The sequence below is a fragment of the Malaclemys terrapin genome, chromosome 13 (genome assembly GCF_027887155.1).
Source record: "Malaclemys terrapin pileata isolate rMalTer1 chromosome 13, rMalTer1.hap1, whole genome shotgun sequence".
In the NCBI taxonomy this organism is placed as follows: domain Eukaryota; kingdom Metazoa; phylum Chordata; order Testudines; family Emydidae; genus Malaclemys; species Malaclemys terrapin.
The window spans coordinates 45,369,716-45,438,650 of record NC_071517.1 but is presented as its reverse complement, the minus strand read 5'-3'; the positions used below and the strand labels follow the sequence as shown (position 1 = coordinate 45,438,650).

Below are 68,935 nucleotides of genomic sequence, written 5' to 3'. Positions count from 1 at the left end.
AGCGGAGGCCGCGCGGGAGGGGATCCCCGGCAGCAAGATCAGAAGCAGGGCCTGTCCCGACTCCCAGTGTGTGTGACACGGCCCCTCCATCTCCTTCGGCCTGGGTACCGCGACTCCCAGCACAGCCCCTAGCGCCGCCCTGTGGAGCCCTGACTGCCCGGGGAGAGCCCCCTGCTGCCCCCGCCCCGCTCCCTGCAGTACAGCCCCTAGCGCCGCCCTGAGGCCATGGGGAGCCCTGACTGCCTGGGGAGAGCCCCCTGCTGCCCCCACCCTGTCCCCTGCAGTACAGCCCCTAGCGCCGCCCTGGGGCCATGGGGAGCCCTGACTGCCCGGGGAGAGCCCCCTGCTGCCCCCCCCACTCCCTGCAGTACAGCCCCTAGCGCCGCCCTGAGGCCATGGGGAGCCCTGACTGCCCGGGGAGAGCCCCCTGCTGCCCCCCGCCCCACCCCCTGCAGTACAGCCCCTAGCGCCGCCCTGGGGCCATGGGGAGCCCTGACTGCCCGGGGAGAGCCCCCTGCTGCCCCCGCCCCGCTCCCTGCAGCACAGCCCCTAGCACCGCCCTGGGGCCATGGGGAGCCCTGACTGCCCGGGCAGAGCCCCCTGCTGCCCCCCCCGCCCCCTGCAGCACAGCCCCTAGCGCCGCCCTGGGGCCATGGGGAGCCCTGACTGCCCGGGGAGAGCCCCCTGCTGCCCCCCGCCCCACTCCCTGCAGTACAGCCCCTAGCGCCGCCCTGGGGCCATGGGGAGCCCTGACCGCCCGGGGAGAGCCCCCTGCTGCCCCCCCCCGCCCCCTGCAGTACAGCCCCTAGCGCCGCCCTGGGGCCATGGGGAGCCCTGACCGCCCGGGGAGAGCCCCCTGCTCAGGCCAGATTCACCCACAGACAAACCAGGCAGGGACCTAGGCCCTGAATTGGTGGGGGGTGGCCCCAAAATTACAGGCCAGCGTCCCCCTCCTCACCCTGCCCAGGGGCTCTGCCTCCCCCCAGCTGCCCCCTCCGACCTGGCACCGCACCCCAAACCTGGCCTGGCGCGGAGAGGGGGTGACTTGGGGGGGGTGGAAAGCAAACCTGCCCAACCCCCACCCCGCAGCGGGGTCCTTTCCCATGGGGCTGGGCCTGGCTCCCCCCCAGGGACTGCACCTGAGTGACGAGGGGAGATGGGGGGGAAGGGGGAAGAGATAGAACAGAAGGGAGGGCAGAGCCCCCCCAACTGCCCCCTCATCCCTGTTCCAATGGCCCCTTCCCCTCCCTATAGCCCCTTCCCGCCTAACAGCCCCTCCCCCTCCATTCCAATAGCTCCTCCCTCTCCCAGTGGCCCCGCCCTTCCAATAGCTCCTCCCTCCCCCTGCCCGCTTTCTTATTAGCCACACCCCTGCTCCCTGCCCCGCCCTCCCGCTCCTTAGCCCCTCCCACTCTGTGGCCCCGCCTCCTTATTCTCCTCCCCGGCCCCTATCACTGCCAGGCTCCGCCCTTTCCATCAATGGCCTGGGCGGGACAGCCAATCAGAAGGAGCAGTCCTTTCTGAGCATCACTAGTTGCCGGGCAGACTCAGTCGGGGCGGCCCTGGAGAGGACTCGCGGAGATAAAAAAGGGCGGGAAACGGGTGGGGAAGTGTCGCGAGGCGCCAACGGCCGCTGAGAGCGCGAGCGGGGAAAGGCAGGATTACCATATTTCAGCAAGCAAAAAAGAGGACGGGAGAAGCCCCGCCCTAGCCCCGCCCCCGTCCTGGCCCCACCCCTGTCCTGCCCTAGCCCCGCCCCATCCTGCCCTAGCCCCGCCCCCAGCCCTGCCCCTCCCACTTCCTGCCCCCCTCCGAACCCCCAACCCTCCCCCCACACCTTGTCCCCTGATTGCCCCCTCCTGGGACCCCTGCCCCTAACTGCCCCCTAGGACTCCACCCCCTACCTAAGCCTCCCTGCCTCTTGTCCCCTGACTGCCCCCTCCTAAGACCCCCCCCAACTGCCCCCCAGGACCCTACCCCCTACCTGTACCCTGACTGCCCCAACCCTTATCCACACCCCCACCCCCAGACAGACCCCTGGGACTCCCACACCCCATCCAACCACTCCCCGCCCCGACAGACCCCCCCAGAACTCCCCTCTGCTCCCTGTCCCCTGACTGCTCCGATCCCTCTCCCCACTCCTGCCCCCTGACAGCCCCCCCAGAACTCCCGACCCATCTAAACCCCTCTGCTCCCTGTCCCCTGACTGCTCCGATCCCTCTCCGCACTCCTGCCCCCTGACAGCCCCCCCAGAACTCCCGACCCATCTAAACCCCTCTGCTCCCTGTCCCCTGACTGCTCCGATCCCTCTCCCCACTCCTGCCCCTGACAGCCCCCCCCAGAACTCCCGACCCATCTAAACCCCTCTGCTCCCTGTCCCCTGACTGCTCCGATCCCTCTCCGCACCCCGCCCCCTGACAGCCCCCCCGAACTCCCGACCCATCTAAACCCCTCTGCTCCCTGTCCCCTGACTGCTCCGATCCCTCTCCGCACTCCTGCCCCCTGACAGCCCCCCCAGAACTCCCGACCCATCTAAACCCCTCTGCTCCCTGTCCCCTGACTGCTCCGATCCCTCTCCCCACTCCTGCCCCCTGACAGCCCCCCCCAGAACTCCCAACCCATCTAAACCCCTCTGCTCCCTGTCCCCTGACTGCTCCGATCCCTCTCCCCACTCCTGCCCCCTGACAGCCCCCCAGAACTCCCAACCCATCTAAACCCCTCTGCTCCCTGTCCCCTGACTGCTCCGATCCCTCTCCCCACTCCTGCCCCCTGACAGCCCCCCCAGAACTCCCGACCCATCTAAACCCCTCTGCTCCCTGTCCCCTGACTGCTCCGATCCCTCTCCCCACTCCTGCCCCTGACAGCCCCCCCCAGAACTCCCGACCCATCTAAACCCCTCTGCTCCCTGTCCCCTGACTGCTCCGATCCCTCTCCGCACCCCGCCCCCTGACAGCCCCCCCGAACTCCTGACCCATCTAAACCCCTCTGCTCCCTGTCCCCTGACTGCTCCGATCCCTCTCCCCACTCCTGCCCCCTGACAGCTCACCCCCAGAACTCCCAGCCCCCCACCCCCCCGCTCCTTATCCCCTAACTGCCCCCTCCTGGGACCCCTGCCCCTAACTGCCCCCTAGGACTCCACCCCCTACCTAAGCCTCCCTGCCTCTTGTCCCCTGACTGCCCCCTCCTAAGACCCCCCCCAACTGCCCCCCAGGACCCTACCCCCTACCTGTACCCTGACTGCCCCAACCCTTATCCACACCCCCACCCCCAGACAGACCCCTGGGACTCCCACACCCCATCCAACCACTCCCCGCCCCGACAGACCCCCCCAGAACTCCCCTCTGCTCCCTGTCCCCTGACTGCTCCGATCCCTCTCCCCACTCCTGCCCCCTGACAGCCCCCCCAGAACTCCCGACCCATCTAAACCCCTCTGCTCCCTGTCCCCTGACTGCTCCGATCCCTCTCCCCACTCCTGCCCCCTGACAGCCCCCCAGAACTCCCAACCCATCTAAACCCCTCTGCTCCCTGTCCCCTGACTGCTCCGATCCCTCTCCCCACTCCTGCCCCTGACAGCCCCCCCCAGAACTCCCGACCCATCTAAACCCCTCTGCTCCCTGTCCCGACTGCTCCGATCCCTCTCCCCACTCCTGCCCCCTGACAGCCCCCCCCAGAACTCCTGACCCATCTAAACCCCTCTGCTCCCTGTCCCCTGACTGCTCCGATCCCTCTCCCCACTCCTGCCCCCTGACAGCCCCCCCAGAACTCCCGACCCATCTAAACCCCTCTGCTCCCTGTCCCCTGACTGCTCCGATCCCTCTCCCCACTCCTGCCCCCTGACAGCCCCCCCCAGAACTCCCAACCCATCTAAACCCCTCTGCTCCCTGTCCCCTGACTGCTCCGATCCCTCTCCCCACTCCTGCCCCCTGACAGCCCCCCAGAACTCCCAACCCATCTAAACCCCTCTGCTCCCTGTCCCCTGACTGCTCCGATCCCTCTCCCCACTCCTGCCCCCTGACAGCCCCCCCAGAACTCCCGACCCATCTAAACCCCTCTGCTCCCTGTCCCCTGACTGCTCCGATCCCTCTCCCCACTCCTGCCCCCTGACAGCTCCCCCCCGAACTCCCGACCCATCTAAACCCCTCTGCTCCCTGTCCCCTGACTGCTCCGATCCCTCTCCCCACTCCTGCCCCCTGACAGCCCCCCCGAACTCCCGACCCATCTAAACCCCTCTGCTCCCTGTCCCCTGACTGCTCCGATCCCTCTCCCCACCCCTGCCCCCTGACAGCCCCCCCAGAACTCCCGACCCATCTAAACCCCTCTGCTCCCTGTCCCCTGACTGCTCCGATCCCTCTCCCCACTCCTGCCCCCTGACAGCCCCCCCCCAGAACTCCCAACCCATCTAAACCCCTCTGCTCCCTGTCCCCTGACTGCTCCGATCCCTCTCCCCACTCCTGCCCCCTGACAGCCCCCCAGAACTCCCAACCCATCTAAACCCCTCTGCTCCCTGTCCCCTGACTGCTCCGATCCCTCTCCCCACTCCTGCCCCCTGACAGCCCCCCCAGAACTTCCGACCCATCTAAACCCCTCTGCTCCCTGTCCCCTGACTGCTCCGATCCCTCTCCCCACTCCTGCCCCCTGACAGCCCCCCCAGAACTCCCGACCCATCTAAACCCCTCTGCTCCCTGTCCCCTGACTGCTCCGACCCCTCTCCCCACTCCTGCCCCCTGACAGCCCCCCCCAAACTCCCAAACACCCTGTCTCTTGACTGCCCCCTCCAGAACCTCCCTGCCCCTTCTCCGCCCCCCTGGCCCCCTTGTTGTTGGCCTTCGCCTAACGTCTCTGTGAGCATGCTCAGGAACGTCCGGAGCCGCTCGTCCCGGCACGCCGGGCGGCAGGGGAGCGGGGGGAGCTCCAGACTGCCGGAGGCTGCCCTGTTAGCCGCGCGCTCTGCGGGGGGCGGGGGGGGGGAGTACGGACATTTACAGATTCCCCCCGACGCTATTTTTAGTTCAAAAAGCCGGACATGTCCAGGGGAATCCGGACGCATGGTAACCATTGGAAAGGCCAACTGTCCCCTGAGGGGGAGGGGGCGGGACCAACTGTCCCCTGAGGGGGGAGGGGGCGGGACCAACTGTCACCTGAGGAGCAGGAGCCAAATGTCACCTGAAGGGGGCGGGGCCAACTGTCACTTGGAGTCCGGGCTCTGAGCACCCCCTGCTCTAAACACTAGACCCCACTCGCTTCCCAGAGCCAGGGAGAGAACCCAGGAGTCCTGGCTCCCAGCCCCTCACCCCCCCCCCCGCTCAAACACTCTCAGCCCCGCTCTTCCCCCAGCTGTGGAACAGAGAACCCAGGAGTCCAGGTCCCTGTGCCATTGCTCAGTTTGGGTCTGGGCAGAGCCTGGTATAACAAGGGCGCTGATCTGGGCTGCACCTGGCACCACAGGGGCCCCGATATTTTGCAGGGGATCTGTGTAGTGCCCGGGGGCCCCTCCATTTGCTACGGCTGCAGTTTCTGTGGCTTGGGGGCTCTGTCTGCACTTGAGCTCCTGGCGAGAAACAGGAAATTCAGCACCGTTCACGGCCACAGCTTTTGCAAAGGCAGCAGCAGATGGGGCTGGGGGTGATTTACAATCACCGACAGACGTGTCGGAGTTGGGGCCGTGTGCGACGCACAAACAACTGACCACGGTTTCCGTCCCGCGAGCCGGAGGCGATCTCCAGGCACTCAGCTTGCAGAGCCAAAAAAAACTTCTAGCCCTCACGAGAGCAAAGAAATTTCTCCAAACCAGGGCGGGTGGGACCCATGCCTGAGTCTGCAGAGAGCCTGAGCTGGTTGCTCTGAGAGGGGGGAGCTTCCCCGACTGTGATCCAGGCAGTTATGGGGGTGGGCTGGCTCTGGGGGGCTATAACCTGCTAGAGTTAGGGAGAGAACCCAGGAGTCCGAGCTACCACCCTCCTCTGCTCTAACCACTAGATCCCACTCCCTTCCCCATGTATGTGCAGGACAAAGCACATGGCTTCCTTCTGAAAATGTAACTCTCACCGGCTCGAGCTGCAATACTAAGACCTGGGAAAGTCTTAGTGCCCTCGTGTGGGCACCCTCATTCTGCCCCCATCCACCCCAATGAGCCAGTCCCCCTGCTCTGGGGCCAGATTGTAGCCTGTGCATCCTAGAGGGGAAAGGCCCCATGTCGCAGCCCCTGACCGTAGGGTCATGGTCTTTCACGTCCACGTGCCTGACCAAAGGTCTTTGTCAGAGGAGGGGGAAGGCTGCTCATGGTGCCACCTGACCTGTCCTACCTGAACGTTGAAAACCGACCCCTCTAGGAAGCATGAAACACCCAACACAAGAATGGGATACGCAGGAAATGCAGACCTAAGATAATGCCTCCCCCACTGTTAGAGGAAAGGACAGAAAGGCAAAGAAATATATGTGGGTGTGACGGGTTGAATCACAGAACCCCCCCTGGGAGCTGCCAACTGATGTGCCAAGACTACTTCTGCCCCTGCTTTCCCTGCCAGCTCAGGACCCCAGCACCCTGTCTTGCTGAGCCAGACACGCCCGTCTGCTCCGACACAGACCCAGGATTTCTTGCCCCAAAGCTGCAGACTTAACTGAAAGCAGCTTACGGAAGTGTTCTTGTCTTCAACACTCAGATGCCCAACTCCCAATGGGGTCTAAACCCAAATAAATCCATTTTACCCTGTATAATGGATTATACAGGGTAAACTCATAAATTGTCCGCGCTCTATAACGCTGATAGAGAGATATGCACAGCTGTTTGCCCACCCAGGTATTAACACATACTCTGGGTTAATTAATAAGTAAAAAGTGATTTTATTAAATACAGAAAGTAGGACTTAAGTGGTTTCAAGTAGTAACAGACAGAACAAAGTAAGTCACCAAGCAAAATAAAATAAAACGCGCAAATCTATGTCTAATCAAACTGAATACAGATAATCTCACCCTCAGAGATGCTTCAGTAAGTGTTTTCCTCAGACTGGACTCCTTCCAGGCCTGGGCACAATCCTTTCCCCTGGTCCAGCTCTTGTTCCAGCTCAGGTGGTAGCTAGGGGATTCCTCATGATGGCTCCTCTCTTTGTTCTGTTCCACCCATTTATATATCTTTTGCATAAGGCGGGAATCCTTTGTCCCTCTCTGGGTTCCCACCCCTCCTTCTCAATGGAAAGACACCAGCTTAAAGATGGATTCCAGTTCAGGTGACATGATCACATGTCACCGTAAGACTTCAAGCCTTCATTCCTCCCAGCCTGACTCACGGGAAGGCTGCCTGCAGACAGAGCCATCCACAGTCAATTGTCCTGGTTAATCGGAGCCATCAAGATTCCAAACCACCATTAATGGCCCACACTTTGCATAATGACAATAGGCCTTCAGAGTTATATTTCATATTTCTAGTTTCAGATACGAGTGTGATACATTTATACAAATAGGATGATCTCACTCAGTAGATTATAAGCTTTTAAATGATACCTTACAAGAGACCTTTTGCATGAAGCATATTCAAGTTACATTATATTCACTCATTAGCATATATCTATAAAATCATATAGAGTGCAACGTCACAGTGGGATAAGGTGAGAGATTCCTATGCTTCCTGTTTCCTTAGATTCGACCTTCCCTATCCAGCATCTGTCATCCGGTAGGTTTGATCTTCCCATGAAGGGTCCCTCCCACCTTGACTAACGAGGAGTCAGTCGTGATAAGGTGAAAAACAAATGAAGTGTATTGAGGGATTGGTGCACAATGAATGGGGCAAAGAAAAGGAGGGAGTAAACAGTCAAATTATGCAATACGGTGATTCCCCCCAAATCAACCCCATAAACAGGACAGCAGCTGAAGGTGGAGGATGGTAAGTGGGATGTGGCTGTCTGGCCTTCTCTTCTCCTTGCTGGTGATGGCAAAGTAGAAGCAGAGCTGTGGAAGGAAAACCCGAGCCCCCTTCTACCACTAGGATGGGGAGGTGAGTGCAAGTCAGACCCTCACTGTCACTCAGATGGACAGCACCTGAGCAGGAAACCCCAGAGAAGGAGCAGAAAACCCCTTCTGGGAAACCCTGTAGAAAAGGTGGTAAAAACCAGTTCCATCCAGAAGTTGTTTACCCCTTCTGAGGAGAAATAAAAGGCGGGAACACTGTGATCAGCTGGATCACATGGGCACAAACTCCATTTTGAAAATCAACATGGGATCCTGAAATTATACAAAACATATAAAACGGACATAACCCAACAATCACCCTCCCAGCCAGCGCTGCCCCAGGGGATGGGACAGAACCCAGCACGGCTCTGCTCAGCGGCTCAGCCCAGGGTCTGCGCTGGGGGTCTGATGCTGGAGCACTAAAAACAGGTCCTCGGGGGAGACTTTCTCTCAGGAACCCCTTAACCACCTGCCCCCAAATTTGCACCACAAAGTCTCTCCTGCACCTTGCTGGGGCAGAGCTAGTTTCACGGCAATCTGCCTGGGCATGTGGCTTTCACGACAGAGTGACAGCCGGCCGAGGGATCACAGCTCACAGCCGCAGGAACCGCTCGGTGACAGGGCTTGGACAGATGGTCCCGGGGCTCCGAGAGGTTGCAGCCTCTCCCGCTCTCCCGTGTTACTCCGCGTGTCACGCCCTGAGCCCCCTGGTGAAGTGATCCCAAGTTCCCACCACAAATTCTGCCTCAGGCCCCGATGTCTCGCAGCAGTTTTCGAGGCAATCTGATTTTGCATGTGGTTCTTAGAGCACAAATCAGCTTTAAACAGTAACTGGAACCTGTCCTGCACTTCGTCCGGGGCTGCCCCTCGATCCCACTGCCATCTGGTGACCGAACATCCTCATTGCACCTAACATCTCTCGATTTCCACCCCAGCCCTGGTGACCTCCAGACGGTCTGTCCTCATCCCCCTGCCCTTCCTCTTCCAGACCCCTTTGTTACCCAGGTCTCCTGAAAACAACTTGTGTCAATAAGACAAAGAGCTTTGTCTGCTACGGGAAAGAGTCACTGGAGAAGCAGCACTACTCCCCATTCTCTCTCTATGTAGCTCCCTCTGGGATGGGGCAGGAGGCTATTTGTAGAGGGATCTCTTGCCTGGTGTACAAATGCAGTCATATCTGGGGTGGAGCGATTTCATGGCCGCACTGCACAGCAGTTTAGGACAGGAAGTGAAGGGGGATTCCCTCACCACTGGTAACTGCAGGATCTGGCCAGGACAGCAGGGCCAACGCCTGACCCCGGGGAATGGAGCTGGGCTTGGCTAGTGAGTCCCTGAGGCTCAGACTGAATCGTCCCCTCTCCCCCGCCCCGTCTCTCTCCTCCTGTCTCAGAGCGGCCGGTCGCCGTGGTGTTTGCCCGAGCGCTTCCCCCAGCCGGGACCCTGGCGCCGGTACTGCTGGTTTGCCGGGTCACCGGTTTCTACCCCCGGCCCGTCCGCGTGGCCTGGCTGCAGGACGGGGAGGAGGTGGGGCCGGGCTGGTGGCTGAACTCCAGCGGGATCCTGCCCAACGCCTACCAGCTGTGCAGCTCCCTGGCCGTGGGGCCGGGCGCCAGGCACAGCTACGCCTGCCGGGTGCAGCACAGCAGCCTGGGGGGCTGGAGCCTGCTGATCCCCTGGGGTAGGTGCACGTCCCCGGGGGGGGGGGTCATCTCTGGGGGCTTTTCCTGCATGTCCCGAGTGGGACGGGGGTGAGTCCAGCTAGGCAGTGGGATTGGGGCAGAGGGAGGTCGAGGGTGTCAGTGGGTGTGTGGGGACGGACTGGGAGAAGAAGGGTGGTGGAACTGAGGGGACAGGACTGCGACGGGGGAGCAGGGGGAAACTGCGGGGGAGGCTGAAGGAAGAGATCTGGGGTAGGGCAAGGCTGAGGGGAGCAGCGGGGACTGCAGCCGATGTTGAGGGAACAGGGTCAGGGTGGGCAGCACCGAGCACAAGGGGGTCTTGGGCATGACCGGGCTCCTCGGTCCTGCGGTAACACAGCGATAATAACAGTCCTGGCTGGGGAGGGGAAGTGGATTTGAGCAGGGGTGCTGGGAGCCAGGGCTCTGACCTGCCCGGTTTCCTCTTTTCTATGGTCCTGACTTGTGATCAGACGGAGGGTGGGGGTGGGACATAGTGACAGGTGGGGTTACAGGGGTGGGAGCAGACCCTGGTCCCAAGACGGGGTTTTAATCAAGTGGTTCGAGAACAGGCAGGAGCAGACAGCCGGGGTGGTGTCCACGGAGCTGCTCCACAACGGAGACTGGACCTTCCAGATCCTGCTGATGCTGGCGATGACCCCCCAGCGCAGGGACGTCTACACCTGCCAGGTGGAGCACATCAGCCTGTGGGGCCCCCTCACTGTGCACTGGGGTAAGAGCCTCTGAGTGTGGGGCAAGGCCTGAGCCCGCAGGGGCACCCCTAGCTCTGTGGAGTCCCCTCAGGGGATGGGCCTGGGTCAGATCCCCATCCCCACCCTGGGGGCAGACAGCGGGGACGTGACAAAGGGAAGGAGAAGCTGGGCTGAGCCCGAACCACCCGTGCTCTTGTTTTCACAGAAGCACAGACTGACTCTGCCAGGGGCACGATGCTGGCTGGCGTCGGGGGCTCCGTGCTGGGGTTGGTCTTCATGGGCCTGGGATTGCTCGTCTGCCTGAGGAATAAGAAAGGTGAATGGCTCAGGGATGGGGCCGGCAGCCCCAGGAAATGAATCCCCAGTGGGGCCATAACCCAGTGGCACTGGAGGGTTTCACTAGAATTTTGATTCACCACAATTTACGTTAGCTTCCCCTTCAGGCTCAAATTCAGATTTCTAGTGACCGAGGAACTTCCTGCCCGTCTCTCAGCCCAGGTCCAGGAAGTGCGGAGCCAATCCCAGTCCCTGGCTTCCCATACATCTGAGTCAGACCGTTCAAACTCTGAGCTACAGCTGTGGCCTCCTGGCCTCCCCTCCACTTCTCCTCTCCTGGAACATCAGGTTGTTACAGACACAGCTGAAGTGTTCGCAAATCAGTCAGTTCCTCTCTAGTCATGGAACAAATACACTTCCCCTTTGAAAAATATGGAGACCAAACTCACTTGAGAAACGCACCAGAAACTGATGAACTCTTGACCCTGAATTTTGAGACTTACTTATGCTACCCTCTAACCTGCTTCCCTTTTTGCTAAACGTGAGAAACAACGTGCAATAACTTGCAGGTCAAACCCTGCGTGGATGATGCTGATACCAGAGAAATTCCCCAGACTCCATTGTATATCCCTGGCTTCCATTTTAAATTAGCAAGAGTCAGGCCCTCATTCGAGTCTGCAGATCCCATAGCACTAAAAATCGAATTGGCTGGAAAACCAAAGTAGGGGTAAGGTCAGCAGGTCATAACTCGGAGGTAAACACGGCTGCAGGCTAAAATTAGAACGGACCGTTTGGAATGTGGGCCGTGGTCATGCGCAAGAAAGTCCTGACAGGTCGGTATAAGAGTCAGTGTGTCAGCAGACAGCCAAGGGGTAGGTGGAGAGCGAGTGGATGGTGAGGAGAAGGAGAGAAAAGCAGAGAGAAGCTTCCCTGAGCGGTCCATGCGTCCGACAGCCGAATGGAGAGCTGACGGAGCAGCAGGAGAGTGTCCTGGTCCCGTCCAGCAGCAGAAGGAGAAGACGCACAAACCCAAGGAGAACACAGCAGGGGCGAGAGCGAACGCAGGAGAAACGAGCAGCAAGGGAGTCAATTGGCCGTAGCTCCCTCCAAGTCAATGGGGCCAGATCCCTGCTGGGATCAGTCGGCCGTAGCGCTTCTGACTTCCATGGAACGGATTTCCAGAAACTCAGTACCTGGCCCCACTGAGCTCAGTGGAGGTGCGGCCGCTTGACACCGGCTGGGATCTGGCCCAGAGGTTTTCCCTTTGCTTATTTAAAAACAGTTCTATCCAGTCAAACATTTCTGGAGCACAAGAGCTTGTGATAAAATCTTATTTTAATATGTTTTAAATAAAGCATTTTTAATGAAAACTCTCTCCTGGGAAATGTTCTTTCCGTGCAGAAATGGCTTTCAACAGAAAAAATATCTTTGTGAACTATTCTCGTTGACAAAAATGATATGATTTTAAAAAGGAAAATACTTTGAGGGGAAATGTTTCTCTTTAGCACAAAATATTTTCAGAAAAAAATCATTATGGAAAATGATGTGTTTTTCTGTGGACAAAAAGTGTGTGTGTGTATTTGCATATATGTGTGTGTGTTTACATCTATATATAATAGCTGACACGATATGCTCCACCCCAGTGCTAGCTGAATTTATGGAACATATATTCTTTTCCTTACATAAATATCAGTGTTATTGAAAAACATATCTGCACTCGTAAATATATCTATGTCTTGTGAATATATGACACACCTTGCTAAGAGGAACGTTCTAGCAGGAAGAAAGGGGTCAGTTTCTTCAGGCATCTGACTTTTTTCCCAGTGCAAATGTGTTTGTTTTGAAAACACTGTAGGTCCAGACTCGGTGTAGGAGGAGAGATTGAAACAGAGAAGAGGAGTTGATGGAAGGCTAGAAATTAAGGCTGTTCACCCCGTCTCAAACTACATGAGAAAGGGATGTTGGGTGGAATTTAAAGCACTCCCAGTTCAGAAGTTCAGAAAACAAATTTTCTATCTATATTTTAATGCTTGTTTTTCTCCTGAAAAAGGGGAGAAATTGGAATTTTGGGTGGAAAGTAAAATTCTAGCAGGTTAGAACCCCCCCCCCCCCCGAGCCAGCCCACTCCCATCACTGCCTGGATCTCACTGGGGAGAGCTCCCTGCTCTCAGAGCGATCGGCTCAGGCTCTCTGCAGACTCAGGCATGGGTCCCACCAGCCCCTGGTTAGAGAGATTTCTTTGCACCTGTGAGAGCTAGAAGCATTTTTGGCTCTGCAAGCTGAGCGCCTGGAGATTGACTCCGGCTCACAGGACGGAAACCGTGGTCAGTTATTTATGTGTCGCACGTGCCCCCGACTCCGACACTTCTGTAGCTGATTGTAACTCACCCCCAGTCCCCCCTCCCCCCAGCCCAACCTGCTGCCACCTTTGCAAAAGCTGCGGCCGTGCAAGATGCTGAATTTCCTGTTTCTCACCACGACGTGCAGGGGTGAAAGTGAAGACAGAGCCCCGAGCAACTCGGCATGTTTCAGCCCACCACAGACTCTGCAGAAAGTACCAGTAGCAAATGGACCTCCCCACCCCCACTACTATAACCTACTATAGAACCCAGGAGTCCTGACTCCCAGCCCTCCCCCCAGCTCTACCTCTCCTCACTCTCTCCCCACATTTGCAGTGTGATGATCGTGCCCATGGGAGCCAGCTGAGGTCACACAATCAGGGTGAACTGCAAACAAAATGGGGCAGACAAACCCCAAACGCTGGTGGATCTTCCAATACTTAGATTTACCAACCAGCCCAAAACAGCTTCTATAGAACCTCCCTGGTTACTCAGACGTCCAAACAACGCAGTTCCCTTAAAGTGCCCAGCCTGAGGCCTCCATCCAGACACACGTCAGATATGATGATGATTACTGAAAATCTTATCATCTAAAAGAAAAGGTTCTTCCAATCCCAAAGGATCAGCCACATACCCAGGTCCAATGATAACCTAGATCTTACCCAAAATAGATGCTTATAGCCAATTCTTATTAACTAAGCTAAAATTTATTAAAAGGAAAAAGGGAGAGACAGCTGGTTAAAAGATCAATGTACGTACAGACTTGAATTCAATTCTTGAGGTTCAGATACATAGCACAGATGAGTTTGTAGTTGTGAAAAGTCCTTTTAGAAATAGTCCACAGGTGTCCAATGTCCATGTTCAGGGTGACTCCAGTCAATGACTGGGGATCTCCATTCTTATGGCTCAGGGTTTCCCCTTCTTGAAACCCAAAGCAAATCTGCGATAAAACAGGATGGTGCCCAGGGTTTTTAGACATTTTCCAGAGCCTCTTGGCCTGAGAGAATAAGCTTAATCTTTCAGAGTAACAGCCGTGTTAGTCTGTATCCGCAAAAAGAAGAACAGGAGTACTTGTGGCACCTTAGAGACTAACAAATTTATTAGAGCATAAGCTTTCGTGGACTACTGCATCCGAAGAAGTGGGCTGTAGTCCACGAAAGCTTATGCTCTAATAAATTTGTTAGTCTCTAAGGTGCCACAAGTACTCCTGTTCTTCTTTTTAAGCTTAATCTTCTGTCTCCCAACCATCCTGGCAATTAGCACAGGGTAATTTATCCATTAAACAGTTCAGATCCAGTTTATCACAACCTTCAAAGAGTCATTGAGACAATAATACTATTTCGCTCAAGTGTCTTCCTAAATGTTAATATTCCTCTTTTGATCTTTGAATTAAAGCTATAGCAATAGATTAGACTTGTTTGCTGACATCACAAGATCTGAGCAAACATCTCCCTTTCTCTCTCTAACAATGCCGGCTGCATTTCAAAGCCCTATTCATTTACAGATCTTCCTAACCAGTCTCTAAAGTTCAGCCATGGGTTAGGTCAGTCTGTGAGTTAATTAACTCTTTCTGGCCCTGTCACCTTTCAATGAGATATTATATTACACTCATAACGTCACACCCCCAATGCAAAATTGGTGCAGGAAGGGATGACATAAACATTGCTGAGTGCATCCCAAGAGCTCCCCATCCTTGGTTCTGTCTCATTACAGCTAGTTAGAAGCTGTATCAGTGTATATCAGAAATGGTTTCTCCAAGTCATGTTCAATAACATGATTGAATCTCTTTATAAACTCAAGGTAAAACCTGGTTAGAACAATAGTGGATTGGATCTGCTCTGGCAGCATGGTTCCTGTATGTCTCATGTGACCTTGCCAAGAGCTAAAGAAAACAGCTACTTTATCCATACAAGCTCGGGCAAATGTTTGGAACCCAATTACCCTTAAGTCAATGTAGATGTTAATGTTGTCCGCAGTGTAGGAATCTTGGCATTTAGCCATGAAAGCAATGTGGTAGTTGCCTCAGTTTCCCTTCTTATACAGCACATCAGATCTGGAACGTCTTTTCTTCTGTGAAAAGTTCCAATGCTGTTTACAGGCATTAACAGTGCGACATTAGCATTACAAGCCCTTCTAACATAAAGTGTGTTCTTATGTATTGCTTGTAACATGTCTAAGGGATTTTCCACAAGATTAGGCCCATGGTACATTTTTACAGTTTTTGGTAATAGCGACACATTAGTTACAAAAACCACCATTAGCAATAACAACAAATGTATAGCAAGTGTCCATTTATAATTATTGTTGTCATGTCACACCTTTGGCCCAATACCATTGGGGTTTTGTTGTTTTTGGGTTACCCTGTGACTTCCCTTTGCAAAATTCAGTTTTCTCTTTCCTCCTTGTCCTGAAGGATCAAACCCTGATTTCTCTTGCTTAACAGAATTCACTGGCTGATGGGCTGTGCTCTCTGTGCTAACAGCTATTAGCAAGTCTTTCTTCTCCCTGCCAGCCAGGTAATTTGCATCAACACAGACACTAGCTTTTTGATTCTCAGCTGCTACCAATTTTAAGGCTGGACTGTCTTAAAGAGATACCATCCATTTTTACTAGCATGTTAGATGCAAGGTTCTGTTGTCCTTTCATTACCAACCTCGGCTTCCACATGGAATCAGATGTTAGGTCCACTGAGAAACTACAAGTCATATCCAAAGTGTCTAGAGAGGACAGCGTACCTGCCATCCCCTGCATTCTCGAGAGACTAACTACACAGCTGTTCTGCTCTGCTGTTCAGCTACCCAGTCTTCCCTCTGAACCCAAGACCCAGACTGTTCACTCACAGAATCTACACGGAGATATTCCTGTTCCAACACCATTGTCTTCCCAACAAGCTGGCCAAACACAGCCACTTGGTCATAGGGCTGTTTGAATCCCTTAACAGCTTTTACTCCATCTGAGACCTTCTCAGAGCAACCCACACTGGATCTTTCAGAAGGAAAGTCAGTGGATCCATTCACAACAGAAAATTTCTGGCTGTTAGGAACTGAAACTTTCTTGATTGAATCACTTTCACACCCTTCAGCTACAGCAAACTGCTTGCACAGATTACCAGGAGGATTCCTTTCCCTAGGAACTTTTCTAGGTAACAATTCAGCCCTCACAGGAATTCTGCCCTTACCCTAAAAAGAACAGGAGTCCTTGTGGCACCTTAGAGACTAACAAATTTATTAGAGCATAAGCTTTCGTGGACTACAGCCCACTTCTTCGGATGCATACAGAGTGGAATAAATATTGAGGAGATATATATACACATACAGAGAGCATGAACAGGTGGGAGTTGTCTTACCAACTCTGAGAGGCCAATTAAGTAAGAGGGAAAAAGAACTTTTGAAGTGATAATCAAGCTAGCCCAGTACAGACAGTTTGATAAGAAGTGTGAGAATACTTACAAGGGGAGATAGATTCAATGTTTGTAATGGCTCAGCCATTCCCAGTCCTTATTCAAACCGGAGTTGATTGCAGGCTGCATTTTCTCCTCAGCCTGCGTGTCCTTGTCATCCGCCTCGAAGGTTCTTACAAGATATTGAACTATCAGCCTAGTCCGTCTAACCCAGTATCCCGTCTCTGACAGTGGCCAGTGCCAGATGCTTCAGAGAGAATGAACAGAACAGGGCAATCATCAAGTGATCCAGCCCCTGTCGTCCAGTCCCTGCTTCTGGCAGTCAGAGGTTTAGAGACACCCAGAGCATGGGGTTCCATCCCTGACCATCTTGGCCATTGATGGATCTATCCTCCAGGAACTTATCTAATTCCTTTTTGAGCTCAGTTATACTTATGGCCTTCACAACATCCCCTGGCAGTGAGTTTCACAGGTTGACTGTGTGTTGTGTGAAGAAGTACTTCTTGCTTGTTTTAAACCTGCTGCCTGTTAATTTCATCGGGTGACCCCTGGTTCTTGTGTTATGTGAAGTGGTCGTTAATACTTCCATAGTCATTTTCTCCACACCATTCTTTATAGAGCTCTATCATATTCCCCCCCGCTACTCGTCTCTTTTCTAAGCTGATCAGTCCCAGTGTTTTTAATCTCTCCTCATATGGAAACTGTTCCATGCCCCTAATCAATTTTGTTGCCTTTTTCCGTACCTTTTCCAGTTCTAATGTATCTTTTTTTTTATCAGAACGGCACGTACTATTCAAGGTGTGGGCGTACCCTGGATTTATTTAGTGGCATTATCATATTTTCCATCTTATTATCTGTTCCTTTCCTAATGGTTCCTACCATCCTGTTCGATTTTTTTGACTGCTGCTGCACATTGAGCGGATGTTTTCAAAGAAATATCCATGATCTCTTTGAGATGTAACAGCTAAGTTAGACCCCATCATTTTATATGTGTAGTTGGGATTATGTTTCCCAATGGGCATGACTTTGCATTGATCACCTTTGAGTTTCATCTGCCATTTCGCTGCCTAGTCTAGTGAGATCTCCTTGCAACTCTGCACTGTCTGCCTTGGACGTAACTGTCCTGAGTGATTTTACGTCTAACGTCTCTGTGAGCAACTGCCGTGCACATAGCAGTGTTGATGTTGGGTATGTGCTGGAGGTGGAAGTGAAAGCCCTGTGCAGTGTGTTACCGACAGTGTTGTGAGCACTAGCAAGGTGGACAGGAATGCACAATTCCTTCCTCTTAGCTTCTTATCTCCGTGCTGCTAAGCTTTCGGATGGCTGGGGCGTGTCTCGATACCACTCGACGTAGTTTTCCTTTGCTGCTATAATGTTTATTGCCCTGGTTCACGAAGGTCTCACAGTCCTTCAGAGCCCCGCTGTCCTCCGAGCGTCCCCTGGCGAGACTGCGACACTCAGCGGCTCCTTCGAGAACAGACAGGGCAGCATGGCCAAAGCAACTTAGACCAGAGGGCCCGGAGTAGTGCTGGATTCTGCCCATCCCTTCTACAGCAGGCGGCTCAGTATGTCCCACCGGGATCTGCTCCAGAAAAGGGAGGCCACTCTGACCCTGTCGGAGCTGGAGCAGCGCGACTCTGGTCTCTATCAGTGTCACATCAGCATCCACCGGGGAGAGAGCGGGACGGGAGCGGCCACCGAGCTGCGGGTGACGGGGAGAAACCAGAGTGACACAGGTGAGGTGGGGAATGGGGGCACGGGGCCTTCCCCCTCTCCGGCCCCAGGGCAGGGGACTGGCTGGCTCAGGAGGTGGGAATGGGTCACGGGGTATGTCCCCCTCTATGGCTCGTTGGTTCAGGAATCTCCTAACCCCTCATTTCTATTGTCTGGGACTCCAGGGGGGCGTGAGTGCTGTTGGGAGTTGGGGCCCCTCTTTTACTGAGCCGTCATCTCCCTGTCGCTCGTCATTCTCTTCTCCCTAGGAATCATCCTCAGCCTGTGGCCTTGGAATGGTACCGGGTCCGCGCGGGTTCCACCTTCACTTCCTGTCCCAAATGGTTACATGGCATTGCTGTGTGGGCTGATAACGAGCCTCTGCCCCACCCAGAAACCAGCTGCATCTCAGCACCGGGCAAGGGGTCCCTGTATAAACAGCCCCTGTGCCCCACTGCAGAGGGGCTGTGTCTCAGTGATGGGTGAGGGGTCACTGTATAAAGAGCCCCCACGTTCTATCCCAGAGGTGGCTGGGTTTCAACCCTGGTGGAATCAGTCTCTCTCTGGTATTTATAGGGCTCCATCCCCGTAGCATTTCCCTCAGTTTGTTCAGTGACGCTCTCGTTCTGTTTCCCAGGTGTCCCCGTGGATCCCGTGGTGGGTGCTGGCTCCAAGCTGCCCCCGGCACCGGAGCTGGTATCTCTGATTTAGTTGCTCAGGGGGCCTATCACTGGCAGGATTTTCCCAGCTCTTGGGTCAGAAGCCATCAGACGTCGCTGGACTCTGAACCGCCTGCCGGGGGTCCTGCCGGATCGGGGTTTCTCCGGTCTCCTCTGCTTCTGCCTATTGGTCGATTGGCCCAGGGAACTGAGCGAAGGGGCCATGCAGCAGCAAAGGGAGCGTGGAAGCTTTGTCACCCCCTAGTGGTCGCTGCCGTTATAGTTCTCCTTGGTACAGGAAATGGCCTGTGGCTCTGGGCGTCGGGCTCCTGGGTGTGGGTGGGTCTGGGGAGGGGAATGTGCACCCTGCAGGGCTGCTGGTGTGATCCCAGCTGGGGTCCATCAGCCATAGCTCCACTGGAATAAACTCAGAAACACCTGTTCACACCAGCTGTGCATCTGTCCTGTATGTCTTGGGTCTGACTATAACATTAAAGAAAAGTATTTCTCAAGATTCATTCCTTGTGGGACAATATTTTTCCATTTACAAATGAAAATTAAATGCTGTAACGGAGTCAGCCGTAATAGAAAACAAAATTCTAAAGAAAACATTTCTGAATAAAGCAGATAAAAACTGTCTGGAGCATGTTTGGTTTTTTACAAGGAATAGGCCGATGGCAGGAGATCTGTGTTGCAAAAAATGAATATACCTCAGTATGTGAAAATAAAATATATTAAGCAAAAATTCCTTCATGTAAACTAATGTAATTCCTCATGAAAAAATATCACAGAGTGGGTAAGAAGCATGACCCAAGATGAGACAATGAACTGAGGACTGAACCCAGGAGTCCTAGCTCCCATCCCCCGATCCCCCCTTGCTCTAACCACTAGACCCCACTCCCCTCCCAGCAGGGGCCAGAGGAATGCACAAACACACCCCCCCCCATCCGGCCCTTATCCGCGGCCTCTTGCTGCAGCCATCTCAGACGCGCAGGCCACAAAACTTTCCACCGGCCCCCCCAGAGGTGACATTTCCGGAGGATGCTGAGCTGAGCTGAGCTGGGCTGCGGAACTGGTCAGAGAGCAGGGACCATGGAGCAGCTGCCAGCCCTGAACACCGTCCTCTGCGCCGTCCTCCTCATCCCCACCTGGGCAGCAGGTATGTCGGCAAATCCTGGCTAATTTAATCTGCCCACCTGACCCATCCCTAGATCCACCTCTGTCTGTCCATCCACCTGCCCCATGCCTAGATCCACCTCTGTCTGTCCGTCTGTCCATCTGCCCCATGCCTAGATCCATCTCTGTCTGTCCTTCTGTCCATCTGCCCCACCCCTAGATCCATCTCTGTCTGTCCTTCTGTCCATCAGTCCCATGCATAGATCCATCTCTGTCTGTCCTGTCTGCCTACCGCACCCCTAGATCCATCTCTGTCTGTCCTTCTGTCTATCTGCCCCACCGCTAGATCCATCTCTATCTGTCCTTCTGTCCATCAGCCCCATGCATAGCTCCAACTCTGTCTGTCCTGTTCACCTACCCCACCCTAGATACATCTCTGTCTGTCCATATGTCCTTCTACCCCACTCCACTATATTCAGCCCTATCTGTCCATATACCCTATCCCTAGCTCTATCTCTGTCTACCCACTCATCGCTTCCCCTACATCCATGTCTTCTATTTTTTTATCTATGTATTCATGCATCCCACCCCCAAAATAATATCCATCCATCCATCCATCCATCTAGAGCTAGGGGTGGAGGATGTGTGCATGAATGCATAGATAGATGTGGATGTGTCATATCAGGTCAGTGAAAAGTATTGTTTCCATAAAACAAATATTTCATTCCAATATTGACTCCTCTTAATAATATCAAATCAAATAAGTCTGGAAATGCAAAATCAAATCATTTCTTTTTGACCCTATCAAAACGCTTTCTCTCCCCAACTTTTAAACCAATTGTCATCCTTTCTATGAGACGGCTTTTCCCAAGAGAAAAACCTTCTGTCAAGAAAAATTGTGACCCCCTCTAGTTTGAAGCACAAATTGTATAAAGTGGAGGCATGTGTTTGTGGTGTATTTAAAACGGTTAAAATGACAAGCTGCCACTTTAATTTGTAAGTCAGTTTCCTGGTCCCTGTAAGGGGGAAGCCGTTTCATACCCCTAATGGTTTTTGTTGCCCTTCTCTGTAACTTTTGGAAATCTAATGCATCCTTTTTTGATTTGAGGCGACCAAAACTGCACGCAGTATTCAAGGTGTGGGCGTACCCTGGATTTATATAGAGGTAATAGGATATTTTCTGTCTTACTATCTTTCCCTTTCCTAATGGACGCTAACATTCTGGTGACTTTTTTCACCGCCGCTGCACATTGAGTGGATGTTTGCAGAGAACTATCCACAACGACTCCAAGGTCTCTCTTGAGTGGTAGCAGCTAATTTAGACCCCACCATTTTGTGTGTCTAGTTGGGATTCTGTTTTCCAATGTTCATGACTTTGCATTTACCAACAGTGAGTTTCATCGGCCATTTTGTTGCCCAGTCACCCAGGTTAGTGAGATCGCTTTGTAATTCCTCGCAGTCTGCTTTGGACGTAACTGTCCTGAGTGATTTTACGTCTAACGTCTCTGTGAGCATCTGCCGTGCACATAGCAGTGCTGATGTTGGGTATCTGTTGGAAGGGGAAGTGAAAGTCCTGTGCAGTGTGTTATCGACAGTGTTGTGAGCAGTAGCAAGGTGGACAGAAACGCACAATTCTTTCCCCTTAGCTTCTTATCTCCGTGCTGCTAAGGTTTCGGGCGCCTGGGGCATGTCTCGATACCACTCGTCGTAGTTTTCCTTTGCTGCTATAATGTTTATTGCCCTGGTTCACGAAGGTCTCACAGTCCTCCAGAGCCCCGCTGTCCTCCGAGCGTCCCCCGGCGAGACCATGACACTCAGCTGCTCCTTCAAGAAGAGACAGGGCAGCGTGGTCAAAGCGACCTGGACCAGATCGCCCGGAGTTGTGCTGGATTCTGCCCATCCCTTCTACAGTGGCCGGCTAAATATGTCCCACCGGGATCTGCTCCAGAAAAGGGAGGCCACGCTGACCCTGTCGGAGCTGGAGCAGCGGGACTCTGGTCTCTATCAGTGTCAGATCAAGTTCTACCAGGGAGAAAGCAGGATGGGAGCAGGCACCAAGCTGCAGGTGACGGGGAGAAACCAGAGTGACACAGGTGAGGTGGGGAATGGGGGCACGGGGCCTTCCCCCTCTCCGGCCTCAGGTCAGGGAACTGTCTGGCTTAAGGGGCTGAAAATCCCCTAACACTCCTCTCCATCGCCCAGATAAAGTACCAGCCCCCTCAGGGAGCTGCTCCCGGGAGCTCCTGTACCAGGTCGCCATCGCCCTGGGGCTCCTTCTCATCATTGGTCTGGTGGCCACCCTCCTCCTGAAGAGACGCCGAGGTACCAAACTAGAGCCTTCCCCCCGCTAACCTCCTGGGCCATGGGCCATGGGCCAGGGCCTCTGCTACTGAACTCACCCGAGCGGCCGTCTGTCCGCTGTGGTCCATGCTGGGCTGTCTGTCCATATATCCATCCCCCCCACATCCTTCCTTCTCCCTCCTTCTTCCCCCATCCCTAGATCTCTGCAGCTTCCCTCTTCACCCCAGACTCTCTCTCACACTCCTCCATTTTAACATTCCTTTCTTCTCCCTTCTTCCGCAGCGCCGCCCCACTCGCAGCCCCACCGACGGCAGCCGAAGGTGAGACAATGCAGGCTGGGCTCGGTTCCAGCCAGTACTTGGGTCTGGTCTCCGGGTGCCAATAAGGACTGGTACAATACAGTGAGGGGAGAGAACCCAGGAGTCCTGGCTCCCAGCCCCCCTGCTCTAACCCACCAGCCCCCACTCCCCTCCCAGAGCTGGGATAGAACCCAGGAGTCCTGACTCCCAACCCCTCCAATCTGGGGTAACACGGTGGGATTTGCTCCCTGGGAGCTGCCTAAAATGGCCAGAATTCAGAGACCGGATCTGGGGTGACGGCGTCCTCACTATGTGTCTGTCCAACACAGGGCCAGGGCAGCCGGGAGGCCGTGGAGAGCGAGAGCCTGCACTACGCAGAGATTAAAATCCAGACCCCAGGACGCAGGGAACACACATCCAACCACGCCCAGCGACGCTGAGTCCCTCCGCACCCAGCACTACCTGAGTCCCTCACACTCAGAGCCACGCAGCCACGAGGGAATTCCCCACAGGAGGAGACCCTCACAGGGTTTGAGGGACAGCAGAAGAAAAATATCGGCGTGAAGGTCTATGTGAATCTGAACAAAACCCATCTAGCCCTCTCTACGGCAGGGAATAATCTACTAGGGCATGGTCTTACCCTCAGGAAATGCCTTCTCCGGGGCCTCCTGAAGTATAACTATATCATGTCCCAGTGCGTTATTTCCCTGTCCTCTCTGGAGTGATTGCAACGCCTCCCTATGGAGCATGACCAGGTGGGGGTAATTAATGCAGCGTCTGGTCCCTCTTCCTAACTGAGCACGAGGAGAAACACTAGCCCACCTCAGCATCGTGTGGGCGGTGGAATCGGTCTGAGTGACCAATGTGACAGCTCCAGCAGGCTGGAGTTGCTCAAAGAAAGTTTTTTTTTTTTGTTCTAAAAATTAAATAATTTCTTTGTGAGAAAAATTGTCTGTTTTCAGACTTTTTTATAAAAATGTGTTTGGGTAAAACCTTTTGCTTTTTTCCATCATTTCCCTCTTCTCTTCAGTTCCCTTGTCATGTTCCAAAATCTTACAATCATTTTTTAAAATTTCCTTTTCATAAAATCAATATTTTTCCCCATAAAAATTTTTTTTTCCTGAAAATTTGATTTTTTGTTTTAGAACATCATTTTTTCCCAATGAAAATGTGTCATTTTATCCCTGAAAACTGGGACATTCCACCCCCATTAAAAAAAATTTTTTTTCATGAAAATTTTTTCTCCTCTGAAAATTGGAATTTTGTCCCCCATAAAAACGTTATTTTTTTAAAATGATGAATGCAGGAAGAAAGGGAAGAGAGAGAAAAAGAAGGAACTAAATAAAAATTACCTATGGACTCCAAATTGTCAAAGAAGGCTTGAAATTGTATAAAAGATCCTTGGGTCCCAATCCTTGTTATCTCAGATCTGCTTAAACCAGAAGGGGTTCCTAGACTTAAGGTGGCATCATGGGGAGATTTGGAGACCAGGCAGCTGTGGGTAAAGACTATAGGGCACAGGCAGAGATGTGGGGTGCAGTGGAAGGAGCCCAAGGGATGCCCCAACCCTTCTCCACTCTTCCATGGATCAGCCATGTATCAGAGCCGGAGAATCCAGTGCCTTTGGCGTGTGTTAGTGGCTGTGTTGCCCAGTTCCTTCTCTACGTGGCCCACCTTTGAGTCCCCTGCCAGCCCTGGGCACGGTGCTTGGAGGGGGGCACAATGAGGGTGCCCACGCTAGGGTATTGAGACTTTCCCAGGTCTTAGGGTCGCGGCTCGAGCTGGTGAGAGTTACATTTTCAGAAGGAAGCCAAGAAAATCTAAACTGAATTGGCCCTTTTTGCTGCCAATAACACCTTGCTGGAGGGTGACACCCATGTGCTTCGTGCTGCACGTACACAGGGAGGGGAGTGGGATCTAGTGGTTAGAGCAGAGGAGAGTGGTACCTCGGACTCCTGGGTTCTCTCCCTAACTCTAGCAGGTTATAGCCCCCCAGAGCCAGCCCACCCCCATCACTGCCTGGATCACAGTTGGGGAAGCTCCCCCCTCTCAGAGTGACCAGCTTAGGCTCTCTGCAGACTCAGGCGTGGGTCCCACCCGCCCTGGTTTGGAGAAATTTCTTTGCTCTCGTGAGGGCTAGAAGTATTTTTGGCTCTGCAAGCTGAGTGCCTGGAGATCGCCTCCGGCTCGTGGGACGGAAACCGTGGTCAGTTGTTTGTGCGTCGCACACGGCCCCGACTCCGACACGTCTGTCGGTGATTGTAAATCACCCCCCGCCCCATTTGCTGCTGCCTTTGCAAAAGCTGTGGCCGTGAACGGTGCTGAATTTCCTGTTTCTCGCCAGGAGCTCAAGTGCAGACAGAGCCCCGAGCCACAGAAACTGCAGCTGTAGCAAATGGAGGGGCCCCCGGGGCGCTACACAGCTCCCCTGCAAAATATCGGGGCCCCTGTGGTGCCAGGTGCAGCCCAGATCAGCGCCCTTGTTATGCCAGGCTCTGCCCAGACCCGAACTGAGCAATGGCACAGGGACCTGGACTCCTGGGTTCTCTGTCCCACAGCTAGGGGAAGAGCGGGGTTGAGAACGTTTGAGCGGGGGGGAATTGAGGGGCTGGTAGCCCGGACTCCTGGGTTCTCTCCCTGGCTCTGGGAGGGTGTGGGGTCTAGGGGTTAGAGCAGGGGGAGGCTGGGAGCCAGGACTCCTGGGTTCTCTCCCCGGCTTTGGGAAGGTGTGGGGTCTAGGGGTTAGAGCAGGGGGAGGCTCAGAGCCAGGACTCCTGGGTTCCCTCTCCGGCTCTGGGAGGGTGTGGGGTCTAGGGGTTAGAGCAGGGGGAGGCTGGGAGCCAGGACTCCTGGGTTCTCTCCCTGGCTCTGGGAGGGTGTGGGGTCTAGTGGTTAGAGCGGGGGGGGGGGGCTGGGAGCCAGAACTCCAGGTGACAGTTGGCTCCTAACCCTCAGGTGACAGTTGGCCCTTCCCCGCTCGCGCTCTCAGCAGCCGTTGGCGCCTCGCGGCGCTTCCCCGCCCGTTTCCCGCCCTTTTTTTTATCTCCGCGAGTCCCTCCCTCGTGCCAGCAGACTCTGCCCGGCAACTAGTGACGCTTAAACACGAAGTCGCCTTCTGATTGGCTGTCCCGCCCGAGCCAGGGAGGGAAAGGGAGGAGCCTGGGAGTGGCAGGGGCCGAGGAGGAGAATAAGGAGGCGGGACAACGGAGTGGGCGGGGCTAAGGAGCGGGAGGGAGGGGCAGGGAGCAGGAGTGTGGCTAATAGGAAAGTGGGCAGGGAGGGGGAGGGGCTATTGGGGAGATGGGAGGGGCTAATGAGGGATGGGGAGGGGCCATTAGCGGGGAGGGGCAGGGAGGAGCTATGCAATAGGGGAGGGACTAATGGGAGAGGGACGGGCAGGCAGGGGTGGGGAGGGGCCTTAGGGATGGAGGGGAAGGGAGGGGGAGGGAATATGGGGATGGAAGGGGGCTAATGGGAGAGGCAAGGGCAGGGAGGGGGTGGGGCAATTGGGAGAGGAAGGGGCTATAGGGAGGGGGATTGGCCATTGGGATGGAGGGGGAGGGGCTATAGGGAGGGGGATTGGCCATTGGGATGGAGGGGGAGGGGCCATTGGGACACAGGGATGAGGGGGCAGTTGGGGGGGGGGCTCTACCCTCCCTTCTGTTCTGTCTCTTCCCCCTTCTCCCCATCTCCCCCCGTCACTCCGGTGCAGCTCCTGCGGGGGGAGCCAGGCCCAGCCCCACAGGTCGGAGGGGGCAGCTGTGGGCAGGCGGAGCCCCTGGGTGGGGTGAAGAGGAGGACACTGGCCTGTAATTTTGGGGCCATGAATTCAAGGTCTAGGTGCGAGCCTGGTTTGTCTGTGGGTGAATCGCCCTGAGCGGGGGGCGCTGTCCCCTGGCAGTCAGGGTTGGTCCCATTGTCCCAGGGCAGCGCTACGGGCTGTGCTGGGAGCAGCAGTACACAGGCTGGAGGAGATCAGGGCCGGCTCCAGGTTTTCTGCTGCTCCAAGTGGCAAAAAAAACCCCAAACCATCAGCGGCAGCTCAATCGAGCCGCTCCATTCTTCGTCGGCAGTTTGGCTGCGGGTCCTTCGCTCCCTCTCTTCCTCTTCCGCGGCACTTCGGCGGCAGCTCAAAGAGGAAGAGAGGGACTGAGGGACCTGCCGCCAAAGACCCAGGTGGGCCGCCCCAGTAGCGGATGGAGTGCCGCCCCTTTGTATTGGCCGCCCCAAGCACCTGCTTCCAGGGCCGTCCTTAGGATTTATGGTGCCCTAGGCGGGATTATTAAACTGGTGCCCCTGTGCCCGACTTGCTCTTAACAACACAAACATAAGCTGACAGTATTGGAAAACTTGCCACATGCATGTTATTAAACCCAGTTTCACTTAATGAAGCACACTGTAACGCTGATGGACTAGCACTAAAGAAGTAGCGCTATAGAAAAAATTCTGATTTGACAGAATGATGCAAATAATATAATTTTTTTAATTTGTCAACATTTTATTGGAAATTTAGATGAAGAGGTATTGAAACAAGGATTTGTTTTTAATTCAAAGCAATCTTTCTGGCTTTTTTTGGCTGCAAAAGCAGTAATAATGTCATTGTATGACAAAGACAAAGTGCTGTCTTGTTCGATTGCAGGAATAGCAAGACCAGTCAAGCATTCCTGACTCATTGTAGAACGGAGAGAGTTTTTAATGAGCTTTAGTTTTGAGAAACTCCGTTCTCCTGATGCGACTGTTACAGGAATTGTCGGTAGAATACGAGTGGCAACGTACACATTAGGATATGTGTCAACAAGTTTGCTGGTATGAATAAACTGTACAATGTCCATCACCGATTTTGCATGTGGTAACATTGGTGACAGTGTCCTCAATTCTTCGTCCAGTTCAAGTCCATTTAAATCAAAACTATCACCGTGCTTCAGGAGGCTCTCTATGTTCTTGCGCTGTGACCTTGAGCTAGTGTGAAGACACCTCACAAGGCGCTCCGCCCTGACTGAGACACAGTAGAGTCGGAAACCCAGGTCATTTTTACAAAGCCACTTTTTAGTTTTAAATGTATAGTGGGCATCAGTCTTAATGTTAGTTACAACTCTATATCAACCTTCTACTGTAAATAGATCAATGGCATTATCCAGTTTAATAAGCTGAGTTTCCAAGCAGTGGGGAAATATAACCCCTAGTTTTACTCCTAGGTAAAGCACAAAGTGACCAAACTGAAGTCAGCACAGAATCATCTCCTCTAGATGAAGGTAGCACAGAAATGGTACAGAAGTCCTATTGTGCCTCATTTTTGTTTGGAAAGACATTAGCAATAGCAGCACATTTTGGGCACTGCCAGAAATACAGGATAAATCACTGCCTCTAACGTTCCATCAAAACCTGACATTTTCACAGCTCTAGCATGATCTGCTACCCAGATTCTTCACAAGGAAGTGTCCCTGGCCTTTTTAACTCGTATTAACCATGTATTTACTTTATGAAAGTTGGACAAAACATTGTGAAAACGTAAGACATTGGCTGCCCAACCTCTGGGCTGGCAAAAGCTATACTGACTCACTGGGAAAAAACGCAAGAGAATCTTAGTACAACATATGGTCACTCTATACCAGGGGTCGGCAACCTTTCAGAAGTGGTGTGCCAAGTTCACTGTCATTTAAGGTTTCCCATGCCAGTAATACATTTTAACGTTTGTAGAAGGTCTCTCCCTATGTCTATATTATATAAATTAACTATTGTTGTATTTAAAGTAAATAAGGTTTTTAAAATATTTAAGAAGCTTCATTTAAAATCAAATTAAAATGCAGATCTTATCAATTTAGTGTGATCCTTGCCTGGGATCCTTGTCTGGGGTTCCAGCCACCAGCCCCGCTCAGCCCACTGCCGGTCTGGGGTCCAGCCACCAGCCCCGCTCAGCCCACTGCCGGTCTGGGGTCCAGCCACCAGCCCCGCTCAGCCCACTGCCGGTCTGGGGTCCAGCCACCAGCCCCGCTCAGCCCACTGCCGATCTGGGGTCCAGCTACTGGCCCTACTCAACCCACTGCCAGTCTGGGATTCCATCCACTCAGCCGGCAGCAGGCTGAGCGGGACCAGCGGGGGGGCTGAGTGGCTCAGTCCGTTGCCAGTCTGGGATGCCGGCAGCACTCAGCCTGCTGCTGCTCTGGGTGCGGTGTCCCTCCATGCCATACCCCTCACTCCATTCACTTCTGCACTGCTAATAAACTCTGTATTATTTTCCCCATATTTAGCTTTAATATGAGTTTTAAGGTTAAATTCTTCAGAGACCACAGAAACAGCATTTGCACACAGGGCACCAGCGCTGGGCTGTGTGCGGCTTGCCGTGAGTTTATAACAACAGGATTAGCATTTCCTGGGTTTGGGGTTTTATTTTTTACAGTTGGACACTCTGGTTTGATGTGCCCAGGTGTACCACACAAATGACAGACCACTTGTTTCCCCTTGGAGTAGGAGTTTTTCTGCTCTGGGCCCCCATGAGCTCCTTTATAAGAGTCAGAGCCAGGTTTACTTTTAAATCCTTCCCTCCTCTTGAACGGGGGCGAATGGTGATTAGTTCCCCCATGGGATTTCCACCATCCCGAGCCCTGTTTCAGGTATGGGCATCCACAATTTCTGCCGCCCTTAGGACTTACTCAGGGTCTCTATCACAAACAGCAGCTTTAACATGGTCGGGAACAATGTCTAAAAACTGTTCCAAAGTTATTCAATTCAGCAGTTTTTCAAAACTCCCATGTGCCTTTGCTCCCATAACCCACTTTTTAACAAAACCCATCAGCTTATGGGCACATTCCACAAAAGTACTAGCATTAGACATGCTACATTTCCTAAATTTAGCTCTGTAAGAATCAGGAGTAACCTTGAACGGCCTTAACACAGACTCTTTAAACCACTCATATTCCAAGGCTTCCTGTTCCCCGATTCATTAAATACCTCCCTGGCTTTTCCAGTCAGTCTGGTCAGCAGGACGGGAATTCGCTGACCCTCAGGGATCTGGTAGAGATTGCAGAGGCGTTCAAAGGTAGACAAAAACTCCTCTATATCCTCAGTATCGTTGTAAATGGGACACATCCTCTCCCAGTTTTTCTCGTGGTGGTGAGGAAATGGAGCACCAGGTGGGGATGACTTTCTCCGCTCTTCCATTACTTGGAGCAGAAGTTGGTGAGCCTTCTCCCCTGCAGCCAACAGCTCCGTGTGTCCCCTACGAGCCCTTTCTTCTCTCTCACCAGCCTCCTTCGTTCTTTGATCAGCTTCTTTCTCTCTCTCAGCAGCTTCTCTTTCTAACGCCACGATCTTCTGCTTTTCCAGCAATCGAAGATCTGCTAGTTTCTGTTCATGCTCAACTTCCAGTTTACTTGCTGCCTTTTGCTTCTGCAGCTTCTGCAGCCTCAGGTAAGGGCTGTGCTCCTGCCTCCTGATCACTGGCCATTAACAGACTTCTCAGTTCTTGATTTGTAGCTTTCTTTCTAAAGCTTATCCCCTTTCTGAACTCAAATCTTCCAGGGCTTTTTTTGTCAAGGCTTCATGTGCTCTTTGCTCACCCATTGCAACTGCTCTTTAACCAACCAAACTCTCAATATCAACATTCAGATGTGGATAGCGCGGGGTTCTGACCCAAAGCTTAACTCACCGGTTCTGGGGATCCTTGTACAACTACGCCACTGTGACAGTGCTGCCCGTGGGAGCCAGCTCAGTCAGGGTGAACTGCAAACAGAACAGGGCAGACAAATCCCAGACGCTGGTGGATCTTCCAATACTTAGATTTACCAACCAGCACAGAACAGCTTCTATAGAACCTCCCTGGTTACTCAGACGTCCAAACAACGCAGTTCCCTTAAAGTGCCCAGCCTCAGGCCTCCGTCCAGACACACATGTTAGATACGATGATGATTACTGAAAATCTTATCTCAATATATAAAAGAAAAGGTTCTTCCAACCCCAAAGGATCAGCCACACACCCAGCTCCAATTATAATTTAGGTCTTATGCAAAATACACACTACAGCCAATTCTTATTAACTAAACTAAAATTTATTAAAAAGGAAAAAAGCGAGAGAGTGTTGGTTAAAAGATCAATATACAGACAGACTTGAATTCTTGAGGTTCAGACACAGCAGAGATGAGCTTGTAGTGGCCAAAAGTCCTTTTAGAAATAGTCCAGAGGTTATAGTCCAATGTCCATATTCAGGGTGACTCCAGTCAGTGACTGGGGATCTCAATCCTTGTGGCTTAAGGTTTCCCCCTCTTGAAACCCAAAGCAGATCTGCGATAAAATAGGATGGTGCCCCAGGGTTTTTAGACATTTTCCAGAGCCTCTTGGCCTGAGAAAATAAGCTTAATCTTCTGTCTCCCAACCATCCTGGCAATTAGCACAGGGTAATTTATCCGCAAAAAGAAGAACAGGAGTACTTGTGGCACCTTATTAAACAGTTCAGATCCAGGTTACCACAACCTTCAAAGAGACCTAGAGACAATAATACTATTTCACTCAAGTGTCTTCCTAAATGTTAATATTCCTTTTGTGATCTTTGAATTAAAGCTCTAGCAATAGACAAGACTTGTTCGCTTACATCACAAGATCTGAGAAAACATCTCCCCTTCTCTCTCTAACAATGCTGGCTGCATTTCAAAGCATTATTCATTTACAGATCTTCCTAACCAGTCTCTAAAGTTCAGCCATGGGTCAAGTCAGTCTGTGAGTTAATTAACTCTTTCTGGCCCTGTCACCTTTCAATGGGATATTATATTACACTCATAACATCACATACGGATAGATCCGGTAGCTTTTCCCATCGGCAGAAATTCACAAGCACCTCTTGTCAAATTTAACACCCAAAGCAGGTCGTTAAACAACCAGGGTCAGTGGACAAAACAACACCCCACAAAAGCAAGGAACTACGGCCCCTCAACTCTCAGACCCCTTCCCGGGAGCCCACCTACCACCCGACACCTTCACTCTGAGTCGCTAGGCGCCATCCCTTCTCCGCCCACCCCTGTCCACAACCAGGCTGTCCTCTGAGGCCTAGGGTTGCCAATCTTCCACCATTGTCCTGGAGTCTCCAGCAATTCAGGGTTAATCTTTAATTAAGGGTTATGTCATGGGATGGAATCTCCAGGAATACGTCCAACCAAAATTGGCCACCCGAGCTGGGGGAGATTGGTGCAGCGGTGGGTGGGAGCGATGGCACATTGGCATGTCTCAGCCAGCGGAGATAAGTCATCCAAGAAAATATGACTTCCCAGAGGTAAAGGGAGATGGGGGGCGGCTCCGGGGGCGGTGACTGAAATGCAGCTGCTGACGGGGAAGATTTTACCCACCCGCAGCCACAGGTACAATTTGGCGGGGTCGTTTCGGACAGATAATGACTCCAAATTACCCCAAATCCCCATCACAACTACCTGCAACCTGACAGCTCCTCCGAATATCGCTAGCCAGCGGTGTGGTGTAGCTGTTGGCCAACCATTCAAGGTCGTGGCGCTAAGGACAATGTCTGGTTAGAAATGTCTCGTGACAGAGCCGATGAAAAAGACATGGAAAGTTGACAGGGTTGGATCGCCGACCCAGGGTGGGAATTCACGCCCCTCGGCCCCCCTGGCTTGAGAGCAGAGCAGGGATTTGTGGCCCAGTGTAGGACACAGCCCTGGCCGGGGAGCTGCTCCTGGGGACCACCACCAAGCCAGGATGCTCCAGGAGATGCCAGCTGCTGCTGTGCTGCCCCCTGCACCAGGGCAGCCGGGCGGGGCATCAGACCTTCTCTCCATCTCTGTCCTTCTGTCCATCTGCCCCATCCCTAGATCCATCTCTGTCTGTCCTTTTGTCCACCTACCCCATCCCTAGATCCATCTCTTTCTGTCCTTCTGTCCTTCTGCCCCATGCCTAGATCCATCTCTCTCTGTCCTTCAGTCCATCTGCCCCATCCCTAGATCCATCTCTGTCTGTCCTTCTGTCCATCTGCCCCACGCCTAGATCCATCTCTGTCTGTCCTTCTGTCCTTCTGCCCCATGCCTAGATCCATCTCTCTCTGTCCTTCAGTCCATCTGCCCCATCCCTAGATCCATCTCTGTCTGTCCTGTCCATCTGCCCCACGCCTAGATCCATCTCTGTCTGTCCTTCTGTCCTTCTGCCCCACGCCTAGATCCATCTCTCTCTGTCCTTCAGTCCATCTGCCCCACCCCTAGATTCATCTCTGTCTGTCCACCTTGTAGCCCAGAGGGCTAACCTGCTGGCTTGCTTTATTATGTTCTGCCTTTATTTATTGGTTTGTTTTGGTATATTTGCCTTGTATGTTTGCACTGGATTATGTTATTATGTTTGGCTGTAACGGGTCCTACAGGCCTGTATCCTGTATGTTTAGCTTCAGCAAGTGAGCATCTGTATGGTTAAGGGGACTGGTGAGCTTAGGCTCAGATGTATGGCCTAACCGATACCCTTTTAGATTTTGGGGAACTAGACATGTTTATCTAAGAAACTCGGGACTTCACAGTAACCACAAGGGACACCACAGGAATGTGGAAGTAATGACCAGAAACCAGATTGGGAAAGAAATAACAGGTTTGAGAATGAGCCAATTGGCATTAACATGTGTGACTACACTAGCCAATAGAATAAGTTCACCCCAGTATTATGTGGGTGAGGAAGTTAGATTTGGGCACAGAAGGTTGGGTACTAGCATGGATATTCAAGATATTGCTGAGATCCTATAGGAGGGCAACCCGCCATGTGCAGGCAGCTTCGTCTTCTTCAGCTTTTGAGTTTGTCCACTGTCTATTCTCAACTTCGCTACTCAGCATCTGACCCTTCAGTTCTATTGTTCACCCTCAGTCTCGAGCATCGTCGGACCCATTTGGCAGGCCAGGGACAAGGCTGGTCCGTTGTCTCTTACCACCAGGTGCCCATGTGAGGGTGCTAATCTAGGAAGCTTTGGTAAAGGCTGATGAGACAGGTCCCCCCAGAGCTGTGTTATTCCCTTGTGGAGCTTTGGTAGCTGTTTCACTTATTTTAATAAGTCTCTATGGCTGCAATTTCTCCTCAGCCTGTGTGTCCTTGTCATCCGCCTCGAAGGTCCTTACAAGATATTGAACTCACGGCCTAGTCCGTCTAGCCCAGTATCCCGTCTCTGACAGTGGCCAGTGCCAGATGCTTCAGAGGGAATGAACAGAACAGGGCAATCATCAAGTGATCCATCCCTGTCGTCCAGTCCCTGCTCCTGGCAGTCAGAGGTTTAGAGACACCCAGAGCATGGGGTTCCATCCCCGACCATCTTGGCCATTGATGGACCTATCCTCCAGGAACTTATCTAATTCCTTTTTGGCCTTCACAACATCCCCTGGCAGTGAGTTTCACAGGTTGACTGTGTGTTGTGTGAAGAAGTACTTCTTTTTGCTTGTTTTAAACCTGCTGCCCGTTAATTTAATCGGGTGACCCGTGGTTCTTGTGTTATGTGAAGTGGTCGTTAATACTTCCATAGTCATTTTCTCCACACCATTCTTTATAGAGCTCTATCATATTCCCCACTTTACTCGTCTCTTTTCTAAGCTGATCAGTCCCGGTGTTTTAGTCTCTCCTCATACGGAAGCTGTTCCATGCCCCTAATCATTTTTGTTGCCTTTTTCCGTACCTTTTCCAATTCTAATGTATCTTTTTTTGAAATGGGGTGACCAGAACGGCACGTACTATTCAAGGTGTGGGCGTACCCTGGATTTATTTAGTGGCATTATCATATTTTCCATTTTATTATCTTTTCCTTTCCTAATGGTTCCTACCATCCTATTCGATTTTTTTGTCTGCTGCTGCACATTGAGCGGATGTTTTCAAAGAAATATCCATGATCTCTTTGAGATGTAACAGCTAAGTTAGACCCCATCATTTTATATGTGTAGTTGGGATTATGTTTCCCAATGGGCCTGACTTTGCATTGATCACCTTTGAGTTTCATCTGCCATTTCGCTGCCTAGTCTAGTGAGATCCCTTTGAAACTCTGTGCAGTCTGCCTTGGATGTAACTGTCCTGAGTGATTTTACGTCTAACGTCTGTGAGCATCTGCCGTGCACATAGCAGTGCTGATGTGGGGTATCTGTTGGAAGGGGAAGTGAAAGTCCTGTGCAGTGTGTTATCAACAGTGTTGTGAGCAGTAGCAAGGTGGACAGGAACACACAATTTTTTCCCCTTAGCTTCTTATCTCCGTGCTGCTAAGGTTTCGGGCTGCTGGGGCGTGTCTCAATACCACTCGTCGTAGTTTTCCTTTGCTGCTATAATGTTTATTGCCCTGGTTCACGAAGGTCTCACAGTCCTTCAGAGCCCCGCTGTCCTCCGAGCGTCCCCTGGCGAGACCATGACACTCAGCTGCTCCTTCGAGAACAGACAGGGCAGCGTGGCCAAAGTGACCTGGACCAGAGCGCCTGGAGTCGTGCTGGATTCTGCCCATCCCTTCTACAGTGGGCGGCTCAATGTGTCCCACCTGGATCTGCTCCAGAAAGGGGAGGCCATGCTGACCCTGTCGGAGCTGGAGCAGCGGGACTCTGGTCTCTACCAGTGTCAGATCAGCATCCACCGGGGAGAGAGCGGGACGGGAGCAGGCACTGAGCTGCAGGTGACGGGGAGAAACCAGAGTGACACAGGTGAGGTGGGGAATGGGGACACGGGATCTTCCCCCTCTCCGGCCCCAGGGCAGGGGACTGGCTGGCTCAGGAGGTGGGAATGGGTCACGGAGCCTGTCCCCTCTATGGGGTGTTGGTCCAGGAATCGCCTAATCCCTCATTTCTATTGTCTAGGAGCTCCAGGGGGACGTGAACTCTGTCGGGACTCGGGGCCCCTCTTTTACCGAGCCGTCATCTCCCTGTCGCTCGTCGTTCTCTTCTCCCTGGGAATCATGCTCAGCCTGCGGCCTTGGAACGGTACCGGCTCCGTGCGGGTTCCACCTTCACTTCCTGTCCCAAACGGTTACATGGCATCTCAGTGTGGGCTGGTAACCAGCCCCAGCCCCACACCAGAGCCAGCTGCATCTCAGCACCGGGCAAAGGGTCCCTGTATAAACAGCCCCTCCATCCCACCCCACAGGGGCCATGTCTGAGCACTGGGTGAGGAGTCCCTGTATAAACAGCCCCTGCGCCCCACCCCAGAGGGGCCGTGTCTCAGCGCTGGGTGAGGGGACCGTGTATAAGCAGCCCCCACGTTCTATCCCAGAGGTGGCTGCATTTCATCCCTGGTGGAATCAGTCTCTGTCTGGTATTTGTAGGGCTCCATCCCCGTAGCATTTCCCTCAGTTTGTTCAGTGACGCTCTCATTCTGTTTCCCAGGTGTCCCCGTGGATCCCGCAGTGGCTGCTGGCTCCAAGCTGCCCCCGGCACCGGGGCAGGTGACGCTGATTTAGCCGCTCAGGGGGGCTGGTCACCAGCAGGATTTTCCCAGCTCTTGGGTCAGAAGCTGTCAGACTTCGCTGGACTCTGAACCACCTGCCGGGGGCTCCTGTGGGGCTGGGGCTTCTCCGCTCTCTTCTGCTTCTGTCTGTGGATCGATCGGCCCCGGGAACCGAGTGAAGGGGCCATGCAGCGGCAAAGGGAGTGTGGGAACTTTGTCGCCCCCTAGTGGCCGCTGCCGTTATAATTCTCCTTGGTACAGGAAATGGCCTATGGCTCTGGGCGTCGGGCTCCTGGGTGTGGGTGGGTCTGGGGAGGGGAATGTGCACCCTGCAGGGCTGCTGGTGTGATCCCAGCTGGGGTCCATCAGCCATAGCTCCACTGGAATAAACTCAGAAACACCTATTCACACCAGCTGTGCATCTGTCCTGTATGTCTTGGGTCTGACTATAACATCAAAGAAAAGTATTTCTCAAGATTCATTCCTTGTGGGACAATATTTTTCTATTTACAAATGAAAATTAAATGCTGTAACTGAGTCAGCCGTAATAGAAAACAAAATTCTAAAGAAAACATTTCTGAATAAAGCAGATAAAAACTGTCTGGAGCATGTTTGGTTTTTTAGAAGGAATAGGCCGATGGCAGGAGATCTGTGTTGCAAAAAATGAATATACCTCAGTATGTGAAAATAAAATATATTAAGCAAAAATTCCTTCATGTAAACTAATGTAATTCCTCATAAAAAATATCACAGAGCGGGTAAGGAGCATGACCCAAGATGAGACAATGAATTGAGGACTGAACTCAGGAGTCCTGGCTCCCATCCCCCCATCCTCCTTTGCTCTAACCACTCGACCCCACTCCCCTCCCAGCAGGGGCCAGAGGAATGCACAAACACACACCCCCATCCGGCCCTTATCCCCGGCCTCTTGATGCAGCCATCTCAGACGCGCAGGCCACAAAACTTTCCACCGGCCCCCCCAGAGGTGACATTTCCGGAGGATGCTGAGCTGAGCTGAGCTGAGCTGCGGAGCTGGTCAGAGAGCGGGGACCATGGAGCAGCTGCCAGCCCTGAGCCCCGTCCTCTGCATCCTCATCTTCATCCCCACCTGGGCAGCAGGTATGTCGGCAAATCCTGGCTAATTTAATCTGTCCACCTGTCCCATGCCTAGATCCACCTGTGTCTGTCCTTCTGTCCTTCTGCCCCATGCCTAGATCCATCTCTGTCTGTCCTTCTGTCCATCTGCCCCACCCCTAGAGCCATCTCTGTCTGTCCTTCTGTCCATCTGCCCCACCCCTAGATCCATCTCTGTCTGTCCTTCTGTCCATCTGCCCCACGCCTAGATCCATCTCTGTCTGTCCTTCTGTCCATCTGCTCCACCCCTAGATCCATCTCTGTCTGTCCTTCTGTCCATCTGCCCCATGCCTAGATCCAGCTGTGTCTCTCCTTCTGTCCTTCTGCCCCATGCCTAGATCCATCTCTGTCTGTCCTTCTGTCCATCTGCCCCACCCCTAGATCCATCTCTGTCTGTCCTTCTGTCCATCTGCCCCACCCCTAGATCCATCTCTGTCTGTCCATCTGTCCATCTGCCCCACCCCTAGATTCATCTCTGTCTGTCCTGTTCTCCTACCCCTCTCCACTATATTCAGCCCTATCTGTCTTTATACCCTATCCCTAGATCCATCTCTGTCTACCCATTCATCCCTACCCCTACATCCATCTCATCTATCTTTTTATCTATGTACCCATCCATCCCACCCCAAAAATAATATCTATCTATCCATCCATCCATCTATCCATATAGATCTAGGGGTGGAGGATGCATGCATGGATGCATAGATAGATATGGATATGTCATATCAGATCAGTGAAAAGTATTGTGTTTCCATAAAACAAATATTTCATTTCAATACTGACTCTTCTTAATAATATAAAATCAAATAAGTCTGGAAATGCAAAATCAAATCATTCCCTTTTGACCCTATCAAAACGCTTTCTCTCCCCCATTTTTAAAATAATTGTCATCCTTTCAATGAGACGGCTTTTCCCAAGAGAAAAATGTTCCATCAGGAAAAATTCTGACCCCCTCTAGTTTGAAGCACAAATTGTATAAAGTGGAGGCACGTGTCTGTGGTGTATTTAAAACGGTTAAAATGACAAACTGCCACTTTAATTTGTAAGGGGTTTTCCTGGTCCTTGTAAGGCCCTTCTCTGTACCTTTTGCAAGTCTAATGTATCTGTTTTTGATTTGAGGCGACCAAAACTGCACGCAGCATTCAAGGTGTGGTCGTACCCTGGATTTATATAGAGGCAATAGGATATTTTGTGTCTTATTATCTCTCCCTTTCCTAATGGACGCTAACAGTCTGGTGACATTTTTCACTGTCGCTGCACATTGAGTGGATGTTTGCAGAGAACTATCCACAACGACTCCAAGGTCTCTCTTGAGTGGTAGCAGCTAATTTAGACCCCACCATTTTGTGTGTCTAGTTGGGATTCTGTTTTCCAATGTTCATGACTTTGCATTTACCACCAGTGAGTTTCATCGGCCATTTTGTTGCCCAGTCACCCAGGTTAGTGAGATCGCTTTGTAATTCCTCGCAGTCTGCTTTGGACGTAACTGTCCTGAGTGATTTTACGTCTAACGTCTCTGTGAGCATCTGCCGTGCATATAGCAGTGCTGATGTTGGGTATCTGCTGGAAGGGGAAGTGAAAGTCCTGTGCAGTGTGTTACCGACAGTGTTGTGAGCAATAGCAAGGTGGACAGGAACGCACAATTCTTTCCCCTTAGTTTCTTATCTCCGTGCTGCTAAGGTTTCGGGCGGCTGCGGCGTGTCTCGATACCACTCGTCGTAGTTTTCCTTTGCTGTTATAATGTTTATTGCCCTGGTTCACGAAGGTCTCACAGTCCTTCAGAGCCCCGCTGTCCTCCAAGTGTCCCCCGGCGAGACCATGACACTCAGCTGCTCCTTCGAGAACAGACAGGGCAGCGTGGCCAAAGCGACCTGGACCAGAGGGCCCGGAGTAGTGCTGGATTCTGCCCATCCCTTTTACAATGGACGGCTCAGTTTGTCCCACATTCATCTGCTCCGGAAAGGGGAGGCCACGCTGACCCTGTCGGAGCTGGAGCAGCGGGACTCTGGTCTCTATCAGTGTCAGATCGAGTTCTACCAGGGAGAGAGCGGGACGGGAGCAGGCACCAAGCTGCGGGTGACGGGGAGAAACCAGAGTGACACAGGTGAGGTGGGGAATGGGGGCACGGGGCCTTCCCCCTCTCCGGCCGCAGGGCAGGGGACTGGCTGGCTCAAGGGGCTGTGAATCCCCTAACACTCCTCTCCATCGCCCAGATAAAGTATCAGCCCTCGCGGGGTGCTGCTCCCGGGAGCTCCTGTACCAGGTCGCCATCGCCCTGGGGTTCCTTCTCATCATTGGCCTGGCGGCCACCCTCCTCCTGAAGAGACGCCAAGGTACCGAACCGGAGCCTTCCCCCCGCTAACCTCCTGGGCCATGGGCCAGGGCCTCTGCTACTGAACACACCCGAGCGGCCGTCTGTCCGCTGTGGTCCATGCTGGGCTGTCTGTCCATATATCTATCCCCCCCATCCTTCCTTCTCCCTCCTTCTTCCCCCATCCCTAGATCTCTGCAGCTTCCCTCTTCACCCCAGACTCTCTCTCACACACGGGCCGGCTCTAGGCACCAGCAAAAGAAGCTGGTGCTTCGGGTGGCACATTTTTAGGGGCGGCACGGCCGGCACCAGAATGCCGCCCCTAAAAATGTGCCCCGGCCGCCCTAGATCACCTCCGCTGCTGCTGCCACGGCGCGCGAAACAGCTGATTCGCGCGCCGCTACTCACCCTCCCTCCCAGGCTCTCAAACCTGGGAGGGAGGGGGAGATCCTGAGCAGGCGCGGCACGCGAAACAGCTGTTTCCCGTGCCGCTGCTCCCCCTCCCTCCCAGGCTTGAGAGCCTGGGAGGGAGGGGGAGACTCCGAGTGGCCGCGGCGCGGGTGCCGCTTCTCCCCCTCCCTCCCTCCCTCCTAGGCTTGAGAGCCTGGGGGGAGGAGACAGGGCTGGGGATTTGGGGAAGGGGCGGAGTTGAGGCGGGGCCGGGGGTGGGATAATTAAAAAAGGGGGGGGGGGGGGGACGGCCAAAATTGTTTTTGCTTTGGGCGGCAAAAATCCTAGAGCCGGCCCTGTCTCACACTCCTCCATTTTAACATTCCTTTCTTCTCCCTTCTTCTGCAGCACCGCCCCACTCGCAGCCCCGCCGGCGGCAGCCAAAGGTGAGACAATGCAGGCTGGGCTCGGTTCCAGCCAGTGCTTGGGTCTGGTCTCCAGGTGCGAATAAGGATTGGTACAATACAGTGAGGGGAGAGAACCCAGGAGTCCTGGCTCCCAGCCCCCTCTGCTCTAACCACTAGACACCACTCCCATCCTAGACCCGGGATAGAACCCAGGAGTCCTGACTCCCAACCCCTCCATTCTGGGGTAACACGGTGGGATTTGCTCCCTGGGAGCTGCCTAAATTGGCCAGAATTAAGAGACCAGATCTGGGGTTACGGCGTCCTCACTGTGTGTCTGTCCAACACAGGGCCAGGGCAGCCGGGAGGCCATGGAGAGCGAGAGCCTGCACTACGCAGAGATTAAAATCCAGACCCCAGGACGCAGGGAACACACATCCAACCACGCCCAGCGGCACTGAATCCCTCTGCACCCAGCACTACCTGAGTCCCTCACACTCAGAGCCACACAGCCACGAGGGAATTCCCCACAGGAGGAGACCCTCACAGGGTTTGTGGGTCAGCAGAAGAAAATTATGGGCGTGAAGGTCCATGTGAACCCCAACAAAACCCAACTAGCCCTCTCTACAGCAGGGAATAATCTACTAGGACATGGTCTTACCCTCAGGAAATGCCTTCTCCGGGGCCTCCTGAAGTATAACTATATCACGTCCCAGTGCATTATTTCCCTGTCCTCTCTGGAGTGATTGCAACGCCTCCTCATGGAGCATCACCAGGTGGGGGTTATTAACGCAGTGTCTGGTCCCTCTTCCTAACTGAGCTCCAAGAGAAACACTAGCCCACCTCAGCATCGTGTGGGTGATGGAATCGGTCTGAGTGACCAACGTGACAGCTCCAGCAGGCTGGAGTTGCTCAAAGAAAGTTTTTTGTTTGTTTGTTTGTTTGTTTTTTAATTAAATAATTTCTTTGTGTGAAAAATTGTCTATTTTCAGACTTTTTTGAAAAAATATGTTGGGTAAAAACTTTTCCTTTTCTCCATCACTTCTCTCTTCTCTTCAGTCCCCTAGTGATGTTCCAATAACTTACAAGGATTTTTTAAAATTTGCTTTTCAGAAAATCAACCTTTTTTCCCATGAAAAAAATATTTTCCTGAAAATTTGATAGTTTGTTTTAGAACATCATTTTTTCCCCAATGAAAATGTGTCATTTTATCCGTGAAAATTGGGTCACTTCCCTCCCTTCCCCACCCCCCAAAAAAACTATTTTTTTTTTTCGTTAAAAATTTTTTTTGTTCTGAAAATCTTTTCTCCCCCGAAAATTGGAATTTTGTCTCCCATACAAATGTTATTTTTTTAAAATGATGAGTGTGGTAGGGCTCTCTATCCAGCTAGCCGGCCACTGCTCGGTGCATCTGTATGTGGAGGTCTTCCCTCCATCCGTCCACCCATCCCTCCATCCATCCACCCCCAGGCGAGTTGGCCCCCACGGTGGACGAAGCCCTCCCTCGCCCTTGCTATCTGGTCACCCTAGCCGGTGCATTCGGCTCTGTGAATACGGCCCCTGCCTAAAGACACTGCAGCGCGCTGGGTGTGTGGGAGCCGACATGCTCTTACGTGCTGCCATGGGCGGGGCAGGTGAAGCTGTCGCTTGGGGAGGCCAGCTCCCCAGCCCACCTGTGGCCCCGCCCATACCCCACCCCTGCTCTGCCCCAGGCCCCACCCCCACTCTGCCCAGGCCCCACCCTCTCTCCACTGTTTCCCTCCCGCCCCTGCTCACCCCCTTCCAGGCAAAGCCCTGAACCCAAATGAAGCAAATGAGATTTGAAAAAAACACTCATTTGCGATTTCTTTCTAAAGAAAATGAAGCATGTTTTCCACTGCATGCCAGATGGTGAAGACTGGACATGCAGAAGGTACCTAATTAAAAGGACTAAACTTGGGAATAAAATATGTCGGTCACGGGGTTTTCGATATACCCTGAAGTTTGTTAGAGATTTATTTGCAAAAACTTTGTAGTAAGGGCGAGTCAGCTGTCTGCTGAATACAACATTAAACATTATGGGATACATGATGCAGCTCTTCTCTGTTTTACATTTTCTTAATCAGTATTTTTAAGATGATTTTATATTTTAAATGTACTCATAAGCCTTCATAAAGTCACCATTCCAGATTACCACCTATTTAACTCACTGAAACAAAGACATTGTTTTAAATTAATCAGTCACGGAGGTTTAGTGTGTTCAGAACAATGTTCATTGCTTTTAGAAAAAGGGACAATAATTTACTGTGTGGGATCTCCATAACAATAGACGTGTTTATGAAATGTCACCAACTTTAAAAAAGATGTTTCCAAAGATTTTAGGCATAACAAAGGATTTTCTATCTTACTAAGGTACTGATTTTGCTGCAGGGTTCTCTTAAAACTAGTTCATCAAATAAAAGTAAAGAAAGGGAAACTCATTTGTCCAACTATCTGGAAGGAAAGGGGTGTTGTCCCTTTAAGGGTTCTCTTCAACACGGGGGTGAAGGGAGAAGAGAATGGACAGGAAGACTTTGGAAGCAAGTTTTTTGTACTATAGTCATTAAAATTAAAATGTGTATTTTAGATCAGGGTGGTCTTTTGCAGGATTTATTTAAAAAACTGTATGTCTGAAGATCCAAGCATTTAAGGATGAATATGAATACTCAGATTGTGCATCTAAAAATCTATGCCAGGATTTTTGAGAGATAAGATTTTATAATCTTCAGCAACACACTAATAAAATATTTTTAAAGCAGATTTTAAACTAAGGTCCTGTAGACTAACATGTTCTGAGTAAAAATGTTATTAAAGTGAATGTTTAAAATTAAATATACCCGAGTTAAGAGGGAAGGTACTGTACATGTGGGGTCAGGCTTGGGTTATGAGGGATTACAGGTATCGGTTGCAAGGGTGAAGAGGTACATACATATCACATAACCAGCATAGACCCAGATTGGGGTGCAAGAGTTTTTAAAGTGTCAGTGGATAAGTGGGCTCGGGTACGCCACCCATGGAATGAATAAAGGGTCCAAGTCAGTATTGGTGTAGCGGATAAGTACATGGGTTGGGTGCATCGGACAGTATATCCCTGGGGGCTGGCAAATGCCTGTGAAATGGCTTCATCACCACTTGAATGGCTCTTTCACGGTTTCAGGGTTGTGCTAATAGGTCTGGCAGGCTGGAGGCCTTTTAAGTACTGGATCCCCTCCAGAGGAAGAGTCACCAGGCTGCAGCAGCCAGCTGTGGTGGAGCCGGCGGGAAGGGTCAGAACAGGGATAGGAAGAGGTGGGAGGGAAGACACTAAGACCTAGGGGTACCCCAAATTTTCGGGTGCATATGCTACGTATGCCTAAGGACAGCCCTGGGAGGGATAGATACTGTGGGGAGAAGACTAGAGGGACAGATATAGTCGAGGGAAGGATGGATGGATGGATAGAGGGAAGGATGGGTGGACGGATACTGCACAGGGGTAGATAGATAACAGAGGGAGGGTGGATGGATTAGTTTAGATAGAGGGGGATGTAAGGGGATGGCTAGATATGGCTGTGGGGATGGGGAGGGAAGGACAAATGGACCTGGGGGAGTAGACAGACCGACCCCCAGGCTAGCACGCCAGGATTTGCTGACTGACCTGCTGCCCAGGTGGGGATGAGGAGGACAATGCAGAGGACGGGGCTCAGGGCTGGCAGCTGCTCCATGGTCCCTGCTGTATTGGGCGGCTTTGCGGAGGGCTTTCACCCTCTCCCCTGGTTCTTGTCACGCAGACAGAAAGCAGAAGACCAGAAGTCCGAAGCGCGGACAATGCGATGTTTACTGGGGTTAGTTTCCAAGCAAGAATATTCTGAAGCCCTTCACACCAGTTGGGCTTATCTCTATACGCCGGTAGAGTCCGTTCCGCCGCGTCCGCCTTCTCAGCTCCGACGCTGTGGAGCGTTTACCCCCGTCCCCCTTCCTGGCTCCGATGCTGCAGAGCCTTGCCTGTGTCCCTGTTCCCTATTTCCGTTAGCAAGCACAATGCCAATTTCCCTTCTCCCCACTTCCTGTTTGACCCCAGTTTATATAGTAATATTCTCAGCTATACCTTAACCAATCATTTTACTGAAATTTACCTAACCAGTCCTAACATATTGTAACATAATTCTCTAACCAATTATATCCCACTACCCTAATTAACTGACACCTAGCAAAATTAATTATACAGCAGACAATTAGAGAACCAGACAGATTAACAATAGAAAAGTGGGGGCCATAAAGATAAAGCGGTACAGAAATGAGGGTTTCACAACCACAACCATTGATCAGTGAGTTCTTGCCAGACAGGAGGCTATCAGACTAAGTTTTCCTTAACCATCTGAAGATCTGTTTCTTTCTGTGGTGGTGATGGGGACTATCAGGACAGGATTGTCTTCCTAACACCCCAACAGCACTTCATTTCAGTGTGACGGGTTTGGGATGTGAGGATGGGACCGGTCGCTTCCCAGTTTATGGCTGCCCCTGCTGCTTAGCCGAAGGCCTCAGCCTAAGAACCAGGCCTCAGACTCTCCTAGTGAGACGAGGCCCAGACACAGGCAGACTGTGATTTTGATTCTTTGTTTTCATACCCCTGTAACTAGCTAAGTGATAAAAATACACCGACGTTCTTAAAGTCTAGGCCTTTGCAGGCAGCCTGAATATCTCTATTCTAACACAGCTCAGCCTCTGCATCCCCCGGAAGCATCAACCTCCGAGGGCCAATGGAAACGTTTGTGGTCAGCACCTCTGAGATGGGCCGGATAAGGGGGGGAGGAGAGTTAGGTGTGTGTCTGTGCTATTAAAGGTGACAGGGGCCTGTGTACGTGTCTGTGAGCATGTGCGCCCCCTGCTGGCATGGATCAGCCCCGCTCCTCCGTGTGTCCTGGACCCCAGACCGCCCACAGCTGCGGGGGATTCCCCTCCACTCAGAGCTGGGGTGGCCTGTGAATTGGGAACAGGGGGAACGGGGTGCCCCCACCTCCCCATAGCTCCCCATCAGCCCTGGGATGTAGCAGAAGGACAGCTGGCCTGTCTGTAAGGTAGACGGGTTTGGGCCCGTGTGCTTTATTGGGGGGAAGGTGGATGGAAGAGGGTGGAACAGGGCAGGATGGATGGATCGATCCGTCCTCAGCGCCTTTGCTCTGTCTGTCAGCAATTCATCCCGTCCATCTGTCTGCAGAGAAGGCCTGTCTCCATCTGTCCACCCATTGCTCTGTTCATCCATCCGTCATTGTCCATCTGTCTGCGGAGAAGGCCCTGTCTGCATCCGTCCACCCATGACTCCATCCATCCATCGCTCTGTGATAGGGCCCTCCATCCACCTGTCTACCCATCACTCTGTCCATCTGTCTGTGGTAGGGATCTCTATCCAGCTAGCCAGCCACCGCTCGGTGCATCTGTATGCGGAGAAGGTCTTCCCTCCATCCGCCCATCCATTGCTCCATCCATCCATCTGTCTGTGGTAGGGCCCTCTGTCCGTCCGTCCATCCATCCGTCTGTAATACACTCTCTATTTGTCAATAGCTCTGTCCCCCCCCTCCCCCGTAATACGCTCTCTCTCTTCCTCCCACACATCCCATTTCCCTTTGCACCCTCGCCACCTCCAGCTGTCTCCGAGCACCAATCTCCGCCCTGACAGTGGAAACCCCCCAGTGATCCTGTCACCGACACGTAGCTCCCGGCTGCCCCTGGGATAGCTGATCTCCTCCAGCGGTTCCTGGAGCCAGCAGCTTTCTCTGGGATGCACTGGGGGATGATTTCGGGGCAGTGAGAGGGAGCTGGGACCCACGGAGCTATAAGGACACCATCACCACCGGGGCACCCCAGCCCCACAGCCAGCGGCTGCATCAGAAAGGCCAAGAGCCCAGGGGATACAGAAATGAGCCCGTCCTGCTGCTGAACTCAACACCCCTGGTCACTTTTGCTTTCACACGCACCTGTGCACAGGCCCAGTGACCTCCTGGCTGCAGGCGCCTCCCCCTCGCCAGCCACAAGAGTTTCCATTGCGCGCCCGCGCTGCTCACTCCGGAGCAGCCGTTACTTGTCGTCCCTGGGTCCCATCTGCTCGACAGTCCCGGTCTGTGAATCCTGGGGCGGCTCGCAGCCCGCGGAGAGCATGGGGCGGCTGCCGGCCCCTAGCATCATCTGCTTCATCGTCTTCCTCATCCCCTCCATAGCAGCTGGTGAGACAAGCTCAGATTAATGGGGTGGATGGAGAGAGAACCCAAGAGTCCTGGCTCCGAGCCCTCCCTGCTCTAGCCCACTAGACCCCCACTTCCCTCCCAGAGCTGGGGAGAGAACCCAGGAGTCCTGGTTCCTAGCCCCCACCTGCTCCAACCCACCCGCCCCCACTCCCCTCCCATATGGGTATGGAGAGATGGTCTCAGAATACATAGACAGCTGAGGATGGCTAGATGGATGGATGGAAAGGGAGCGAGATGGAGGGGGGTGTTTGGGGATGGATGGATAAGGAGAAAGGGAAGGGGTGGATGGGGATGGATGGATAACTAGAGAGATGGAGAGGGTGTTTGAGGACAGATGGATGGATAGAGAGAGAGGTGTATGAGGATGGATGGATAGGGGATGGATAGAGGATGGATGGATATATGGGGAATACGTGCAGAGGTTGTACGGGGATGGATAGGTTTATTTTAGAGGACTGTCTGGTCTACCATCATTAAGGTTTAGACCAGCTTTCTCTTTAAAGCTTGACTCTCCTAAGTGCCCTAAAGTCCACACAGTTACTTGCATTGCCTTGAAATGCGGTGTGCTTTCCGGGGCTGCAGGCTGGGATTCGTGGGTAGCGGAGTGTGGAGGGGAATGGATGGTGCAGGTTAGCAGTGGATGCATGGATAGATGGACAGAACTGAGCATGGATGGAGGGAGGGACAAATAATTGAGGACAGAGGGATGGACAAAGCTGAGGGTGGATGGATGGAGGGAGAGATGGATGGAGCTGAAGACAGATGGATGGATGGACGGAGCTGAGGGTGGATGGATGGCTAGGTGGAGTTGAGGACAGACAGATGGGCAGATGGATGGATGGACGGACAGGTGGACGGACGGAGATAAGGTCAGATGGGTGGATGGATGAGAGAGCTGAGGATGAATGGATGGTTGGACGGACAGGGCTGAGAATGGGTGGGTGAGTGGATGGACAGACGAATAGATGGATCTGAGGATGGCTGGATGGGGCAGGCGATATACAAGTGGATGGATGGCAGACAAACAGAGCTGAGGATGGACGGATGGACAGAGCCGATGGTGGATGGATGGAAAGTGCTGAGGACAGACGGGTCTCGGGCTGGGTAAAGTGATCGAGCGATAGATGATAGACAGACAGGCTCTGCTGCGGGGAAGGCGAGGGGGACGGATAAACGGACGCAGCCAGCACCCCGTGACAGCAGCGCAGTCCCTGCCCTGTGTCCATCACATGGCTCATTCTCCCTCCAGGTCTCGGGGTTCAGCAGCTGCCCCCCACGGCGAGCGTCCCAGCCGGGGGCAGCGTCACCCTGAGCTGCACCTTCCACAGCCGCAACCAGACCGGGACACAAGTCACCTGGGCCAGGGGCTCCCAGGAGGCCGTCATGCTGGATCCCTCCCACCCTTTCTACCAGGGGCGGCTGGCCAAGAGCCAGCGGGACCAGCAGGGCTGGGCGGAGGCTACGGTGACCCTGTCAGAGCTGATGGAGAGGGACTCGGGTCTCTACCGCTGCTACATCACCCTCCTGCAGAGCGAGCAGGGGAAGGGCACTGGGACCAACCTGACTGTGATGGGCAGAGGTGACTTGGGGGGCTTGGGACTTGGGGCCTTTCCCTCTAGGGGACATCAGCTCCAATCCGGCCCCAGGGCATGGACTGGTTGGTTCAGGGGGGCGGGGAATGGGACATGGGGCTTTTCCCCACTAGGGGATGCCGGCTCTGATCTGACCGAGGATGGGGGACTGGCTGACTCAGTGGGGCAGGGAATGGGGCACAGGGCCTGTCCCCACTAGGGAGCATTGGCTCCAATCCGGCCCCAAGGCTGGGGACGGGCTGGCTCAGGGAGCGGGGAATGGGACATGGGGCTGGCTGCAATCTTGAGTGGAGATCAGGAATATCTGAGCGATGCTCATGCTGTGGGGGGTGTCAGGTTTATATTAAACAATCTCCCGGCCGATTCGAGGCGGCTTTTCTGACGAGTTATTGTTGGCTGCAGCTCTGGTCTGTCTCACATCATAAGAACATAAGAACGGCCGTACCGGGTCAGACCAAAGGTCCATCTAGCCCAGTATCCTGTCTACCGACAGTGGCCAATGCCAGGTGCCCCAGAGGGAGTGAACCTAACAAGTAATGATCAAGTGATCTCTCTCCTGCCATCCATCTCCATCCTCTGACAGACAGAGGCTAGAGACACCATCCTGGCTAATAGCCATTAATGGACTTAACCTCCATGAATGTATCCAGTTCTCTTTTAAAGGCTGTTATAGTCCTAGCCTTCACAACCTCCTCAGGTAAGGAGTTCCACAAGTTGACTGTGCGCTGCGTGAAGAACTTCCTTTTATTTGTTTTAAACCTGCTGCCCATTACTTTCATTTGGTGACCCCTAGTTCTTGTATTATGGGAATAAGTAAATAACTTTTCCTTATCCACTTTCTCCACATCACTCATGATTTTATATACCTCTATCATATCCCCCCCTTAGTCTCCTCTTTTCCAAGCTGAAGAATCCTAGCCTCTTTAAACTCTCCTCGTATGGGACCCGTTCCAAACCCCTAATCATTTTAGTTGCCCTTTTCTGAACCTTTTCTAGTGGTAAAGGTTATCAGTATATCTTTTCTGAGATGAGGAGACCCCATCTGTACGCAGTATTCGAGATGTGGGCGTACCATCGATTTATATAAGGGCAATAATATATTCTCCGTCTTATTCTCTATCCCCTTTTTAATGATTCCTAACATCCTGTTTGCTTTTTTGACTGCCTCGGCACACTGCATGGACATCTTCAGAGAACTATCTACGATGACTCCAAGATCCTTTTCCTGACTTGTTGTAGCTTAATTAGCCCCCATCATATTGTATGTACAGTTGGGGTTATTTTTCCCAATGTGCATTACTTTACATTTGTCCACATTAAATTTCATTTGCCATTTTGTTGCCCAATCACTTAGTTTTGTGAGATCTTTTTGAAGTTCTTCACAGTCTGCTTTGGTCTTAACTATCTTGAGCAGTTTAGTATCATCTGCAAACTTTGCCACCTCACTGTTTACCCCTTTCTCCAGCTCATTTATGACATCCTGTTAGCACCTCGGGGGCAGAGAGGTGATTAGAAACTCAGACCCCCACTTCTCCCGAGAGCCACGAGGCGCCAGAGATGTCTCTCTTTCTGTTCTGTCGTTATTGTCCCGGGTTGGCCCTGAGCCCTTTGGCCTGCTGCAGGTGAGGTTATGACCCGGCCCTGCTGACTCACTGCGGGAAGATCAGACTCATACTGGCAGCTGCGAAGGGCTTTGCAATAGGCGCCGGTGGAGACTGGGGAAGTTTTCTTGCAGTGTTTGTTGAAGAGGAAGTTGGTTGCTTAATGAACGGATGAGTAAGGGGCACACAATCCCAGAGCCAGAAACACAGAGAAGCACACACAAGTCCAGAAATCAGCCACCCACAGCCCCATAGACACGCAGCCGCTGACCCAGAGAGAGACCAGAATGGCCCCGTGACCCACACGGCCCCACCACGCTCTCTGCTGCACCAGTCACTTGAGATTCTCTCCCACTGGTCCCATGTATGAATGGAGGTTGCCGGCCATTAGCCCAGACCCCAGGAGGGCAACAGGCCACTAACACACTGCACCAACCTAACCGGACCCGCCTCTGTGGCCTCTATTTGGGAGCAACTCCACAGACGTAACTGGGGTCACTCCAGAGTCACTCAGATCAGAATCCGGACTCACTCCATTGGGGTCAGTGGGCTCACTCTGGATTCACACCAGAATCACTGAGATCAGAATACAGCCCTCATTCCTTTGGCATCAGTGGGGTCAGTCCAGATTTACATCGGACTCACAGAGATCAGAATCCACCCCTGACTCTGCTGACATCTGTGGGGTCACTCTGGATTCACACTGGAGTCATGGAGACCAGAATCCAGTCTGGACTCCATTCACTTTGGGAGCTTTGAGATCAGAATCCACCCCTGACTCCATTAGCATGAGCGGAGTCACTCTCCATTCACACTGGTACGGTACCAATGAGCTCAGAAGCCAGTTCCACAACGAAATACACCAGAAATGGCTTCCTATGGCTCTTCCCAGGAGAGATTCTTGCCACTGGAAACATTAACACCCTTCCTTTTATTTAGACAATAGAAAGGAATCGAAGCAGGATACCAGCACAGAACTCACCATCTACAGAGCCACGATTGCTCTGGCAGGCGTCAGCATCATCATCTTAGTTACCGCCCTCCTGCTGCGCAGACGCCCAGGTATTTACTCCTCCTTCCGCGCTCACTCCATCTGCCCATTCTTCCGGCGTTCAAAATGCACTTCTCTTCCGTCCTACTGGTGCAAGGGGGAACGGGAGCCTCCAATCTACATTCTCCAGTCCTCTGTTTAGTTTGTACACCTCCAGTCATCTCTTCCAACAGTAACCCATGCCTCCTTCTTTCCTCCCCAGCAGCCTCCCCAGACACCCAACAGCAGCAGCCAGCAAAGGTGAGACCATTAAATTTGGAGCCTGAGTTTAACTGGGTGGTGGTGTCAGTTTCAAGACTGTGCTGACGCCCGGTCCATGTGACTCTGGTAGAAACCTGAGCAACGGAACACGGGAGAGCGTTAGGGGTGCTTAAGCCCTTAAATATTACAGTAACGGAAGCTGCAAAAGTACCAGATTATCTATCATCTAGACTGGTGGTTTTCAACACCAAGGGCTTCAGTGGGTGCATCGATTCATCTAGATATTTGCATAGGCTTACAACAGGCTACATAAAAAGCACCAACTAAGGCCGTAGAAACTAAAATTTCATACAAACAGTGACTTGTTTATACTGCTCCATACACTCTACACAGAAATGTAACTACAATATTTATATTCCAATTGATTTATTTTAGAATTATATGGTAACAATGAGAAAGGCAGCAATTTCCCAGTAATAGTGTGGCTGTGACACTTTTGTATTTTGGTGTCTGATTTTGTAAACTAGTAGTTTTTAAGTGAGGTGAAACTTGGGGAATGCGAGACAAATCAGACTCCTGAAAGGGGTACAGTAGTCTGGAAAGGTTGAGAACCACTGATCTAGACAGGCAGACGTGCACATGGGGATCGGCAGACATGTACATACAGATCAGCGTGCACAAAGATAGGTGAATAGGTCGAATCTCAACTCGCAGTCCCTCTGCTATTCCAGCCCTGGGCTCCCTTCTCCGCACACAGCTCTGCCGACCTGTATCCGCTTGGGGGGTCCCTCTGGGGGCTGAGTCACACCGGCGTGGGGCTATGTGTGCTGGGGACAATAGCACACGCAGCTCCTCCAACACACAGCCAGGGTCTCCATTTTACCCACTTCCCCCTTAAATGCACTCACGGGGCTGGAAAGACGGCAGCGGGAGATGGAGCCTGGGTGACTTGATTTGTGTCTTCAACAGGGGCACAGCAGAGCTGGTGGTAACACAAGTGAGGGTCTGCACTACGCCGAGATCACATTCAAGTCTCCGGCTTGCACAGAATACGCCTCCATCCGGACCCAGCGGCTCTGAAGAGTCAGATCTGACTGTGCAGCAAAGGGAGACGCAGGGAACGGCAGGAGATCCCTTCATCACACAACCTTGGAGACATCTCCCAGGGTTAGTGCTAGCTTAGTCCGTGGGCTGGGCCTTTTGCTTCAGAACAGTTACTTACAGATGACTGTAGTGATAGATGTGTGAGGCTCTGGGCCAGATCCCCAGCTGGTGTCAATCGGCCGTTGCTCTGGGGGTGTTGATGGGGCTAGATCCCCAGCTGGTGTGAAGTCGTGTCACTCCTCTCAGCAGGAGGGGAGGTACAGTTCAGCCCAGGAGCCTGGTCCTCAGAAAAGGAGGCATCCAAACTTCAAAGTGGTGCCCCATGGGAGTTGTAACTCAGGTACTACATTCTCTATGGGGCAGGCTCCTTGGAAGAACTACATCTCCCATGATGCACCACGTTCTCCTCTCGATGAGGGGAGGGCGTTATAGGAGTCCCTAGCAGTGATGCATCATAGGAGATATACTCTGGCCCAAAGAGAACGAGGCTCTGGAGTGACAACTCCTACACGGCCCTGCTTTGAATCAAAACTGTTCGGTTTCTGAGATGTCGCCACAACACTGAAATTCTCCACAGAAAATAATCACTGTGCCTGTAAAATCTATTTGCTGACATTTTCAGTGCAGCGAGGGGGAGGAGGGAGAGCAAGTTTTACGCATGCGCATTGAGGAGTAAACCCTTTGAGAGGGGCGGGCTAGACGCATGCGCACTGGAACGCAGTGAAATCGAAGGAGTGGGCGCACGTGCGGCCGACTGGGGAGGGAACCGAAACTGAAAGCGGACACATGCGCACCACCCGTGCCCCAACCTAGGGGTTAGCACAGCGCATGCGTGCGTATCCCGCCCCCAACTACCCCGCTCTCGCCCCCTAACGGCCGCTGCCCGGCAGCGCGAGGCGCCTGTTCCCGCCACCTTCTCCAGTTGCTCCGCCAGTTTAACTAATTTGCATATTTCCCAGCATGCCGTTCCCCCTCAAACCCCGCCGAATAGCGTCTTTTTACCCCATTTTAGTGACAGAATTCACCCCCGAAACATAGTAAACTGCCAATCACTGTGTGATGTTACCCAAATGTCACTTCGGGAAATAGCACTAGTTTATCTCACCCTAACCTCGAAATATAGTTGAAATATACCTAGGAATTAACGGCTAATTAACATATTCATAATTAGTCTTTAGGGGACTAGTTAGTTTACTAGTAGGAGGTGCTTGGTGCTAATTAACATTCTGTCGGCGGATGAGCAAAACGGGCGCCATAGAGTACAGCAGAGCCAGCAACTGGTGCTGCCCCCCAGTGCTGAGGGGGCGGGGGTGGGGAAATGCCCTAGTGCAGAGGGGGCAGGGAACTGCCCTAGTGGGAGGGGGGAGGTGGACCCTCCAGTGCTGAGCGATCAGCCCCCCCAATGGAAAGGGGGCGGGGAAGCTGCCCCCCAGTGCAAAGAGGGGAGGAGGGAGCTGACCCTCCCGTGCAAAGAAGGAGCAGGGGGCACCGACCCACCAGTGCAAGGGCGGGGGAGGAGGGAGTTGATCCCCCAATGCAAATGGGGGGAAGGTGGCACAGACCCTCCAGTGATGAACTATCTGCCCATGTGCCAAGAGGGGAGGGGGCAGGGGGTGATGGTGTCCTTACCGCTCTGTGGGTCCCAGCCCCCTCTCACTGCCCCGAAATGATCCCCCAGTGGATCCCAGAGGGAGCTGCTCGCTCCAGGGACCGCCAGGGGAGATCAGCTATCCCGGGGCAGCTGGAAGCTAGATGTGAGCGGCAGGACCATCAAGGGGTTTCCACTGTCAGGGGGGAGATCGGTGCCCGGGTAGAGCTGGAGGTGATGGGGTGCAAAGGGAAAATGGGGTGTGTGGCAGTGTTCCCTCTAATTGTTCCCATGAATGCGGAATAAATTTTGTTATGCGCACCAATATGGAAGTGATGTGTGACGAAGCACCTCCATATTGGTGTACATAAAATTCATGTGGCAAGGTAGGGTGGGTCTGAGGGGTTCAGAGTATGGGCGGGGGCTCAGGGCTGGGGCAGAGGGTTGGGGTGCAGGGGGGTGAGGGTTCCGGCTGGGGGTGCGAGCTCTGGGGTGAGGCCAGAGATGAGGGGCTCAGGGCTGGGGCAGAGGGTTGGACAATGCGGCGGGATGAAGAGAGAGCGAGAAGCGTATTTCAGGGGGGCGGTGGGGGCGGGGACAGAGCTATAGAGCGTGTATTACAGATGGATGGATGGATCTACGGACAGAGGGCCCTACCACAGACAGATAGACAGAGTGATGGGTGGAAGGGTAGAGGGAGGGTCTTCTCTGCACACAGATGGAGAGAGCCTCCTGCTGCCCCCGCCCCGCCCCCTGCAGCCCAGCCCCTAGCGCCGCCCTGGGGCCATGGGGAGCCCTGACTGCCCGGGGAGAGCCCCCTGCTGCCCCCGCCCCACTCCCTGCAGTACAGCCCCTAGCGCCGCCCTGGGGCCATGGGGAGCCCTGACTGCCCGGGGAGAGCCCCCTGCTGCCCCCCACCCCACTCCCTGCAGCACAGCCCCTAGCGCCGCCCTGGGGCCATGGGGAGCCCTGACTGCCCGGGCAGAGCCCCCTGCTGCCCCCCGCCCCGCCCCCTGCAGCACAGCCCCTAGCGCCGCCCTGGGGCCATGGGGAGTCCTGACTGCCCGGGGAGAGACCCCTGCTGCCCCCGCCCCACCCCCTGCAGCACAGCCCCTAGCGCCGCCCTGGAGCCATGGGGAGCCCTGACTGCCCGGGGAGAGCCCCCTGCTGCCCCCGCCCCACTCCCTGCAGCACAGCCCCTAGCGCCGCCCTGGGGCCATGGGGAGCCCTGACTGCCCGGGGAGAGCCCCCTGCTGCCCCCGCCCCACCCCCTGCAGTACAGCCCGTAGCGCCGCCCTGGGGCCATGGGGAGCCCTGACTGCCCGGGGAGAGCCCCCTGCTGCCCCCGCCCCACCCCCTGCAGTACAGCCCCTAGCGCCACCCTGGGGCCATGGGACAGCTCAGACTACCTGGGGAGAGCCCCCCGGCTCAGGGCCAGATTCACCCAAAGACAAACCAGGCTCACACCTACGCCCCGAATTGGTGGGGGGGTGGCCAGCGTCCTCCTCACCCTGCCCAGGGGCTCCACCTGCCCACAGCTGCCCGCTCCGACCTGGCCCCATACCCAAAACCTGGCCTGGTGCAGGGGGGTGACTTGGGGGGGTGGAAAGGAAACCCGTCCCGCCCCCCTCACCCCGCAGCAGGGTCCTGTCCTGTGGGGCTGGGCCTGGCTCCCCCCCAGGGACTGCACCTGAGTGATGGGGGGAGATGGGGGGGAAGGGGGAAGAGACAGAACAGAAGGGAGGGCAGAGCCCCCCCCAACTGCCCCCTCATCCCTGTCCCAATGGCCCCTCCCCCTCCCTATAGCTCCTCCCTCTCCTAATGGCCCCTCCCCCTCTCCCATTAGTGTCTCCCCCACTGAATAGCTTCTCCCTGCCAATGGCCCCTCCCCCATTAGCCCCACCCATCCCCCAATAGCCCCTCCCCCTCTCTGCCTTCTTTCCTATTAGCCCCACACCCTGCCCCTCCCTCCCGCTCCTTAGCCCCTCCCACTCCGTGGCCCCGCCTCCTTATTCTCTTCCCAGCCCAGGTCCCTGCCGCTCCCAGGCTCCGCCCTTTCCCTCGCTCACTTGGGCGGGACAGCCAATCAGGAGGCGGCGCCGAGTGTCCTTGTCCAACTGTCACCTGAAGGGAGGGAGAGGGGCCAACTGTCACCTGAAGGACGGCGAGGGGGTGGGGCCAACTGTCATGGTTGATTGACACCTGGCCCCCGACCCTGGGTTCCTGCTAGTTCCCGGATCACCTGGGGCCGTGGGTCTGAGCAGGGTCGGCAGATGAGCGTAGGGCAGCTCCCAGCCCCCCGTTCTCTAACCACCAGCCCCCACTGCCCTCCCAGAGCTGGGAGAGAACCCAGGAGTCCTGGCTCCCAGCCCCCCCCATGCTCTAACCACTAGGCCCCACTCCCCTCCCAGAGCTGGGAGAGAACCCAGGAGTCCTGGCTCCCAGCCCCCCCCCCGCTCTAATCTTCTCAACCCCACTCCCCTCCTGGATTTGAGTCCAGAACCTTTTGTCATTATTCAGTTCAGGTCTGTGCAGAGCCGGCAGGAAAAGGGCCCCAGTTTTGGTTGGGGGGGGAATCTGGGCAGCACCTGGCACAACGGGGTCCCTGATGTTGGTCAGAGGGGTCAGTGCAGTGCCCGGTTACAAGGCGGTAAGGGTGGGGCTCCGTTTGCTACTGTGGCACTCGCTGCAGTTTCTGTGGCAGGCCGGAGCGCGCCGAGTGGGTCGGGGCTCTGTCTGCACTTGAGCTCCTGCGAGTCGTGGTGAGAAACAGGAAATTCAGCATCGTGCGAGGCCGCAGCTTGTTCAAAGGCAGCAGCAGGTGGGCCGGGGGGTGATTTACAACCAGCTACAGACGTGTCGGAGTCGGGGCCGCGTGCGACGCACAAACAACTGACCACGGTTTCCGTTTACGAGCTGGAGTCGATCTCCAGGCGCTCAGCTTGCAAGCCCAAAAATGCTTCTAGCCCTCATGGGTGCAAAGAAATTTCTCCAACCAGGGGCGGGTGAGACACATGCCTGAGTCTGCAGAGACCCTGAGCTGGTTGCTCTGAGAGGGGGGAGCTGCCCCAAGCGTGATCCAGGCAGTGATGGGGGTGGGCTGGCTCAGGGGGGCTGTAACCGACCAGACCCCACTCCTCTCCCAGAGCTGTGGAGAGAACCCAGGAGTCCTAGCTCCCAGTGTCCCCTGAACCCACAAGACCCCACTTACCTCTCCCTGTACATGCAGTGCTAAGCATGTGTGTGTCACCCTCTGGCGAGCATAAAGGGCTGTGACGTTATTGACATAAACTGGAACCATATAGATCATTGTTGCAACCAAGGTCCTGTAGTGGCACACAAATCTTGTATAAAAGGGGTCAATTGGGGGGTCTAAGACAAGGTTATGGTTTGCTGGCTATGATTATGCTGTCTATATGTGTGTATCAGTTTTGTAGTTGAAGTTATGAATATTGGCTCTATACTGTCTGTATGGCAAACTTATGCTATGCTTCTGGGTGACATCCCAGACAAGCTGAGATTAGCTCTGCCTAGCCTGCTTGATGGCCCATTAAGGGCCATCAGCTATACAATGGACTCATTGAGAGAAGGCAAATATGCCTTCAGACTCAGCAAAGAATGCAGGGACTGGCCCATGTGACTCCAGACTCCATTTTGCTGTAATTTTCCACAGTAAGAACAAAGAGGTGTTCTTACACCTGGAAAAGACTATATAAGGCTGATGCCTCATCTCCATTTTGTCTTCAATCCTGCTTCTTACCTCTGGAGGAACTTTGCTACAAACAGAAGCTCTGAACAAAGGACTGAGGACCCATCCCAGCTGGGGATGTTCCAGAGACTTGATTTGAACCTGCAGTTTATTCCATTGCTGCTGCAAGCCTGAACCAAGAACTTTGCCATTACTGTATGGAATTGATTCCATTTAACCAATTCTAACTCTCATCTCTATCGTTTCCCTTTTATGAATAAACCTTTAGATTTTAGATTCTAAAGGATTGGCAACAGTGTGATTTGTGGGTAAGATCTGATTTGTATATTGACCTGGGTCTGGGGCTTGGTCCTTTGGGATCAGGAGAACCTTTTTTCTTTTACTGGGGTATTGGTTTTCATAACCATTTGTCCCCATAACGAGTGGTACTGGTGGTGATACTGGGAAACTGGAGTGTCTGAGGGAATTGCTTGTGAGACTTGCGGTTAGCCAGTGGGGTGAGACCGAAGTCCTCCTAGTCTGGCTGGTTTGGTTTGCCTTAGAGGTGGAAAAACCCCAGCCTTGGGCTGTAACTGCCCTGTTTGAGCAATTTGTCCTGAGTTGGCGCTCTCAGTTGGGTTCTGCCAGAACCGCATCGTCACAAGGGCCAATTCCAGTTTGATTTTCTGGGGTTCCTTCAGAAAATGTAACTCTCCTGGGCTCGAGCCCCATCCCGAGACCAGTTCACAAAGATTTATTCTGTCAAAGCCTCTGGACCAGATCCCAGCTGGTGTCAAGCGGCCACACCTCCACTGACCTCAATGGGGTCAGATACCGAGCGTCTGGCAATCCGTTCCATTGAAGTCAGAAAAACGTCAGATGATTCACACCACTTGGGGTCTGGCCCTAGAGATCTCTGAACAAGGATCACACCAGCAGCCCTGCAGGGTGCACATTCCCCTCCCCGGACCCACCCACGCCCAGGAGCCCGATGCCCAGAGCCACAGGCCATTTCCTGTACCGAGGAGAACTATAACGGCAGCGGCCACTAGGGGGCGACAAAGCTCCCACGCGCCCATTGCTGCTGCTCGGCCCCTTCTGCTCGCTCCCCAGGGCCGCTCGACAGGGGTGCCATTGGGGGGGCAGGGGAACTCCTGCCCCCCCGAGTTTTTGCTCAGCCAATAAGAACGCAGAGGTGTATCTGGCAGAGCCAATAACAGGGCTGGGCGCCTGGGGGGAAGGAAGCTCTGGGCTTAGGTGGGAAGATGCTTGGTGCAGATTTCATCGTGATCTGCCCCTCACCTTCCCATGTGGACCTGTTACAAAGGCAGGAGCCAGCCCTTTGTGACACCGCGAGACACAGGCGGGGGCTGCTGCCCCCGGCACATTCAGGGGATCATTATCCCCACAGACAGCCCAGCTTTGGATGTTTCAGGCTGCAAGAGCCGCGCTGCAGAGTGACCCCCTGAGGTCTTTCCCTGCTGTCAAGAAACAAGCGTGAGCTGCCACCACCACAAATAGTGTTCAAACGACACTGACAACGTCCCCATTTCCCCCACTCTCTAATTCTGCAGGGAATGGCCGTGCCCCAGCGTGGTCATTTATTCATTTAGTCCCATGTGGCTGGGGGAGTCTTTCCTTTGGCTGCAATGGGCTTTGGGTCAGGTCCATGGGCCGTGACACAGAAATACCGATTCCTCTGTGAATGCCGGGATCTCACCAAATCTCCCCAGGGTGGGGCTGCACTGTTCTAGGACCTTTTCCCAGATACCTTTTGAGGCGCTGTCCTCAAGCAGACATTTCGCAGCTGTCTTCTATATCTTCTTCTTGTCCAGCTGGTAAATATTCTTAGCTCCTGTTGTACTTTAACATTTCTGAGGGCACAGCAGAGTCTCACAGACTAGTCTAGTTTATGCTGGCTCCACATTTCCTGTTTTTAGTGTGCTAAAGATGCATGAGGTGGGGGATCTTCAGGCGGGAGGGACGGACGGGCTGACACTGTGGGTGGAAGGGATGGATAGAGACAGCAGAGAAATGGGGAGATACTACAGAAGGAAGGGTGGGTTAGACTGGATAGATGGGTGTGCATGGGGCTAGGCAGACAGACATGGAGCTAGGGGTGGGGTTAGAGGCAAGGATGGATACAGATCGAGAAATGGAGGTGGGAGACAAATGTATAGCTAGATAGGTATGGATGCTGTACGGACGGAGGATGGATGGATGAACAGTCATAAATGAAGTGACGGGGTGGGATGAGTAGATAGATAAGGATCTAGACTTAGAGAACAGATACAGCTGGATCTAAGGGTTGGGATAGATCAGTGGCTCTCAAACTTTTTTACTGGTGACCCCTTTTACATAGCAAGCCTTTGAGTGCGACCCTCCTTATAAATTAAAAACACTTTTAAATATATTTAATGCCATTGTAAATGCTGGATGCAAAGCGGGGTTTGGGGTGGAGGTTGACGGCTCATGACCCCCCCATGTAATAACCTCGTGACCCCCTGAGGGGTCCCGACCCCCAGTTTGAGAACCCCTGGGATAGATGGATGGATGAATGGGGTAGGTGGATGGATGGACAGAGATGGATCTAGGGATGGGGCAGGTGGATGGATGGACAGAAATGGATCTAGGGATGGGGCAGGTGGACAGATTAAATTAGCCAGGATTTGCTGACATACCTGACCCCAGGTGGGGATGAGGAGGTCAATGTAGAGGACGGTGCTCAGGGCTGGCAGCGGCTCCATGGTCTCTGCTCTCTGGGTGGCTCCCTGGGGCCACATCAGTTCAAACTCAGCATCCTCCGGAAATGTCATGTCTGCGGGGGCCGGTGGAAGGTTTGTGCTCAGCACCTCTGAGATGGTGGCAGCAAGAGGCTGGGGACAAGGGATGGATGGGGGGTGGGGCATGTGCTATGCCCTGTGTGAGGGGCTGGCTGGTGCGTGTGCGTAGCTGTATCCCACTGGGAGGGAAGTGGGGTCTAATGGTTAGAGTGGAGGGGGGGTCAGTCTGGGAGCGCAAAGTGTGGTGGGGGAGGTGGACCCTCCAGTGCTGAATGATCTGGGGGTGGGGGGAAGCTGCCTGCCAGTGTAAAGGGGGCATGGTGGGGAGGGGGTTGCCCCCCAGTGCAAAGTGGGGAGGAGGAGGGACTTGACCCTCCAGTGCAAATGGGGGGAAGGAGGCACAGACCCTCAAGTGAAGAACTATCTGCTCCTGTGCAAAGAGGGGATGGGGTAGGGGGTAAGTGTCCTTACCGCTCTGTGGGTCCTAGGTCCCTCTCACTGCCCCGTAATGATCCTCCCCAGTGGATCCCAAAGGAAGTTGCTGGCTCCAGGGACCGCCAGAGGAGATCAGGTATCCCAGGGGCAGCTGGGAACTAGGTGTGAGCGGCAGGACCATCAAGAGGTTTCCACTGTCAGGGTGGAGATCAGTGCTTGGGTAGAGCTGGAGGTGATGGGGTGCAAAGGGAAAACGGGATGAAGAGAGAGAGAGCGTATTACGGGGGCGAGGGGACAGAGCTATAGACAAATAGAGATTGTATTACAGACGGATGCATGGATGGATGGACGGACAGAGGGCCCTACCACAGCCACATGGATGGAGCCAGGGATGGAGCCTGGGTCCTACCACAGACAGACGGATGCATGAACAGAGTGATGGGTGGACGGGTAGAGGGAGGGTCTTATCCGCTCCCTGTAGCACAGCCCCTAGCGCTGCCCTGGGGCAATGGGGAGCCCTGACTGCCTGGGGACAGCGCCCCCCGCTCAGGCCAGATTCACCCACAGACAAACCAGGCAGGGACCTAGGCTCCAAATTGGTGGCCCCATAATTACAGGCCAGCGTCCCCCTCCTCAACCCGCCCAGGGGCTCCGCCTGCCCCCAGCTGCCCCCTCCGACCTGGCACCGCACCCCAAACCTGGCCTGGTGCGGGGGGGAGGCTTGGGGGGTGGAAAGCAAACCCGTCCCGCCCTCCGCAGCGGGGTCCTGTCCCATGGGGCTGGGTCGGGCTCCCCCCACAGGGGCTGCATCTGAGTGACGGGGGGAGATGGGGGGGAAGGGGGAAGACAGAGCCCCCCCCAACTGCCCCCTCATCCCTCCATCCCAATATGTCTTCCCCCATCTGCCCGCTCTCCTATTAGCTCCTGCCCCTCCCTCCCACTAATTAGCCCCTCCCACTCCGTGGCCCCGCCTCCTTATTCTCCTCCCAGCTCAGGTCCGTGCCGCTCCCAGGCTCCCCCTTTCCCTCGCTCGCTCGGGTGGGACAGCCAATCAGGAGGCGCTGCCGAGTGTCACTGGTTGCGGGGGGAGGGAGCGGCGGGAAACGGGCAGGAAACAGTGCGAGACACCAACAGTCGGTGGGAGAACGAGGGGAGGGGGCCAACTGTCACCTGAAGGGTGGGGAGGGGGTGGGGCCAGCTGTCACCTGAGAGGGGGGAGGGGGCAGGGGCGGGGCCAGCTGTCAGGGTCGGTTCACACCCGGCTCCAGCCCTCGGTTCCTGCTGGTGCCCGACTCCCCTGGGCCCGTGGGTCTGAGCAGGGGCAGCCGGTGAGTGTGGGGCAGCTGCCGCCCCCAGCTCCATCTTCCTCACCCCCCTCCTGAACGTGCCACCAGCTGGGGCGGAGCTTCTTTTGGGGGTGCCCCCCTCGGGCTGGGAGAACCCAGGAGTCCTGGCTCCCAGCCCCCCCTGCTCTAACCCACCAGCCCCCACTCCCCTCCCAGAGACAGGGAGAGAACCCAGGAGTCTTAACTCCTAGCCCCCCGCCCTGCCCTAACCCACCTGGTCGCAGGCCCAGCCTGCTTTAACCTTTTCACTCCTAGATTTGGGAGTCCACAAACTTTTGTTCAGTTTACTTCAGTTCAGGTCTGTGCAGAGCACGGCAGGAAAGGGGCCCCGATTTTGGTTGGGGGGGGGGAATCTGTGCAGCACCTGGCACGACAGGGTCCCTGATGTCGGTCAGAAGGGTCTGTGCAGCGCCCGGTTCCATGGGGTGGGGGTAGGGCTCTGTTTGCTACTGTGGTACTCGCTGCAGTTTCTGTGGTAGGCCGGAGAGCGCCGAGTGCCTCGGGGCTCTGTCTTCACGTGAGCTCCTGGGTGTCGTGGTGAGAAACAGGAAATTCAGTATCGTGCGAGGCTGCAGCTTGTGCAAAGGCAGCTCCAGATAGGGTGGGGAGTGATTTACAGCCAGCTATAGAAGTATCGGAGTCGGGGCCATGTGCGACGCACAAATAACTGACCACGGTTTCCGTCCCACAAGCTGTAGTCGATCTCCAGGCATTCAGCTTGCAGGGCCAAAAATGCTTCTAGTCCTCATGGGTGCAAAAAAATCTCTCTTGCCAGGATTAATATACATACAGACATGAGTTCAATTGTTGACGTTCAGATTCATAGCAGAGATGGTGAGTTCGGTAGTTGCGAAGAGTTCTTTTAGAATTTAGTCCATAGGTTATAGTCTAATGTCCAATATCATATTCAGGGTGTTTCCAGCTGAACTGGGACCTCAATCTTACCACTCAAACTTCCCTTGATGAAGTTTAAGCAGATCTGAGATAACAAGGATTGGGACCCCAGGATCCTTTATACAATTTCAAGCCTTCTTTGACAAGTGGGAGTCCCTCAGGGAACAATAGGTATTTAGGGCAACTTTGAAGTAGGTTCATCACCAGTACTTAGCTACACAAATTAACATAAGGCAATTGCCTGTTCCTCCCCCATTCATAGATGATTTGCTATACACTTCAAAGAGAGATGAATACCGAGATATCCCATGTTTACAATTCATTTAAATGCTAGGATGTTCTTTTGATCTCTGAATTATCAGAATACAGTATAGACAAGGACTGTTAAGTACATTGTTGACCACTACCCCTATATATGTAAATACACAAAACCACAAACATTATCTTCACATATGTCTTTAAGGGTTGAATTTGAGTCATTTACTTTGCAGGATGCTTAACCCTTTCTGGCCAAGTGTCACAGCTGGAATGGCTTGTTTTGATCCAACTGCTTAAAATGTTTCATTTCCAAACGGAACCTGTTTTAGAACTTTACACTCCACCCACATTTCCAATTTCTCACCCACATGGCCCGGATGAGAAGAACAAAAAATGTTAACAAATAGATGGAAAGTCTATTTTTTAACATCTGAACTGGGAGCCCTTGAAATTCCATCCAACATCCCCTTGCTTATGAGATGACGTGAACAGCATTATTTTCCAATGGAGCTCTGGCCAACTGACCCCAGCTGGGATCTGATCCCGTTGACTCCAATGAAGCTATAACCGATTGACCCCGCTTGTTGATAGCTTCTCCTGCGCTATCCCTCTGCCTCCCTCTGCTGCTGTGTAGTCCTTGGGTTTCTGCATCTTCTCCCTCTGCTGCTGGATGGGACCAGGACACTCTCCTGCTGCTCCGTCAGCTCTCCATTCAGCTGTTGGACGCATGGACCGCTCTGGGAAGCTTCCCTCGGTTTTTCTCTCCTTCTCTTCACTGTCCACTTGCTCTGCACTTACCCCTTTGCTGTCTGCTGACACACTGACTTTTATACTGACCTGTCAGGACTTTCTTGCGCATGACAACTGCCCTCATTCCAAACAGTCCGTTCTAATTTTAGCCTGGAGCCGTTGTTTACCTCAGAGTTATGATCTGCTGACCTTTCCCCTACTTTGGTTTTCCCGCCAATTCTGTTTTAGAGCTATGTGACCTGCAGCTTCAAATAGAGGAGTGGCTCTTGCTAACTTAAAATGGAAGCTAGGGATACAAAATGGAGTCTGGGGAATTTCTCTGGCATCAGCATCATCCACTCAGGATTTTGACCTGAAAGTATTTACATGTTTTTTTACACAGTTTGGCAAAACGGGAGGCAGCTTAGAGGGTAGCATAAGTAAGTCTCAAAATTCAGGGTCAAGAGTTCATCAGTTTCTGGTGCGTTTCTCAAGTGAGTTTGGTCTCCATATTTTTCAAAGGGGAAGTGTATTTGTTCCATGACTAGAGAGGAACTGACTGATTTGCGAACACTTCAGCTGTGTCTGTAACAACCTGATGTTCCAGGAGAGGAGAAAGGGAGGGGAGGCCAGGAGGCCACAGCTGTAGCTCAGAGTTTGAACGGTCTGACTCAGATGTATGGGAAGCCAGGGACTGGGATTGGCTCCGCACTTCCTGGACCTGGGCTGAGAGATGGGCAGGAAGTTCCTCGGTCACTAGAAATCTGAATTTGAGCCTGCAGGGGAAGCTAACGTAAATTGTGGTGAATCAAAATTCTAGTGAAACCCTCCAGTGCTACTGGGTCATGGCCCCACTGGGGACTCATTTCCTGGGGCTGCCGGCTCCATCCCGGAGCCATTCACCTTTCTTATTCCTCAGGCAGACGAGCAATCCCAGGCCCATGAAGACCAACCCCAGCACGGAGCCCCCGACGCCAGCCAGCATCGTGCCCCTGGCAGAGTCAGTCTGTGCTTCTGTGAAAACAAGAGCACGGGTGGTTTGGGCTCAGCCCAGCTTCTCCTTCCCTTTGTCACGTCCCCACTCTCTGCCCCCAGGGTGGGGATGGGGATCTGACCCACCCATCCCCTGAGGGGACTCCACAGAGCTAAGGGTGCCCTGTGGGCTGAGGTGTTGCCCCACACTCAGAGGCTCTTACCCCAGTGCACGGTGAGGGGGCCCCGCAGGCTGATGTGGTCCACCTGGCAGGTGTAGATGTCCCAGCGCCGGGGGGTCATCGCCAGCATCACCAGGATCTGGAAGGTCCAGTCTCCATTGTGGACCAGCTCTGTGGACACCACCCCGGCTGTCTGCTCATCATGACCCCACAGGGGACTCATTTTCAGGGATCCAAGTTTCCCATGACAAAAAGCCCCCACATTCTCCAATAAAAAAAACAAATAAATCCATGGTTTTCTGCAATTAAAATTGAACACTGAGCTTTCATTTCCCTAGCCACAATATATATAGGTATCCGCTGGACACAATGGTTTATGGATATATTTACAGTTTTTAAGCAAGATCAAAGCCTACCAGTGCCCTCAATCATTATAATAAAATAAAGTTAATAGAATTGCAATCTATGTTTCTTATATATACCAAATACGTCTATGTCTCTCTTCCTGTTTATCTGAGCCTCCATTATACAGCTCTCTTTATTAACCGAACCACCAGCTACTTGGAGTCCCGATCTCCAGTGCTTGGATCCAGACCGACCCTTGGGGCCCTCAGATCTGGAGCCGGGCACAGATACAGTCTTGAGGTCCATGTCCCCAGAAGAGGGCCCGATTCTCATGCCTGGGCCGTTGCTGTCCCCTCAGACCCTAGGATCCCCTGGGCCAATGCCCTGGTAGCCCCTGGAAGGAGAGAGCAGAGGGGATGGGTTAGGGGGTGTAACAACCCCCCCACCCCCGAGAGGGAGAGGACTCACCTGCGTCTGCTCCACCACAGCACCACAGCCATGGCGGCTACGGCCACAACCCCCAGGGTGATGCCGACAATCAGGCCAGGGCCCCAGGGCCTGCTGTATCCTATAAAACACAGGGGATGACACACTGGGAATGTGCTCAGGAATATGGGCCCTGTTCCCTCACTGTTCCCCGCAGTCCCTCCCCATCATCTCACCTGACCCACTGCCCTCAGCCCCTCACCCCGACCCACTGCCTTAGCCCCCCACCCCAGTTCCCTTTGCCTTCCTCACTGTCCCACCCCCACTGCTCCTCCTACTCTGACCCCCTGCCCTCAGCCATCCCCTACCCTAAACCTGTTCCCTCAGATTCCCCTGCAGTCCCCCGGTGCTCCCCCAGCTCAGATCCACTGCCCTTAACCCCACCCCCCACCCCAGCCCTGTTCCCTCAGCCTCATTATGATATGAATGTGGCAGAACTAAGATATGTTTTATGCAAGGTGGCTCATGTGCGGTATCATTGGAAAGGTTCTGATTCCCTGAGAGTGATTATCCAGTTTCTATGCCTGTATCATTCCGGTATCTGAAGTTTGGAATAGTGGCTCGGTAACAATTACAACTGGGTGTGTACTTGGGGAACGCCCACCAGATAGTTTCCAATCAGCCTGGATGGGCCACGAGGAAGGACAGTAGGACTTTGAAAATGCTAATCTCCCGCCTTCCTGAGAAGTTTCCAGAGATGCTGCTTTGACACTGCAAGGGCATGCGATCATGTCACCTGGTACAGGACACCATCTTGAAATGCTGGTACTTTTCCATGGGAAAGGGGTGGGAGTCAAACTAGGAAACAAAGCATTCCTGCGATTTAAGGCTGGGGAGTGAGTTAATCTGGGCTCTTCTCCACCGCCTCCGCCGCCCAAGAAGGAAGACTGCTGTAAACACCTGAAGAAACAAAGGAACTAAGCTGGGGGAAATAGGGGCTTAGCCCAGGCAGGACAGATCAGCCTGTAACAGGAATCCCTGGAGATTAAAGCTGCCAGCTGTGCAGTTTACCTTCAAGAAACTCTGCAACCTGCTTGAAACAACATTTAGGGTGAGAAATTATTATTTGTTGTTGTGACGCTCTGTACCTCGGGGGAACCCCTACACCCCCAGGTTCATCTTTATAAAATGATTGTGTGGGATCCAATGCAAAGTTTGTCAGGTTGGGTGTCTTCGTAAGACTCATGATGCCCTGAGCATGGTTGTTATAGTAATTGTTACAGTGATGTTATAGTGAAGTTATGGGTTATAATTTCATGTATATAGTTATGAGGCTGAAAATTGTCCTCATGGCTTAAAGCAAGCCCAGGAGAAAACTCTCCAGGAGCAGAGGGGCAGTTCACACCTCATCAGGGCAGGGAGGGGACAAACCCAGCCCAGCCTCACAGGAACAATGGCTCAGGCAGCAACAAAAGAATCTGTTAGACCCTCGATGGAGTCACCCCCCTCCCCCCCGTCCTTTGGGCATTTTGGGACTGCGATGAGGTAATGCTCACTTGACTCTGAAGTGGAGGCACAAAGCCAGGAGGGAAGAAAGGCCATGATAAAAGGGAGAGATGATTGCCAGGCTCGTCCTCTCTCTTCCACCTACATCTACAGACACCACCACCACCACCACCAAGTGATCAAACGCTGATCAATGGGGAGAGCCTGGCTGAAAAGTAACCAGCCAGCCTGTGGTGAGAAGCATCTAAGTTTGTAAGAACATTGAAAGTGTTCTGATCAGCTTAGAATGCGTTTTGCTTTTATTTCATTTGACCGAATCTGACTTGTTCTACTTTGACTAAGAATCACTTAAATCTACCTTTACAGTTAATAAATCTGTTTGTTTATTCTACCTGAAGCAGTGCGTTTGGTTTGCCATGTGTCAGAGACTCCCCTTGAGAGAACAAGCCTGGTGCATATCAATTTCTTTGTTAAACTGATGAACTTAGATAAGTTTGCAGCATCCAGTGGTCATAACTGGACACTGCAAGATGGAGGTTCCTGGGGTTGTTTCCGGGACCGGAGGTATTGGCTAGTGTCATTCGCTTGCAAGTATCTGGGAGCAGCTTACATGCCAGAGGCTGTGTGTGACCAGCCCAGGAGTGGGGTTCTCACAGCAGAGCAGGGTCAGGCTGGCTCCCAAAGTCAAGGATTGGAGTGACCTAGCAGATCACTGGTCCGGATAACAACAGAGGGGAACCTCACAGCAGCCAATATTCCTTAGTGTATTAAGCTTAGTTTGCGTGTTTTGTTTTATTTGCTCTGTAATCTGCTTTGTTCTGTTTCCCATCCCTTATAATCACTTAACATTTACCTTTTGTAGTTAATAAACTTGTTTTCTGTTTATTCCAAAATCCAGTTTGTGCAATTCATGACTCGTGGGGGCAAAAAGCTGTGGATATCTTCCTCCACATTAAGGGAGGGGGCGAATCTCATGAGCTTACGCTATTTAGATCTCTATACAGCGCAAGACAATATAATTTTGGGTTTACACTCCAGAGGGTGCGTGCACCAGATTTCTGGGCAATTCCCTGAGCTGTGTCCTCGCTCATCCCAGACTCTGTGTGATTCTACCGCTGGGTGTGTCCCTACCTGTGTGTGCTGGAAGGGGGCTTGAGAGCCTGTCACAGCAGCACAGAGTGAGGGGAACTCAGGCTAGTGGGACAGGTGGGCTCAGTGGGACCCCAGCACATCACGTGGCACCCCAGAAGGGGGGTCCAACCCGTCATACTCACTGCTCCCCCTACATTCCCACCCTTTCAGCTTCCTCCCACTCCATTCCTGCTCTCCTCTGTCTGAGTGTCTCCAGACCTCTGCCCCTCTCCCCAACGACCCCCAGGTCCTCTCCAGTCCTGCCCCCCTTGGCTCCCCCTGCCCCACTCCACAAAGATCTCTCCACCCCATCCCATTCATGCTCCCCTCAGCCCACACCCTGCTCCCTCCATCCCAGTCTTGTCCCGTTCCTCTCAGCTCCTCCATCCTGCTCTCTCTGGTCCATCTCCACACCCCCGCCCACCCCCTCTGCCTCCCTGCGCCCCAATCCCGCTGCCTGGACCCACCCCCGTCCCACTCAGGACATGCAGGAAAAGCCCCCAGAGACCACGCCCCCACCCCTGGGGACATGCACCTACCCCAGGGGATCAGCAGGCTCCGGCCCCCCAGGCTGCTGTGCTGCACCCGGCAGGCGTAGCTGTGCCCGGCGCCCGGCCCCACGGCCAGGGAGCTGCGCAGCTGGTAGGTCAGGTCCGCGTTGGGCAGGATCCCGCTGGAGTTCAGCCGCCCGCCCGGCCCCACCTCCTCCCCGTCCTGCAGCCAGGCCACGCGGACGGGCCGGGGGTAGAAACCGGTGACCCGGCAAACCAGCAGTACCGGCGCGGGGGTCCCGGCTGGGGGAGGCACTCGGGCAAACACCACGG

At 53.4% G+C, this 68,935-nt stretch overlaps 4 protein-coding genes and 1 pseudogene across 4 annotated transcripts in view; 4 read left to right on the top strand and 1 right to left on the bottom strand.

Annotated features, from left to right (window-relative positions):
• The first annotated feature begins 5,023 nt into the window (after window positions 1-5,023).
• Window positions 5,024-13,099, top strand: LOC128847412 (HLA class II histocompatibility antigen, DQ beta 2 chain-like). The gene is made up of 6 exons (XM_054046799.1): window positions 5,024-5,048; window positions 7,853-7,876; window positions 9,332-9,465; window positions 10,197-10,350; window positions 10,536-10,646; window positions 13,017-13,099. Exons 1-6 carry the CDS (start codon window positions 5,024-5,026, stop codon window positions 13,097-13,099), a joined length of 531 nt encoding a protein of 176 aa, XP_053902774.1.
• A 6,710-nt stretch (window positions 13,100-19,809) lies between these two features.
• LOC128847411 (uncharacterized) lies at window positions 19,810-22,873 on the top strand. The gene is made up of 6 exons (XM_054046798.1): window positions 19,810-19,876; window positions 20,942-20,998; window positions 21,588-21,926; window positions 22,036-22,155; window positions 22,417-22,454; window positions 22,763-22,873. The coding sequence occupies exons 1-6, from the start codon at window positions 19,810-19,812 to the stop codon at window positions 22,871-22,873; spliced, it is 732 nt and encodes a 243-aa protein (XP_053902773.1).
• Window positions 22,874-31,641: 8,768 nt separating this feature from the next.
• LOC128847409 (natural cytotoxicity triggering receptor 3-like) lies at window positions 31,642-35,197 on the top strand (annotated as a pseudogene).
• A 1,659-nt stretch (window positions 35,198-36,856) lies between these two features.
• Window positions 36,857-40,504, top strand: LOC128847408 (natural cytotoxicity triggering receptor 3-like). The gene is made up of 5 exons (XM_054046797.1): window positions 36,857-36,923; window positions 38,704-39,042; window positions 39,152-39,271; window positions 40,048-40,085; window positions 40,394-40,504. Exons 1-5 carry the CDS (start codon window positions 36,857-36,859, stop codon window positions 40,502-40,504), a joined length of 675 nt encoding a protein of 224 aa, XP_053902772.1.
• A 24,639-nt stretch (window positions 40,505-65,143) lies between these two features.
• Window positions 65,144-68,935, bottom strand: part of LOC128848018 (antigen-presenting glycoprotein CD1d2-like) — a 7,092-nt gene continuing 3,300 nt past the window's right edge. Inside the window, exons 4-6 of the mRNA XM_054047729.1 lie at window positions 68,651-68,935; window positions 65,517-65,616; window positions 65,144-65,442 (exon numbers count right to left, since the gene is read on the bottom strand). The exon at window positions 68,651-68,935 is cut by the window's right edge and continues 12 nt beyond it. Coding sequence (XP_053903704.1) covers window positions 65,403-65,442; window positions 65,517-65,616; window positions 68,651-68,935 — 425 coding nt within the window. The 3' untranslated portion in view covers window positions 65,144-65,402. The remainder of the gene's footprint in view (window positions 65,443-65,516; window positions 65,617-68,650) is intronic.

Coding starts and splice junctions, on each gene's coding strand:
- LOC128847411 (XM_054046798.1), top strand. CDS start 19,810: ATGGAGCAGCTGCCAGCCCTGAACACCGTCCTCTGCGCCGTCCTCCTC. Junction 22,156..22,416: donor CCTCCTGAAGAGACGCCGAG/GTACCAAACTAG, acceptor CTTCTTCCGCAG/CGCCGCCCCACTCGCAGCCC. Junction 22,455..22,762: donor CCCACCGACGGCAGCCGAAG/GTGAGACAATGC, acceptor TGTCCAACACAG/GGCCAGGGCAGCCGGGAGGC.
- LOC128847408 (XM_054046797.1), top strand. CDS start 36,857: ATGGAGCAGCTGCCAGCCCTGAGCCCCGTCCTCTGCATCCTCATCTTC. Junction 36,924..38,703: donor CATCCCCACCTGGGCAGCAG/GTATGTCGGCAA, acceptor TGGTTCACGAAG/GTCTCACAGTCCTTCAGAGC. Junction 39,043..39,151: donor GAGAAACCAGAGTGACACAG/GTGAGGTGGGGA, acceptor TCCATCGCCCAG/ATAAAGTATCAGCCCTCGCG.
- LOC128847412 (XM_054046799.1), top strand. CDS start 5,024: ATGTCCAGGGGAATCCGGACGCATG. Junction 7,877..9,331: donor GCAGCTGAAGGTGGAGGATG/GTAAGTGGGATG, acceptor CTCCTGTCTCAG/AGCGGCCGGTCGCCGTGGTG. Junction 10,351..10,535: donor CCCCCTCACTGTGCACTGGG/GTAAGAGCCTCT, acceptor TTGTTTTCACAG/AAGCACAGACTGACTCTGCC.